Here is a 71,749-nt window from a genome sequence, read left to right as displayed (position 1 = left end):
ACGAAAAGTAAATTTGAACCTCCGAGGATGAGATTCTTAGGTATTTCGAGAAGCGATGCCTAAGAAATCTCTAGGTGAGAAAGAGTTCTTCTAATATTACCAACGTACTGGAGTATTTTGAGAATTATTTCAATAAAAAAGTTTCTAATTTATTTTTCTCGAATAAAATTTGCATAATAAAATTTTTAAAATAAAACCAAACAAACCAATTTCCAAAAGAAATCAAGAAAATTATTTTTTCAAACACCGAGAATGAGACTATTTTTAATCAAAATCAAAGGATAACACGTAGTTAAGTGGTACCATTTTTAAACGGACGTCGTGAGGGTGTTAATCATTCTCCACGCGTAACTAATTTTACTTTTTTAATAAATTTTAATAAATTTTAAAATCTTATTAGAATGATAAATTTTAATAGGTGGCCAATCGCACCTAGCCAAAAAAGATTGGTGGCGACTCCATTTTTTTATTTTATTTTTGTTTTCAAATTCATCGGGCGACTCCAAAACTGTTATGACAGCTTGACGACTCCATTGGGGATTGCCTTTTATTTTCGAGAGTCAGGCCAAAATTAACTACTTGTTATCTTCAAATTTTGATTTAAACAGTCTTAATCAATTTCTTAGATTTTTATTTTTCATTTTCAATAAAAAAGGTAAAAAAAAAACAAATCAAAAATAAAAAGAAAAAAATTCACGCACATTTCTTTTACTATGCCTCTTATGTTTTATTTTTCTGTATATATTACTCTCAATAAATTAGGATATATTTGCACACAATGGCATGATGCATCTAATGCGTGAGCTTTATACCCAGGCTCCGTTCTTTATAAGAGGAAGTAAAGTACTTATGTCCTCGTGAGGTGATAACCTCCGCAATAGCAAGCAAAATACTTTCACCCGAATTGAACCCTTTTCGTTCGTAGCTTGTAATGAGTGAAGATCGAGGTACCTTACTAGTCCAACATGAACGACAGTGAGAAACAATTTGAGAACTTTTAGACACTATCAATCCAAACCCAACATATAATAAGCCTAGGAAATTAACCTTACGTAAAGCCTTGTCCACCTTCTTGTAGGAAATACCTAAGAATAAAAGTTGTGTATAATACAAAACAAAATAAAACAAAAAATCTCAAAACTCAAAAATAAAAAAATGTTTTTTTCTTAAACCACATCATTACACTAACTCAATTTTGTTTCATTTTCATTTTTTTTTTTGCATTAATCATATCATACAGTTTTGCATCGAGATATTTGTTCTAGGACATATTTCTTCCAAGAAGTTTTCATGGATCTCACAGAACTACAAATTTGCTCATCTTCAGTCAGTGTGCCATGTGAGTTGTATAATGAAGTACATGTTTGGTCGAAAGAAGCTCAACAAAAGAATAAAGATTATTTGCCTACCGATTATGTGTCTGAATTACCCGAGAAAGTGCATTTAGATCTCACAAAGAATGATTTAAAATAGTTAGCTGTTGTCTGGGGTCAGTTAAGTGAAGAAAGAAAAGAAAGCTTTTATAAAAAGTATGGGCAGATTACATCTCTCATTTCAGTACTGATAGATGAATAGCTGGTCAAGGTAGCTATACAGTTTTGGGATCCATCTTATAGATGCTTCACTTTTAATCAGAAAGATTTGGTGCCAACTATAGAATAGTATTCAATTTTGCTTGGAATAAAACTACAATGTCCAGATAAAGTATTTACCTGAAAGCCAAAATCAGGTTATCGTAAAAAGTTGACCAAGCTTATGAGGGTTAAAGTGGAAACCATTGATTCTTTCGTGAAGTCTAAAGAAGAACATCTCGGTATTCATTGGGACTTTTTTTGAAACTTTATTCAGGAGCATTTAAATGATGATTAAGGTATGGCAGTGTTTGCTCTAGCATTGTATGATATGGTGATCTTTTCGAAAACTTTGAGTTACATTGAGATAACTGTGGTAGACTTTTTTGAGCAAATTGAAACTCAAACAATTAATCATGCACCAGTAGTCCTAGCTAAAATCATCAGGTCATTGAATTTATGTCAATGAAACGAAAAAAAATGATTCATATGATGTGCATCTCAATTATATGTATGGATTAAAAGTCATTTCAAGTATGGGAAGAGTGTATTTTCGAAGCCGTATCTACAAAATAAAGCACAAATTGAAGAGTTTTGTAAAAGTTAATGGCCAACATTGAAGATTAAAAAAGAATGGGTCCTTTTCTTACGAAGACTTACCGGGGATGAAATTGAATGGATGGCACATTGGATGCTTCAAGTGCCTTTGTTGTATCGTGGAGGAAATGAGCCGTGGAGATCATTGTTAGGATTATGAGGTATTGTAAGTTACGTTCCATTGATGGTACTTAGGTAATTTGGTGTAAAGCAATTTGTTTCTACCACTCATGGTTTGGCCCAAATAGAATTCATTTACGGGAAATCAAATCCACCAAGAACCTCAAAGCAGTTGATTCAAGCATGGAAAAAAACACGAAGAATGAGATTGGGGTCTCTCATTGATAAAATCACTTTTGATTATCAGATTTGGAAAGTAAAGCGACTTAGAGACATAATACTCCCTCTTGATGACAGCTCATATCAATTGGTTAATCTTTCAAAAGAGGTGTAATTATCAGAAATTGAGCTTATCAAGAAAGAATTAGAAGCTAAAAAAGAAGAAATAAGAAGAGAAAATTTGAGACTTTGCTAGAAAGTAGGGCAATTAAAATATGAAAAAGAGATACAAGAGAGCAGATTAAAAAAAGTAATAACAGAATGGGATGTGGTCAATAGTGATTTGAAAGATCTACACCAGAAAAATAAGATGTTACGAGTTTAATTCAAAACTAAAAAGTCACCAAGTCTTACCTTATTTGACAATGTGAAATGGATGAGCTCCAAGAGGAAATGAACCAATGAAAGTGCAAAGCTCAAGAAAAGCAAGAGGAGACCACCAGAATTTCTCAAAAATGTCAGAATTGGAAAGGATTATACTCTACAACCTCAACAAGATTGGTGAAATGCCAAAACGAAAAGGAAAGGTTGAAAGTCATGCTCACAAAAGAGAGAAGAAAGCACTTCGAAGTATTGAATGAAAAAGAATCACTTCACCAGGTGATCCAAGGGTTAAAGATACAACTACAAGACCATAAGAGCCATATTTCAGCAATAATAGATGAGTGGCATAGAAAGAAAAAAGATTGAATCTTCTTATACGATTCAGAAAAGGATGCTCACATGAGATGAAAAGCAGAAAGTTTATGAAGGTAACAGTACATAGAGCACTTGACTAATCAAGTTTGCAAGGCAGTGAAGAAATCATGAGAGATGGTTGAAAAGGTAGAAGCATTAAGAAGAGAAGTCAATCCCATACGAAAATATGGACAACGTCTAGTAAACTTTTTAGACGAGGCAAAGGACTATTATGAACAAGTCAAACGCTTCTATGGATATAACTCTAGGATAGTAAATCCCATGTAATAAAAGTTGTATAGAATCAATAAAAATTTTTAATGTTGAAATTCATCTAAGAGCAAATATCTTTCACTTGCATTCATGCATCATGTACATCATTTTTCATAAAATAAGTAAAAAATAAAATTTTTAACACATAGCATTCTAATTTTTTTCCTTCTTCTTTTTTAAATTAAAAAAAAACTTTGTGGTAATAAAGGTTTAAGAATAGCTTGTCCATAAAAAATTTTGACCCAACCTACTCGTCATTCATATAAAACCAGGACTCAGACAAGAATCATGGAGCAAGAACAAGTTAGTCAATTTGAAAGAATAGAAAAAGTTTAAGAAGAACTAAGAGGGAATCTCAGTACAATAATGGATATGCTCAAAAAACTTGACAAGGAAAAAGCAGTGAAAAAAATCTTAGCTTTCGAGAACAATCGCCGGATATGATAGATCCTGTCTACCCTTGAGGGTTTGAGCCACGATCGACCTAACCTTCTCAAAGAACTAGAGTACCAATTCTTACTCCCAGTGGATATCTCAATTTTTATCTAAGAATGACATCCACGCCTGCTCTGAGATAATTTTCAAAATTTTGTTAATCCCTTTATGATGGAAAAACCACCTGAGCTAATCTTAGTTTATAATTTGGATGATCCCAAGGAAAGAGAAAAGCGAGGGATACAGACACCTGAGAAAGTGAAAGATACTAGTGCCCAAGAAAAGATGAAGTTATTAAAAGAAAGGCTTAGGGCTGTAGAGGGAATGAATTTTTATGGTTTCATAGATGCGGCTGACCTTTATTTAGTTTCAGATGTGGTCATTCCACCAAAATTTAAGGTCCATGAATTTAAAAAATACGATGGCACGAAATGTCCAATAACTCATATCGCCATGTATTGTCGTAAGATGATAGCACATACTCGTGACGAGAAGTTATTGATGCATATATTTTAAGATAAACTTACGGGATCTGCAGCTATATGGTATGTCCAACTAGACAGCCCTCGTATTCATTCTTGGTAAGAGCTCACAAGGGTATTTCTTACACAAAATCAACATGTCATAGATTTAGCTCTAGATCATCTATCTTTACAAGGTATGAAAATAAAAGCAATTGAGAGCTTCAAAAAATATGCATAAAGATGGAAAGACATGGCTGCACAAGTTTAACCTCCTCTCACTGAGAAAGAAATAACTGTTTTATTTATGAACACCCTGAAAGCACCATACTATGAGAGATTGTAGGTAATGTAACCAAGAACTTTACAGATATGGTGATATCAGGTGAAATCATTGAAAATGCCATAAAAAATGGTAAGCTCGATATAGGAGAGACAAGTGGAGCAAAAAAAGTTAGAGCTCCTAAAAAGTAAGATAATGAAGCTCAAGTAGTGAACTATGTGAGGCAACAATTCAAAGGTTTCACACCTTATCTTACACCAGTCTACCAAATCCATTACCTTTCCATAAATAATATTACATCCACTTCTTATCCATACCAGTCATAACAGTCATTACCACGACCAGCTTATCCACCTCGTTTTTAGTCATCCTTTCAGACACCCACCTACAATCATCTTGCTGCACCTACCAGATCAGAATGGAGATCTAATCTTAATAATATTTTGAGAGCCCTGAGAACTACCCAAGAAAAAATCACGTTCAACCTCATACCTACGACATACAATATTGTACCTTCAACTTGTCGAGAAATATTTATTAGCTCCTGTTATTGTTGAGCCTTTGAAACCCCCATTTCTTAAATGGTATGATCCCAATGCATATTATCATTATGGGAATCTAAGTCATTCTACTGAAAACTGTACTACTTTGAAGCATAAAGTATAAGGATTAATCAATGAAAGGATATTACACTTTGATACCAGCCAACGAAGAACTTCAAATGTTAATGAAAACTCTCGTCGAATCACACTAAACCATCAATAAATGCTTTGATTCATGGGCAAGCAAGTTATGTGAAGAAAGAGGTGGAAGAAGTTAAAACTTTGATGGCCAAAGTATTTGAAGCCTTGGTCAAAGCTGACATGTTAAAACTAGTAGAGCTTCAAAATCACTCCGAAACAATTAATTCAATTGAAAGATGTGACTTTCACAAAGGTGCTTTGGGGCATTCTATCGAGAATTATCATCAATTCTATCAAGAGGTACAAAAGTTGATGGATTAGGTCGGATAGAATTTTACAAAGAAATAAAAAAATTGATGAAAGCTTAAGTGTCTACCATTGATTCAAAGAATAAATTTATGCATAGACCAGTAACAATTTATTATGATGAAAAGTCAACACCGAGGCCAAAAAGACCCACCTTTCGACCAATAAAGATAATTAAAGTTCCTAGCTCTTTTTTATATCAGAATGATAAAGTAATACCATGACGTACGATTGTGATGTTGTAGTCAACCCAGATACTGCAACATAACGGGCATAGGAGACATGACTCGAAGTGAGAGGTGTTATACCTTAGATGCTCTAAAAAAAGTTAGAAAAGAGAAAACCACGGTAGGAGAAAAAAAAGTCAGAGTGGTCTTGACGTAACCTCAAAAAAAGAATATCAGAAGCCAATCTCTGAGAGTGAAGCATGTGAATTTCTAAAGCTAATAAAACATAACGAGTATAGCATGGTAGAACAGCTTAGCAAGATGCCAGCTAGAATTTTGCTATTATCATTATTGCTCAGTTCAAAGTCGCATCGTAATGCTTTGCTAAAGGTGCTAAATCAAGCATATGTATCTCACAATGCTTCTGTTGAATATGTGAAATAGCTTGTTAGCAATCTGATAATTTTAAATTATATCTCTTTTAGTGAGAAAAAGATTCTTTCTGAAGGTCGAAGAAGTACCAAGGCTCTTCACATTACTGTGAAATGTAAAGGTCATATAATGGCTAAAGTTTTGATTGATAATGACTCATCTATCAATGTTATACCTGTGACTATTCTGGTAAAACTCTCTGTTGATGGATCTTATATGAAACTTAGTTATATAATAGTAAGAGCCTTTGATAAAACCTGAAAAGAAGTGCTGAAGGACATAGAAATGCCATTATAGATTGGTCCATGCACTTTTAATATGAAATTTCAAGTTATGGACATCTTTCATTCATATAGCTATTTATTAAGTAGGTCTTGGATCTATATGACAGGTGTTGTTCTATCCTCATTACATCAAAAAGTTAAATTCATTGTTGAAGAGAAGTTAACATGTAGAAAAAAAGATTTATTGGTAAATCAATCGATAAATACTCCTTAGATGAAGCTCTGAAATGCTCTTATAGATCTTTTGAGATTACCAATGCAATATATATAGCTGAAGGATATAAATTGTATTCACCACACTTATCTACGATAACTAAAATGGTAGTCAAACAACTTACCAAGATGGGATGACGACCTGAAGTCGGACTTAGGAAAAACCTGTAAGGAATCACAAAGCCATCGACCATATATGAAAAGAGAGACAAATTTAGCTTGGGATATAAGCCAACAAGAGGGGATAAAATAAGAATGGTGAATGAGAAAAAAGCTAAGATGATAGTTAATCCTAAGAGATATGAGCCGGAGTCAGAACCGATGGTTATTCCATACCTCTATGATTTCTTTCATTTAGGAGTATATATTTATCCATATTTACCTAAAGCCCTAAATGCATGATTCGTGGAAGAATTTTCAGAGTTGACCATTCAAAAGATGGATGATGGAAAAAAAAGAGTCAAAGTGAAGAGTTGCTTGTGTACTCTTATCCTTCAGATTTTGAGCTGGATAATTAGAAAGTTATAGAGCTACTTGTTGTCTTTAAAACTTTGGAAAAGTAATGTATTGTGAAACTTTAAATCCCTAATTACTTTCTACTAGTATTATGAGATCTTTTGTGGTATGTTTATATTTATTGTTTTAATAAAAGACTTAAAAGATGCATTTGTATTTTTTTTATTATTTTCATTTTCATTTTGCTTTCCATTCTTCTCTTACCATAATTTTTTTGCCATTTCATTTTTGTGTGCTAATATTCTCTTCATCTTACCCTTGATAGGGTCCCAAACAATGAACACGAAGATAATCATAGCAATAATCTCGGATTTGATTTCAAAAACTTAATTCATGTTGATGAATTTGATAATGAGAAAGATTCAGATAACTACACACTGCCTTTTGATTTGTTAAAATTAATAGAACATGAAGATAAGCCAATTGAACCCCACCAAAAAATTATCGAATTAGTAAATTTGAGAGATGGTGAAAACATGAAAGAGGTTAAAGTTGGTATATTTTTTTTATCAGCTGAAAGATAGAAGCTAGAAGAGCTGCTCCGAGAATATGTAGATGTGTTCACGTGAACTTACCAGGATATGCCAGGACTCAGCACTGATGTTGTGGAGCATAAATTACCTTTAAAACCTGGATGTAAGCCGATGCAACAAAAACTAAGGCACATGAAACCAGAGATGCTGTGAAAAATTAAAGAGGAAGTGAAAAAGCAATTTGATGCTGAATTTTTGGAGGTTGTAAAATATCCTGAATAGATAGCCAACATAGTGCCAGTTTCTAAGAAGGATGAAAAAGTGAGAATGTGTGTCGATTATCGAGATCTGAATAGGGCAAGCCCTAAAGATAACTTTTCTCTACCTTACATCGATATTCTAGTGGATAATACAACTAGATATTCCATATTTTCTTTTATGGATGACTTCTCAGGCTATAATCAGATTAAGATGGCTCAAGATGATAGAGAAAAAACTACATTTGTGATCATGTGAGAGATATTCTGTTACAAAATCATGCCTTTTGGGTTAAAAAATACTGGTGGCACTTATCAAAGAGTAATGGTGACTCTCTTTCATGACATGATGCATAAAAAAATAGAGGTATATGTAGATGATATGATTGTAAAATTTCATGAAAGAGAAAATCATATAGTCAATCTCAAAAAGTTGTTTGACAGGTTGAGAAGATTTCAGCTGAAGTTAAATCTTACTAAATGTACATTTGATGCCAAATCAAGAAAGCTATTGGGCTTTATGGTCAGTGAAAGAGAAATCGAAGTGAACCCAGATAAGGTACAAGCTATCCAGAACTTATCTCATCCTCGTACCCCAAAAGAAGTGTGAAGTTTTCTAAGGAAATTGAACTATATTGCTCGTTTCATCTCTCAACTCAGCTACAAGTACGATCTTATTTTCAAACTTCTTAGAAAATATGATCCAAAAAAATGTAATGATAAATGCCAAGAAACTTTTGAAAAAATCAAAGAATACTTATCAAATTCATCAGTATTGGTACCACCTGTTCCAAGAAAGCCTTTGACCTTATAAATAACAGTACATAAAAATTTCATGGGATGTGTGTGATAAAAAGATGAAATTGATAGAAAAAAATGAGCAATATATTATTTGAGTAAAAAATTCACTGATTATGAGTCCAAGTATTTACCGTTAAAGAAGATATGTTATGTATTAGCCTAGACAACTTGAAGGCTTAGACAACACATGCTTTATCATACTATTTGGCTCATAGCAAAGCTGGATCCTATTAAGTATATCTTCAAAAAGTCTTCATTGACAGAAAGAATAGCGCGGTGGCAAGTTATGCTTTCAGAATATGATATCATTTATGTGACTTAAAAAGCTATAAAAAAAGTGTCATAGTTGAGTTTCTTGTTGATCGTGCTACCGAAAATTATGAACCAATGAACCTGGAGTTCATTGATGAAGATGTGATGGCCATTGAAAAAAATGAACCTGTTGAACAATCTTAGAGGATATATTTTGATAGAGCTGCTAATGCTTTGCGTCATGGTATTTGAACAATTTTAATATCTCCTGATGGGCACTATTATCCCATTACAGCTAGGTTAAATTTTAATTGTACAAATAATACGATTGAGTATGAGGCCTGTGTTATGGGTCTGTAAGCAGCAATTGAAAAGAAAATCAAAGTATTAGATGTGTTTAGAGATTCAGCTCTAGTCATCTATCAGTTGCAAGGGGAATAGAAGACCAGAGATTTTAAGTTGATATGATACCATAAATACATCTTTCAGTTAGTCAAATAATTCGAAGAAGTTCAATTTGAGCATTTACCTAGAGAACAAAACCAAATTGTTGAAGCACTGGTTACTCTAGCTGCAATGATTAAAATAGATGTAAATACTGAAATTCAACCTATCAAGCTGGATGTGAAGGATAAACCAGCACATTATTCAGGTGTTGAAGAAAAAGTTGATGGGAAGCCATGATATCATAACATCATGCAATACATTAAAAGCCAGTAATACCCAAAACATGTAACAGAAAATAATAAAAGAACTATTAGAAGGTGGGCTATGAGTTTCTTTCTTGATGGAGACATTCTCTATAAAAAAGGTCGAGATCAAGTACTCTTAAAAGTGTGTGAATGCAGCTAAAGCGAAGAGAATTATTGAATAAATGCATGATGAAGTTTGTGGGGCACATACAAATGGTCATATGATGGTTAGATAATTATGAGGGTTGGATACTATTGGTTGACAATGGAGAGTGACTATATTGATTATACCAAAAAATGCCGTAAGTGTCATATCTATGCTGACAAGATCTACATTTTTCCATGTCATAAGTGTTAGATCTATGCATGATTTGGCTCCTTCATGGCCATTCTCTATGTGGGGCATGGATGTCATTAGTCCCATTACTCCAAAAGCTTCAAATGGGCATAGATTCATCTTTGTGATGATTGATTACTTCACCAAGTGGGTAGAAGCAACATCATATGCTAGCGTGACCCAATTTGTGGTATACAAGTTTATAAAAAAAAAGATAATATACAGATATAGACTTTCAGAGACAATTATTTTTTATAATGCTAAAAACTTGCATAGTAAAATGATGATGAAGTATGCACTCAATTCAAGATCCATCATCATAATTCAGTACCATATCGTCCAAAGATGAATAGGGCAGTGAAAGTTACAAACAAGAATATCAAAAGAATCTTGGAAAAAATGATTGATACTTACAAAGATTGACATGAGAAGTTACATTTTACTTTGTATGCTTATAGAACATCAGTCTGAACATCTACTGAGGTCACCTCGTTCTCTTTGGTATATGGAATGGAAGCTGTGCTACCGACGAAGTAAAAATTCCCTCGCTAAGAGTCCTGATGGAGGTAGAATTAAAGAAAGTAGAATGGGTTTGAAATCACTACGAGCAGTTGAACCTCATTAAAAAGAAAAGACTTACAGCACTTTGTCATGGTCAATTATATCCAAAGAGGATGATGATAGCACATGATAAGAAAATCCGTCCCTGTTACTTTAGGGAAGAAGTTTTAGTGATGAAAAAGATCTTTTCAAATCAACAAGATAATCGAAGAAAATGGACATCAAATTAGGAAAGCCCATATATGGTGAAAAAAACCTTTTTTGGTGGGGCATTAATTTTGGCAGAGATGGACAGAAGTGATTTACCTACTCCGATAAACTCATATGCTGTGAAAAAATATTTTGCTTGAAAGAAAAAAGAGAAAAAAATGAAAAATAATGACTCATCTAAGCTGAAAACCTAAAAAAGGTAGCTTAGATGAGAAGAAGAAGTATCATTCCACAATACAGGAGCAAGTGTAGTTTGATAAACTCTGAAGGATCAAGGAAGTCATCTAATTTAGTTTTAGAAAAAAAATCTGGGAATATTTTGTTCATGATTATCTTATGATCATTATTTAGGCACCTTTGTTTCAACTCAAATACTTTGCCATGCACTTGTTACCAGTCTAATAAAATATATTATCTTTCCTTTGGAAATAACACATATCCATTCCTTTATTCTCATTTTTTATCCACCATACGAATAGGAGAAATGTGTGATTGTATTTTATTGGTCTTGGACTTAAAATAATGAAAAGAAAAATAAACATGAAAGATCTTAGCATTACTTTTTAAAAGTGGACAAAGGCAAATAAAAAAGGAAGAGAAAAGGATGAGAAGACATTGATATTGTAAAATATTGGTAGGGAAGAATTCAATGGTCATATATTAAGATTGATCATATGGCAATTGTTAAGAATTCTGATAAAAAAAGCCAAAAGTGAAAGATTTCGAAAACCTTTTTATCATAATGATTAATTTTGATTGCATTACATGCATTGCATTTAGAGCACTAAGTATATGCATCCATTAATAATGGGATAAAGACTTTCCATTTCCTAATCAAACAAAAGATGTCAAAAGAGAGAAATTTACTTGTTCAACGATAAGAACTTAGTTTTGAGAAAAGATGAGATTTTTAAAGTTGTTGAGCCTCTATTGAGAGGAGCTTTTTCAAGATGAAATTTTAAAGTTGTTGAGCCTCTGCTAAGAGGAGCTTTTCCAAGATGAGATTTTTAAAGTTGTTGAGCCTCTACTGAGAGGAGCTTTTCCAATATGAGATTTTTAAGTTGTTGAGCTTCTGCTGAGATAAGCTTTTTCAAGATAAGATTTTTAAAGTTGTTGAATGTGCCTCTGCTGAAAGGAACTTTTCCAAGATGAGATTTTAAAGTTGTTGAGCCTCTGCTGAGATGAGCTTTTTCAATATGAATTTTTAAAGTTGTTCAACCTATACTGAGAGAAGTTTTTTTTTCAGATTTTAAATTTTCAAAAGTTGTCGAGCCTCAAGTGAGAGGAGCATTTTCGATTTGATGAGAAAAACTTTCTGAGTAATTTATGTTAAAAAAAAAAGGAAAAAAATATCTTTTTAGATTTCGGACAAAATTATTGTCTTTGTCTTTGCCATATTCTTGATTCTCAATAATGTGCAAAGAGGGGCAGCTGTGGATATCAAATTTGTCCTGCAATAATAATAATAATAATAACAATAATAATAATAATATTATTATTATTATTGTTATTGTTATTATTATTATTATTATTATTAAATACAAAATTAAAAAAATATATAAAACACAATAAAAAAAAAAAATAAAACAAAAAAAAAAAAAATGAAGACCGGTGGCAATGGTGCCTGGCGCGGCACCACTGGCCACCTTACCCTATCTCTCTGCACACCTATACCACCGGCCACCTTACCCTACCACCCATACCACTACCCTCGCTCAGTTGGATAAAACAAAAAAAATAATAAGGCATAGGGCTTGTGCTTACACCCCATGTCGAGCCCTGTGCCCTTCCCTCAAGCACACGCACGGTCGAAGCTCTATAAATAGAGCTCCTAGCCAAACTCTTGAACGAAGAGGAAACATAATAAAAGAGGAAACCCTGCAAAAAAAAATAGACGAGAAAAGATTCTGCCAAAAAAAACATAAAAAAAAAAATTCAGTCCTCCCCGCAAGGAAGAACCCAGCGTCGAGAGCCCATGCACAAAGAAAAAACAAATAAAGTCAGTTTCAATAAAAAATAAAAAAGCTAGAATACCAAAAAAAAAATCATTTCACTAAAACTTTAAGAGCAGATATAGGGAATTAGAGATTCTTTTTGAGGAAAAAAAGGTTGGATCTGTGTTCAGGAGGTCGAGAGGAGTTTGTGGGTGTTTTTTTTAAATTTTTCGACACCAACAACGATGGTCGGAGCTCGCTGTTAGCGGGGATCATGACTACTGTCGCCACAGACGGCCAACGGCCCTAGGTCGACCTGAAAAAAAAAGGTGAAAGCGAGTTTTTTTTTTTTTAAGATGGGAGAATGACCGAAAAAAATTTTTTTTTTGCTTTTATATAAGCTATCAATAGTCAAAATGATGCCATTTCAATAAACGCTCAAAACGATGATGTTTTAAACCCTAAAGATCCGTACATCAACCCATGACCTGACCCGAGATCCATGCACTCGACCCGTGACCCGCTTTCTTCATCAGTCTTTGATTGGTCTGCCTGAACCGAAATCGAATCGCTCAGACCGATCCAAACCAGTATCGAATCGTTGAACCAACCAGACCGTGCCTAGATCGAGCTGAATTATCGAATCGCACACAAACCGTCGAGCCGATCGGATCCGCGTGACCGGACCATTGACCGGTCTGGTTCAGGTAAATTTTTTTTTATTTTTTAATATTATTTTATTAATATTTGTGCATATTAAAATATTTATATTTGTTAGATTAAATGATGAAATATATTTTTTTAATTTTGTTAATTTTTAAAATGAACTTTAAAAATAAAAAAATAAACTTAATAATAATACCAAAATAATAAAAATACAAGAAAAGAAAATTTTTATCCGACGATGAGATTTAAAGGTATTCCGAGTAGTGATGCCTACGAAATCTCTAGGTGAAAATATTTTTTTTAAATACTACCAGCATATTGAAATATTTATATAAAAATTTTTAATAAAATAAAAATTTTCTTTTAGTTATAAAAAAATAAATAAGAAGTAATTAATAAATTAAGAATAAATAATAAAAAATGAGAGAAAAGAAAATTTTATCCGATGATGGGATTCCAGAAATATTTCTAGTAGAGATGCTTTAAGAAATCCCTAAGTGAGAATATTTTTTCATAAATATTATCAGTGTATTAGAATATTTATGAAAAATCTTCAATACAATAAAAATTTCTGTGCTCTTCATTTCTTTTAAATAAGAATAATGATAAAAATTTTTAAAATTTTTAAAAATAAAAAAATGTGTGCATCATGTTATTATTTGCATTGCATGCATGATAAAATTTTTACAAAAAGTAAATTCAAACCTCCGAGGATGAGATTCTTAGGTATTCCGAGAAGCGATGCCTAAGAAATTTTTAGGTGAGAAAGAGTTCTTCTAATGTTACCAATGTACTAAAGTATTTTGAGAATTATTTCAATAAAAAAAATTTAATTTATTTTTTTCAAATAAAAGTTGAATAATAAATTTTTTAAAATAAAACCAAACAAACCAATTTCCAAAAAAAATCAAGAAAATTATTTTTCAAACACCGAGAATGAGACTATTTTTAATCAAAAATAGAGGATAACACGTAGTTAAGTGGTACCATTTTTAAATGGGTGTCGTGGGAGTGCTAATCTTTTCCACGTGTAATCGACTCCCGAACCCAGATTATTTTGCAGACCGCGAAATTATCTTTTTAATAAATTTTAATTAATTTTAAAATCTTATTAGAAGGATAAATTTTAATATGTGGCCAATCGCACCTAGCCAAAAAAGATTGGTGGCGACTCCATTTTTTCATTCTTTTATTTTCGTTTCCAATTCGTCGGGTGGCTCTAAAACCATTATGACAAACGCGACAAGTTCTCATATTCAAGAACCTAAAATGGAAATTGAAAGAAAGAGAAAAAGAAGTAAAGAAACAAAGAAAAGAAAGAGAAGATTAGTTGGCATTCAAAGACTTTTATGGGTATCTAGCAGCAAGAACAATGATTTAATAAGGGGAGTCAATGAGACTAAGTTTCCAAGAGACACAAATAGAGATTTGAAAGGCAAGAAGAAGGAAATTGATTTCAAAAAATAAAGATGGAAGGAAAGAAAAAATAGAATGGATATTTTTAAGATAAGTAAAAGCTTAATTTTATCAAAATTATTTTTATGAATAAGTTCAATTTATCAATCAGGGCCAAATCATTGGTCCAATTTTCTTAATTAGGCTTTGAAATCTTAATTGAATGTAACTATTTGAAAGCTCAGAATCAAAAAATAATCCAAGCCTATTGTTAAGGCCCCAAAACTTATTTGTGAGGCTCAAAGTTTTTAAGCCAAAATTTTAATTACCTTTAAAAGCTTTGGAAATTAAAAAAAAAAAGAAAAGAAAAGGGAAATAGAAAGTGAAATCAGTGCCCTATTCTATCATTAGCACCAATCATTCTCTATCAGCCCCATCTACCCTTGCACCAGCCCCTTCTACCTCTAAAGAGCCACCCTACTGCCATATTTGGCAATTCAGATGCCAATAAAGCCCTATTTTACCCACAGGACTTTTGCATGTTTTATCAATTTTTCTTATGTTCCCAAAAGCCCTTTTAAGACTAAAAAACTTTTAACATAAGATGTCATTTTTGTTTCATGAAAGAACCATGCCTAAACAGTCTCAAGCCTTCACCAGTGCCTTCACCCTTACAACATTGCCAAGAAGCACTCTAAGAAAAGCCCATTGTTGCACCTCAACAAACCATAAAAAATCCATCCTCGTACTTCTACCATTGACCCACAACAGAACCTGAAACCACCCATCACAAAACCCTTTTTTCTAATCAACATCTTAAGCCAAACCTGAAACCCACACAAATAAAAAAGAAAACACGTACAAAAAAAAATGGAAATCACATTCCTCTTAAAGGAAGCTATAGAATACAACCAAAACTATAAAAAACCTAAAAAAATGACAAAGAAAAGAAAAAAAAGAGAAAACAAATCTCTCGTGGGCTTCAGTTTAGGTATTTTAGGGAAATTTAAGGCTTAAAATTTGGTGGGATGGACGAGTAAGAAAAAAGGGAGAAACCTAAAAGAAACAGACGACGATTGGTGCTACAAAAGAGGGTATTTCAATCGGTGAAAATCGTTATTTTTCAACTTAGATCTAGGCTATTCGAGGTTGTTTTAGGCTAAACGAAGCTTGGAACGGTGATGAGATGACGAGTAAGGTCATTTATGAAGATTTTAGGCTTCGACCAGGGTTGGCAGCCTAATCTTGCCCCAGTGAGTTCTAACCCGACCTTATAGGATTTTTTTTTTTTTAAATTGGGTTTTAGATCGGATCGGATTGGGTAATAGTAGGAAAAGGTTGAGGTCAGGTTGAGGTTAAATTTTAGGTAAACCCGACTTGACTTGATATATATAAAAAAATTATTTTTAATTGATTATTTAATTTTTTATTTATATATATTTTATATAAATTTATATTTATATTAAAAAATAAAATTTTATATTAAAAAATATTTTATTAATTTTTGGTCGAATCAGGTACGATTTATGCAATATTGATCGAGTTTGGGTATGAAAAAAATAAAAATTCTCGGATCGGGTCAGGTTCAGGTTTTATGAATATAAAATTAAATTGGGTTCAAGGCGAGCAAAAACCTGTCTCAACCTAACCGATTGCCATCTCTAGCTTCAACCAGTGTCGGTGAATAGGGATGGGCGATGGTAGATTACGATTGGCGCGACGATTATGAGCCAAATTTTAAGAAGGTAGTTGGCCTTTTTTTTTAGAGTTTTTTGATAAATGGGGGAGAACTAAAATTAATAAAAATTTGTGTTTTATGGTGGAAACAAAAAAACATACATGAGGTTTGCGTGTAGACTTTACTTGGATCTGAGGTTAGCGTGCCCATTTGACTCGACTACTGGTGGCTAAGATTTGAATCGGTCCAACTGAATCAGCCAACCACCCTTAAATCAATCAAAAGTTAAATCGTCGACCCTCTTTTAACGTTTGAATTGGCTTGAATTGCTTGAATTGAACTAAACTATAATTGAATTATTGACCAAACTTTGATCCTTCTTTTTGGGTATTTGTTTTATTTTGTTTTATTTTTGTTAAGTTATTTATTTATTTATTTATTTATATTTTAAATCTTTAAAAAATAATAAAAGAAAAAGAAAAAAAAAAAAGAAAACAAGTTTTTTAAAAAATCTTTTTAAAACAACTATGAGGATAAGATATTAAGGAAAAGGAAATTCGTATAATAAATTTTTAAAAATTTTTAGGTGAATATTTTTTTAAAATGTTATCGAAGTATTAGAGTGTTTATAAATATATTCAATTTTCATTTACTTATTATTATTATTTTTAAATTAAAAAATTTAAAAATAAAGGAAAAGGTTTTTTGTTAAATAAGATTACATGTAATAATGCATAAATAGTATTTGCATTAATTAATTAAAAATATGAGTTTTCGATGATGAAATTTAAAAAAATTCGCTAAGTGATTTTTATGCAAACTTTAGGTGAGAAAATATATTTTTTTAAATATTATCAACGTACTAAAGTATTTATAAAAATTTTACAATACAAAAAATTTTTTCTAAAAAATGCAAAAAATGAAAAAATATATATAATATGAAAGCAAGAAAAATTAATAAACAAATTTTTTTTAAAAATAAATAATGACAAATGAAAATAAAATAAAGTGTGCATATTTATGCATGAATATTATGTTTCATTATTTACGTTATATCTATATCACTTAATTATGAAAAAATAGATGCAAATCTTTAAGGATGTGATTATAAAAAAATTTGAGTAGTGATTCTTAAGAAATTTTTAAATGAAAAAATTTTATTCAATATTACCAATATACTAGAATATTTTAAGAGTTTTTCAATAACAAAATTTTAATTAATTTTTTCAAACAAAAATAGAATAATAATTTACAAAAAGATAAAAGGTAAAAGTAAAAATATAAATAAATAAATAAAGGAAGAGAAAATTTTATAAAAAAATAATAATAAAATGAAAATAAAACAAAAAAAACCAAAATTGTGAGAAAATTGTATTGAATAAAAAGGGAGTGAAGAAAATTAATTTTTAATATCAAATTAAAATTACGTTTATCAAAATTAAATGACAATATATAATTAAATGGTATTGTTTTTTAAAATCAATACCATGGAGTATTAATTATTCTCCATACGTAATCGTAGTTTCAAATCAAATTATTTTCGTAGATCTAAAAATTATTTTTTAATAAATTTTAATTAATTTTAAAATTTTATTGAGAAAGTAAGTTTTAATACTTGGTTCAACAAATCTAACTAAAAAATATTGTTGGAGACTCCTTGTATTTTTAAATTCATCCACTAACCTTAAAACCATTACGACAACTTGACTACTTTACTATTAATTGTGTGTTATTCTTAATTGATTTAATGATTAATTTATTTATTTGGATTTTGTTTCTTTGAATAATAATAATAATAATAATAATAATCATTATCATCATCATCATCATTTGCATTTCACTTTCAATTACATCATTTGTAATAATAATAATAATAATAATAATAATAATCATTATCATCATCATTTGCATTTCACTTTCAATTACGTCATTTGTTCATTTTATTTTATGTTTTTGTACATATATATTTTTCAATAAATTATGGAGTATTTAGGATAGAGATGGTGTTATTTTCCCTTTCATACATGATGACACATTATGTTTTATGTTTGAGCTATATATTCAGACTCAGTCTTTTATAGGAAGAAGTAAAGAACCTACATTCTCATAAAGTGATAACCTCCACAACGAAAAACAAAATACTTCTACTTATATTGAACCATTTTCTTTCATAACCTATGATAGATAAAGATCGAGGTGTCTTACTAGTCCATCATAAATAACAGTAAAGAACAATTTAAAAATTTTTAAACACGTGTCAATCTAAATTAAGCATATAATAAGTTATAAGGAGCCAACCCCAAAGACATGTTAATTTTTTTAAAAAAATCACCCAAATGCTTACGTGTGAGGGAACATCATTCTGATAACATTTTTTTCCTTGGATTAATGATAAAATGGTTATATATCACTACTAAAAATTAAAGCAAAAATGTAAAAAAAGCCATTTATTTATTTAATTTAAATTATTGTATGTTTGTCTAAATTTTGTATCTTTCATGGTTTTTTACAATATCTCATTTTGCTTATTCATTTTTTATTTTTTTTTGCATTTGAAAAAAAATTATAAAAAAAATGGTTTTTTTTCTTTATTAAGAAAAAACAAAAGGATAAACTTTTGTTTTTCTTAATAAAAGAATTCTTTTAATTATATATTTTCTTTAAACTAAAAGAAAAAGTGTCAATCCGAAAAATGGATAGAAATATTTTGTCATTTGTCATTTATATCCAAAACAGAAAATAAAAAAGGTTTTTTTTTAAAAAAAAAAAAGGAAAGAAAAAAAAAAGGTCTTGAAAAAATGGTGGTTCATTGAAAAAAAAAAGAAAAAAAAATTAGGAAGATTTTAAATTACTAAGATTTTTTGGACCATGCGTATATGGAAATTCATCGTTTTTAGGATTTTATTTTATTTTATTTTTTAGATCATGTATCTATGAAAATTTATCTTGCTTCACCTTAAATTTTTTATTCATAAATTCATCATTACATTCATGCATATCCTGCATCAATTGTGGATTTGTAAATAGTATTTTTTTTAAAAAAAAAGTTTACATGTGAAAATAAATTTGTAAATAAAAAAGAAAGATTTTAAGTTCTTCCCAATAATTTTTTGTCATAAATATAAAAAAAAAAATTGTTACAGCACAAGTAAATAAGTGATATAAGATCCTAATTTTAAAATTATGGTAATAAAAAGTCTAAAGATGGCTCAATCACTAAAGGTTTTATGTCAACTTGAACACCATTCATATAATACTTGAGCTAAAGTTATGGAAGGAGAACTAACTAATAGGATGGATAAAATTAAGAAGGCACAAGAGGACAAAAAAAACAATTGACTGTAATGATGACAATGATGATAAAAATGAACCAAGGGAAAGAAACAGTAAAGGAAGAAACCATTCAAAAGGGACACCAATAGCAAGGTGACGATGATGACCCTCTATACCTTGTTGTACTAAAATTTTAATATTTTTTTAGTGCAATTTTTCTTGATTTTTAGTTTGATCCTTAAGAATTTTGATAAAAATACTCATAAATACATAATTATCTCATGTAAAAGAGAAAATATAGAAAATGAAGAATTTTAGAATATTTCGACTCATTTTAAAGAATTTATGGTGAAAAAAGTTGGAGAATGACATAATTAGTGTGATTGTTCTACCTTGCCATTTAGAGGAGTTCTTAATCCTTTCTTTTATGATTTTTTTAAGCTCAAATGAACTTCATGAAGTCTTATTTCAACTCTCAATTTCATAATTCCCATTTGGAACTGTTTTCTTTAGCTTAATAATGCATTATCACTTTTCAAGTAACTTTATACATGCTTGAAATGTAATAGTTGCATTAGGAGGTTGGAAACTATTTTTTTAATTGATAATTTTTCAAAATTTTTCTAAGGATTATATTGCATAATATATTTTCTTAATGGCTTGAATTTTGGCTGCAAAATAAAAGAATAAAATGTTGTATTGGGCGGCAAAAATGAAGGAACAAAAGGCTAGTGTGCCCTAGATACAAGCATCACATGATAAATGCATCTTGGTGCCATTTTTGGAGATTTAAAGAAGATCATTTGGAGTTGCTAAGTTGGCTGTTTGAAAGCCTCCTATTGGTCATAATTTTGACTTCTTGAAGTGCAAAAGATCATGAGAAAAAGTCTTGAAAGCAAGGGGAGCTAAAGGAGCCAAACAAGTAAGCAAATGCCATGAAAGAAGGGAGGAAGAAGGATCTAAAAGCTGGCAATTACTTAGATATTTTTGCTGAAATTTTAGAGGTTGAACCACCTTCCATTTGCTTATAAATAGAGGGGAGTGGCCAGCCAAAGGAGGACTATTAGATAGATTTTTAGATTTTAGTTTTAAGTTTTCTACATTTACTTTCCTCAGCACTTTTATTTTCTTGCTTTCCAAATAAGGCTCTTTGGCACCCAAGTTTCTTTTACTTTCTATGCAAATTTAACTTTCTTACTTTAATTTTAAGTGCACTTTATGATTTTTTCAATAAAAGTTTCAGATCTTCAAGTTTTAATGTCCAATTTTAATTGTTTTCATGAGTTATTCAAATCTGTTTGGTGATTTGCGGTTTTGACCTCTTTGCAGTGTTTTGATTGGTTTTTAATCAAATATAGCTTGTTTTGAGCCAAAAGTTTTTCCTTAGATTCCTAACTCATATATCTTTAAATCTGCAAAAAGTTAGCTTCAAATTCGATCTACATAGTTCCAGAAAAATCTCCTAAATTTTGGCCAAACATTAGCGGCAAAGTTAAACTTTGCATGAGTGACAACATAGCAAGATCTTCTTTCCATCTTGGAGTTTGGTTTGAATCTCTTGCACTTTATACTTTTAGATTCTTACTTGATAGTTCTCAATTGATTCCATTTAATTTCATGATTTTAATTGCTGTTTGGATCAATTTCTTTGACAATGCTCTATTTTTCTTGATCTGTATACTGTTTTAGTTTGTAGTTCAATGAGTTGAGATTTACATTGTTTGATGTGATTTCTTTGCTGAATTTTGTGGTAAACTTGTTGATGAATCTTACCTTAGCTCAGTTCCAGTTTGTTCTCTTTAGAAGTTTCCAGATCTGAATTTTTCTCTCCTTAAATCAGTGAAAACCTGCTGTAACTCAGTTTCTGTTTTAAGTTTTCTTGTAGTTCTCGCATCTTATTTTCAATTTTCGTTCTTCAAGATTAGTTTTTCTTTTTAGTTCTTTAGTTTTTCTTTTAAATTCCAGCTCATGCTCAATTGTTTCTACACAATTTAGATCCAAAATCTTAGCGTGAAGTTTTGTTTCCAGCTTTGTAACTACTCTTCGGTTTTCACTCTTTGGTTTAGATTTTGCATGCTTGCTTCAATATTAGCACTTTCAATTTGTTCCTACTTTAGATCAAAACTTGTTTCTGCAATTTTAGGCTTAATTTTATAAAAATTACAAAACATTAGATTTAGAAACTCTTGTTGATAATTGGTTTTCCAGTTTTGTAAGTTGTCCTCGGTTTTTGCTTCTCCATTATATTGTGCGTTTTAATCCTTTAATCCTCAGTTGAGAATCTGTTTGCATTGTAGATCATTAACTGTTTTTTTTTTTTTGTCTTTTACAAGTTAGTTCTATACAATTGAAGATTATTAGAATTAGATTTCTTTTGTTGGACGTTCAGGTTTTTTAATTGCTTTCTTTTCTCGGTTTTTTAATGTTTCCTTGAATCTGACATTTTCAACTTTTATTTGTTACTTCAATTTTGTTCTATCTTTAATTAAGTTACTATTTTTGTTAATTTTCAGTATTTTTATTAAATCTTTAGAATTTTTAGAAATTTCTTGAGTTGTTAGTTAGAGTTAGTTATAGTTAGTTAATTTAGTTACATTGCTTTAGTTACTGTTTTTGTTTCAATTCTTGCTTGCTATTTTTAATTCTTAGGTTAGAATTATATCTCAATTCATGTTTAGTTCATTGCATATCATTTTAGCTATTATTTTTGCACATTCTTTTATTTTACTTAGTTTACATGTTGCATGCTTACATCTTATTGTACTTGTGTTAAAACCATTGTTTGATTTTATTTTAATTTAGTTAGTTTAATGTCATATTTTTCTTTGTTTGATTCCAACTTTACATAGGTTATGGGTTATGGGGATAATAGGTACTTAGGCTAAAAATCTCTTTAACTAATCGTCGTGAGATCGCATCTAGACTTTTATGATTTCTATTATTACTTAAACGATCTATGTGCTTACAAAAATAATCGAATCAATATCCACCAAGTTTCACCCCACGTCAAGCTTAGACTTCTTAAGAAGTACCACCATAATCTATGCTCGTTATTGGAGGATGTCCATTTGCCTACTTAGGGATGAGCAGTCGGTCGGTTCGATCTAAAAAAATTAATAACTTAATTAATTGATTTTTATTCTACCAGTAATAGAACCGACCAATAAAATTTTAACTAACTGATTTAATCGAACCGACCAAAAATCAGTTCGGTTCAGTTAATTCGGTTAAATAATCGGATTTTTCATCATTTTTTCTATTATTTTGAATAATTATTTAGCTACAAATTCAATCCAATAAAACTCAAATTCACATACCATTCAAACTAAATCACTAAAGAATTTAATAATTTCTACAATATTTTACAATAAAAAAGACAAATAAATACTCATCTAAACTTGTTTAATCAAAATAAATTAAACAATAAATTTTAAAAAGTATTACTCTAACATATATTAAATAACAAACAAAGCCATCAATACATAATAATTGTCATTTCAACACATAAACAAATATTCAAGGGTCAACAAACCAACTTAAAAAAGAAAATCAAGCAAATATGGTTCTCATAACTTTGATGCAAAACATAAAAGACATTTACCCTTAGTTATTATAAGATCAGTTAATTTAGTTAATTCGGTTATCAATTTTGAAAACCGATAACCAACCAATTTAACCGATCTCAAAACTAATTATACTTGAAAACCGACTAAATCGAATCAAAATAACCATATTTTATTAATTTCGATCGGTTAAATCGGTTTGAACCAATATCTGCTCACCCATATGCTGCCCTATCATGCCCGCAACACAGGGACTACTCAATTTTAAGGGCATGCCATTTCAGCTATAGGGATGAAGTTATTATATCCAATCCATGTCCCTAATTTGGATTATACAAGGGACAGGAAAAGCTTAAAACAAGTGTCCTAAAAGTAAAACATGACCAAGAGTCTCATCACAAGATAAAACTTATAAAAAAAAAGGCTATGAGCCATAAAAGGGATGGATATTTATGAATCAATGGATGCAGTTGAATTATGCTCAACCTGATGTGATAATTCTATTGAAGTTCAAATTCCTAAATTCAAAAAATTCAATAGAAACAAATATCTGATGACTCACATCACAATGTACTATCAAAAAGTGGCTACTTATGCCGATGATTATAAACTATTGATCCACGTTTTCTAATATAGCCTTATGGGATCTATAGCTAAATGGTATGTATAATTGAATAGAAGTCGTATCCACTCGTGGGAGGAGCTAGTTAGGGTTTTCATCGTACAATACAATCATACCATAAATTTGGCCCAAGATTGTCTGTCTTTACAAAATAAGGAGAAAAAAGTTAATGAAAACTTTTAAAAGTATGCTTAAAGATAGAAAGATACAGTTGCCCAAGTTCAACTGTCATTCACAAAGAAAAAAATCACTGTCTTGTTTGTTAGCACTCTTTGATCACTTTATTATGACAAGATGATAGGGAATACCATAAAAAATTTTACAAACATGGTTATTTTCTTAGAGATAATACAAAGTACGATTAAGAATGAAAAGCTTAAAGGCAAAGATATAAGGAAAGATGGAGAATCCAAAAAAATGAAATAGATGCTCAAGATGTGATCGGTGAGGGGCCACAAAGTATAGGCTTTGACTATGTTACCCCCACCCAGTTTACCATCTCTACTACCCCATCATAAACAATGTCTCATCAAATCCTTACCCATGCCAATCAATTCCACAACTAGAATTTCAAGCAAATCTTCAACTCAAATAATTGCTCATGATCTAGTCTCTACATCCGAGTTTACTACCCAACCAAGAAAAAGGCAAGGAAGACCAAGAAACAATCGAGAGAATCTTTCTATCTCCATTTTTAACCTTTTGTCTTTGGTAGTAAAAAATCAGTACTTTACTACTGAAAAATCCATTAACAAAGAGTTATAGTCCATATAGCAAATGTGATTATCACATGTGGGCAATTGGTCATCCAACTAAAAAATACAGATTGTTAAAAAAAAAAATTAAGGATCTGATCAATCGTGGCATTTTGACTTCAAAGCTTATAGAGCAATGGAAATTTACTTTGTCTTAAATCCAATTTCAGGTCTTAGACAATTGAAAGAAACAATTTTTAAACTTTTAAGAGTTTAATTTTGTGAGCATGACATGCAAAAAAAGTTGCTCGAATTGTATCTATTGCATGGAACCAATATTGCTAGATTTTTAAATGAGTGCATTATAACATTTTTTTAATTTTTTTTTAGTTAATTTGATTTTCTTTAATCAATTGTTTGAGAATAAATCCCCATATAACTTGTGTCCAAAGTTATAATAAGAACAAAATGTTTTTCAAAAAAAAAAGAAAGAGAAAAAAAAACAAAAACAAAAAAGATGAAAAGTGTCTCAAAAAAATTGGTGATCATTATTAAAAATAATTTACCCCTAAAAAACACTTCTTCTTTAAGCATTTACACCTAAACCACTTAGAAAGCTTTAATGTTCATTTAGAAACCTTATGAAGAGATGACTTTCATTGAAATAATCAATTTTGAAAAAATATCTTGAATTCCTTGAAGGTCAAGTGAACATAATACTCTTTAAAAAATCTTGATTTTGGTACTTTGATGTGTTGAGATAATGCAAAAATTTTAAATATGCCAAAACTACCCATTTTTCAAATGACCATAAATAACTCAAAGTCGTCCTTGTTTCGTGTATATAGTAGCTATATTGACCAAAAGCATAATTACTTATAACCATTGAGACAATCCAATTTGTGCCATTTCTCAATCTTATTTGCTGGATTTGATATACATGAACCTTTCAACATGATTTCAATTATCACATGAACCTTTTTGACTATCAAGATAAGGCACTCACCTCGAATTGTACCATCAGTAAAGATTAACAATTGCACAAGTTGAGAAGGCATGGAAAAAAAAAAGAAGAAAAAAAAAAGATTAATTGTTACATCATAAACTTGAGGTGTTCATATGATTCAAAAAATAAAAGAAAGCTAGAAAACCCAAAATGACCAAGAACAAGAATAAAAATTGAAAAAACCACTAAATTTAAAAAAATAAAATAAAATAAGAAGAAAACATTCAAATTGTTTCGAACAAATTTGCTCCAAGAAATTGCTTTTTAGCATAAGTGACCACATTTGAAATAACAAATGACCATATTTCATCTTTTTTCACAAATGTTAAATCATCCACTTGTAACCTATTTGAGTCTAATGAACTTTTTCTAAATATGCCTTGTTCAAAAACCACTTTCCACATTAAGGGGTAAACATATATAATGATTTATTCAAAAATCTTATTGATGAAGTCAAGCTCCAAGGATAAAGAAAAAAAAATCTTATGTTGAATGGCAAATGTTAAAAGTTTTAAATCCATCCCACTAAAAGTCAAAATTCACAAAAAAATGCAAAAGTGAAAACTATGCCAAAAAAAAAAAAAAGATAAAAGAAAGAAAATGAAAAAAATGAAATAATGGGATGATAAGATCAAGACAAACATCTCAAATGGTTTCCTTCATATATGAAATGATCCTCAGTTTGATCACATTTAAACATGTGTTTTGGGCCCATCATCCATTCTTTCAGAACCTCGAACCCCGACCTACATTACATATCTCGAAAAGTTCATTTTGATCAAGTATAAAACTTATACCAAAAAACTTGTTCCTTGAAAATTCACCATCACTAATATGGTTGTGGCCTCTTTTATTTACTGAAATCATTCTTTTCGAGTCATTAGTCATTTTAGATGAGTTTTAAATTCTTAAATGCATAATGGGACAATCAAAAAAAATAAAAAAAAAAGAATAAAACCTTAGGGTAAAAACTTGTGAAGGCAATCTAGAGCTAAAATAATAACCTAAGAACAAGTTGTTGCCAAGCTTATACCAAAAAAAAGAGATCATGATGAAATATCTAAGGAACAGGAAAGACATTGGAAGATTGATGCTAATTGAATATTTAACATCTTTTAAAGATTGAAGATTTGAACCCAAAATTCTTTTTCCAAACTAGTCACCCAAATTTGGTGCCTACAAATAAAAGCTAATGTTGACATGCATCAAGATATCACGTTAAAAAACTTAAAAAGTGTCAAAATTGATTATGTTTTAGAATGAACTTTTGTAAAAAAGGTTTGACTTTCAAGGAATATATATTTTTGGAAAGTTTGAGAGAAAAAAATTAACCTGCCTCCCATAGTGAATTGTGATTCTTGTGAAACCTTTTTTTGGACATGTCAAAAAAAGCTAAATTGTCCACCACTTCATCCATGATTATTTCAAGTAGTGATCATTAGTTTTTAAAAGACTCGAAAGTCACACCTTGATATTGAAGCACTTTATACGGGATAATTTTGTGATTACTTTGAAAAAGTTTGAAGAATACTGAGACCAATTTTTTCATTTTTTTGGTAAAAAATAAAATTTTGAACGACAAAAATTTAAATAGAAATTTTTTTTTGAAAATACAAAAAAAAATCATTGTGTTTGCAGCATAGTAGTTAATCATTTATATTTGAATATTGGAAGAATACCTGTACTCACATTTCTACACACTACATTAGCATTTTGAAAAAGGCAGCAATATTTGTATCTTTAAATGTTGCATTGAAAAGACGTTTGCATTTGCATCTATGCATGCTGCATTGTATATTGAAAAGATATTTTCATTTGTGCAGCACATTTGCATTGTATGGACAAAAGGTATTCCCATGGTCTATTTATATTGACATGGGGCATTTGCATGACAAGAAATTTTGAAAAAAAAAATGATTTTGAGAAAAACATTTCTCAAAGATAGAAAAAATTTCAAAATAATGAACTCAAGTTTTCAAGAATGAGATTTTAATTAGATTTTGAAAATAAAGTTTCAAATTTCGAATAAGGAAAATTTTGGAAAAGAGATTTCTATCCTTAGTTAAGTAAAATTTTTTAGAAATAAGATTTTAAGTTTTGGCCAAGGAAAAAATTTCAACAAAAATTTTAATTCCAAAATCGTTTGTCTACATTTAGATAGACATTTTAAACAAATAGCAAGATTTGTAAAATTTTGAACAAGGTTCATAAGACTTCAAGACCTTGGTTTTTAGCTTCAGTTTAATTCAGGTCCATTTATTTTTTACTTGTGATTCAATTTTGATCACTTCATTATTAACAATAGTTCAGTTTCGATCATTTCATTTTCAAACTTCGGTTCAATTAAAGTTATATCATTTTTAGATTTTGGCTTTTCTTTTGTGAACCTTTGAATTCATTCAAAATCATTTATAGACCTATGTGAGCCTTCAATGCGAATCTAAAAAACTTATGATGCCACTTTCGATGCAAATCTCAAGAACCTTTTAATGTGAATTTTGAATCTTTGATGCAAATCTCGAAAACCTTCTGGTATGAATATTAAATCTCAAAATGAATCTTGAGAATCCTTTGATATGAATCTCAAATCATGAACTAAGATGAGCACTTTAAATGTGAATTTTTGAATGAATTCTTATTTTTTCATATAAGAATCTCTGAGTTTCCTAAATAAGAACTTTAAGGTTTTAATGCCTCTTATTAGAGGAACTTTTTTTAATGATATTTCTAACATTTCAATGCCTCTAATTAAATGAGATTTTTAAAGTTTTAAAGCCTTTAATTAGAGAAATTTTTTTTAAATGAGATTCCTAAAGTTTCAATACCTTTGATTAGAGGAGCCTTTTCTAGAAGAGATTTTTAAAATTTCTTGACCTCTATTTAGAAGAGCATTCGTTAGTGTTAAGATTTGTAAAACTTCTGAGCATAGTCTCTAAGTTTTTTAGGCAAGATTAATAAGTCTTTCGAGCAAAATCTATATCAATTTCGAGATTTGTAAGACCTCTAGGTAAATATGAGAATGATTTGTAAGTTCTGTGTACATAATCTTTAGACCTTCAAGTAAAGATGAAAAGATTTGTAAGCTCTTTAGGTAGAATAGTTTAAATTTTAATAGTTGTGGAGCCTCTAATAAGAGTAGCATTCTTGGGTGTTAAGATTTATAAGACCTTCGAGCATAATGTCGTAATCTTTCAAGTAAGATTTGTAACTTTTTCAAGCTAAATTTGTTTTAGTGTCGAGATTTCTAAAATCACTGGGCATAGTCTCTAAGTCTTCTGAGTAAGATTAGTAAGTTCTTTTAACAGAGTCTCTTTCAGTATTAAGATTTGTAAAACTTTTGGGCATAATTCTTAAGACCTTTGGATACGATTTGTAAGACTTTCATATAAATCTTTGAATCATTTAAATTTATTTTTAAAGTTGTAAAGCTTCTAGTAAGAGTAGTTTTTGTTTCAATTATTTTTAAAGTTGTAGAGTTTCTGATGAGAGGAGTTTTTATTTTAATTTATTATGAAACTGTTGTGAGAAAAGCTTCCAGTTTAACCTTTAAGTTTATTATGTTGGCTTCAAAAGAAAAACAAAAACTAAAATGATCAAAAACAAACAAAAAAAGAAAGAAATTGAAAAAACAAGAAATGTTTAGGTCAATGGGCCTAAACAAAATTATTGTTTATGTTTTTACCCTATTCTTGATTCTTAACAATGCGAAAAAAAGAATAACTGTAGATACTTAATTTTAACTAGGTTATTTTTATGAATTAGTTCAATCTATCAATTAGGTCTAAATTGTTAATTAAGACTAATTTTCTTAACCGGGCTTTGAAATCTTAATTAAATGCAACTGTTTGAATGCCCAAAATTGAAAGATGATCCAAGCTCATTGTTAAAGCCCAAAACCCATTTGTGAAGCCTAAAGTTTTTAAGCCCAAGATTTAATTATTTTTTAAAAAATTTGAAAATTAAAAAAAAAAAAAGAAATAGAAACCAAAAATGCCCTAACACATCACTAGCACTCATTATCCCCTACCAACCCTCTTTAACTCTACACCAACCATTTCTACCTCTGCAGAGCCACCTTATCATCACCTTTGGCAGTTGAAATTTAGCTGCCAATAAAGCCCCATCTTACCCACAAGACTTTTACATGTTTTGTTAGTTTTCCCTATGTTCTTAAAATCCCTTTTAAAACCAATAAACTTTAACACAGAAAAGGACATTTTTTTACAATAAAGGAACTTTGCCTAAAAAGTTTCACGCCTTCACCAGTGCCTTCATTGTTCCAACATTGCCAAGAAACACTCTACTAAGAAAATTCCATTACCACACTCCTACAAACCACCAAAAATCCATCCCTATACCACTACCATCGACCCATAATAGAACCTAAAACCACCCATCATAAACCACTTTTTCTGTCAACATCCCAAGCCAAACCTAAAACCCACCCAAATAAGAACACACATAAAAATGAAACCACATTCTTTTTAAAAGAAGCTACAAAATATAATCAAAAACCATAAAAAAAAAACACAAAAAGTGACAAAAAAAGGAAAAATAAAGAAAACAAATCTTTCATAGATTTCAATTTAGGGTCTTTGAAAGAGATTTGAGGTTCAAATTTTGGTAGGAAAGATGAGCAAGAAAAAAGGAGAAAGATAAAAGAAACAGGTAGCGAACGGCATGGCAAAAGATGGTGTTTCAAAAAGTGAAAGACGTAATTTTTTTGACTTAGACTAAATAGAGGTCAGAATAATGATGAAAAGTGGGGAAGGTCATTTTGGAGATTTTGGGCTTCAAGTGGCACCACCAAGTGGTGGTTGGTGACAGTGGATAACGGTTGACGCGACGGCCATTAACTGGATTCTAGGAAGGTAGTCGACCTTTGTTTTTTCTTTAAAAAGTTTTAGAGTTTTTTTTTAGAAATGAGAGAGAAATGAAATAAAAAAAATCTTTATGTTTTATAATTTAAAAAAAAAAAAAAAAAACCTACCTAAGGGTCCATGTATGGACTTGACCTGGATCTTAAGTCCATGTGCTCAACTTGAGTCGACTACTGGTGGCCAAGCTATGGAGTAGTCTAATTAAATTGACTAAATGCTAAATTATCAACCTTTTTTTAGCATTGAAATTGGCCTGAATCATTTGAATCGGATTGGACCATCACTGAACCGTTGACCCAGCTTTGACTAGTCTTTTTAAGTTTTTGTATGAGTTAATAGCACGCATAGTCCTTAAACTATGGGCCAAATTTTATTTGGTCCCTAAACTTTAAAAAGTTCTAATTAATTCCTCAATTGTCCAAACTTGTGTCAATGTGATCCTTCCATCTGGTCAACTATCTAAATTAATGGTAAATCCTACATGGTATGACATATAATCTGAACGAGTTGTATTACGTGAAATTTTTTAAATGCGAACTCAATAAATAATAAAAAACAAAAGAAACTTTAATGTCCACTAAAAAAAGTTAACCATCTTGAAAAAAAAAAAAAAAAGGAAACTTATGGGATCTTGTCAATGTTTTACTTGTTGAAGAGAAAGGGAAAAGCCGAGGGTTGAAAGGAATGAGCTACAGGTCACCATATAGAAGATATAGGCTTGTAAGAGACTATTGTAATTTCTTGGGTGTTGAAAAGGAAAAGAAAGAGAGTATGAAAGATAGAAGTTAAGGGTTGAAAATGAAAAATTGAGAGTTGAAAGGAGAAGCTAAGGGTTGGAAAAGAAAAGCTATGGGTTGCCATATGAAAGATAAAGGCTTGTTATCTGTTTGTCATTATGGTCAATAAGCTTGAATTAGGACATCATGGATTAACACTAACCCAGGCCATCGAATTTTTTATTGTAACAACTATAAGGTAAGTACACAGCATTTTATTTTTTTTTATTAATTGAATTTAAAGTTTTGACAACACAACAAATGTGCAATGAATTTTGAATATGAGTTTTGAATATGTGAACGTAATTGTTGGTTTTAAATTTTGTAAATATTTAAAAAAACAATAAATTATAATGTATTTTTTTAAATATGAGTAGGAAGTAACAATAATGGATAGTAAATGATTGTTTTTAGCAAATTAGGGAGGTTTTATTAGGAGCAAGATCATTAAGATGTGGAAATTTCATGTCTTTTTTCCTTGACACTGGTGTTTGTTTGTTTTCTTGTGGAAAAGTCAGATTCTACCTGATTCATTAACTAATTTTTATTTAGTTTAAACATAAGTAACTTGACATTGACAAAAATTATTGTTTCTTATTTTTTGCCTAGGTGTGATGAACGTATATAGAAGATTCAGACAATCAAGATAATGGAGGGGATTTTCATCTGTGCAGCCCCTCACTGTATTAAGTCGTTTTTCAAGAAGACCGAATTTGAATCTCATACCCATGAGAGCCAAGCTGACCTTTTACAGCCTACTGCAGAGAGGGAAGATGGTAAAGAATTAGAGGTTCAGAGTGCTAAACAACCTACAGGTTCAGGTTCCATTGTTCTAGGTCCTTCAAGGCCTGCCATTTCTTCCGGTTCAAACCCCCAGCTCCATTTCTACCGTGATGGCTTTGCACGTAGCCAGGACTATAAGTTGCTGGTTTCTTTTGCTGTTAAAACGTGATCTTTTCTTTTGGGTCTTTGATTAAGCTTTGTAATGGGCTGTCAATATCTTAATTTCTTAAGAGTATTCTACTCCCTGTTATATCATTTAGATTTAGTTTGCAAATTTATGATAGCCTTTAGGTTTTTCAATGAAATTTTCTATGTAATACTCAACTATTAATAGAAACATATATCCTTTTCTTCACTGCCTTTCGTTTGGTTCGAATTAGATTATTCCTCAAGTTTTGAGCCATTGCAAGAGTAAAGGAATATCATGAAAGGCCAACCTGCCTACATTAACTAGTATACCATCAATGAAAACTCAAAAGAAAAAATTATGGTTCATAGCTTCAATATTTACACCAAGATTTGAAGTTAATAAAAATTTGATCCCGATTTGGAATTACATTTTGATAACATGTCTTCTAAAAGTAAAAACTATATTTCCTTGTTTAAATGTTCCTCAACCATTCATTTCACTAAAAAAAATTTCATCGAGTGGTAACTTCCATAAGATCTCTCTGGTTAAAACCTAATGAACTCACACACCAGAAACAATAAATCAGAGAGGAAATGCATTTCTCCACATCCCTAATGCTCAACAAGAAACGATGGCACTCTCAAACAGAAAGAAGAAGAAAACTGAAGAAGAAACAAAGGAAATCAGCTTAACTTCTGCTTCTCCAAAATCCATTTCCGGATTCTGTTCACAAACTTGGAATCAAATTCCACGTACAACTGCTGCATTTTCCCGCACCCATTTATGACATATGAATCAATATAGTCTTTGTATCTCTCGTAGAGTGATGGAACTGTGAGAATAACAGCAAGGCCTGCCAGAAGGAGAGTGGATAAACAGTTATGGCACTTGAATCTGAGATTTATATACTCAAAACATCTCTAGAATTATAAACACTAGGAGAAACAACGCATGTGACATGAAATTCTTCTTTACTTATCAAGAAATAGAACTATTGAGACTGGTAAGTAGTCCGACAAAAGGTGGTCTTAAAATCTATCTCCCCCCCAAGTTGTGAATGATGATGATGATAGTAATAATAATAACAAACTGGAATTGAAACTTACTGGTGTAACCCAAAGTAAGGAAATCAGTCAAGCCACCAACAATAGAAATCAGCAACAAGTATATAGCAACCTTTAAGAACAACCTTGCATCTTTACCCAATGCAATATCTTGAGAAATTGAGAGCAAATCATTTACATGGGCTCGGATGAAAGCTCCCACTTCATTTACCATTTCTTCTGATAGATACAATTCTGGAAGAGGTGGAGCAGGTCTATTTTAAGACAACAATAAGTAAATTTCAGTTCCTACTCTCTGACATGAAAACAAACGAAAGCAAAAGCAAAGATCTTACTTTTGTTTACAGAGGTTACTCTCCTCAGACAGGGAAAAAACAAAAGAAATTACCGGAGATGTTACAGTTTCATGGCGGAGCTTTTGTCGGTGGAAGTAATGATAGTGTAGGGAATGACGTGTTTTGTAGGAGGATTGCGAAGCTCTGTGATGTGATCGTGGTTGCGGTTGGCTACAGGCTGGCACCGGAGAGCAGGTATCCGGCGGCGTTTGAGGATGGTTTGAAGGTATTGAATTGGTTAAGGAAGCGGGCGAATTTGGCAAAGTGTGGGAGGTGGATGGGGAATGGGATGCTCATGTTTTTTATGGGTTTGGTGCGTCTATGGTTGAGCCTTGGTTGGCTGCTCACGGAGATCCCTCTAGGTATGTTTTCAGTTTTTAATCAATTTGATTCAGCTTCCATTCATTCTAGTGATTTGGAAATTTGTCAGATTAATGAAGTATTTTCCTGTTCATTCTGCTTCTTTTGAATTCCGTATGGTTTGAAAAGTTACAATCAAGAGTAACAATAAGCCAATTTTGTAGAAAATTCCATATCAAACAGAAGATACATCGAATTCTTGTTTCCCGCAACCGCAAGACCCATACTCTGTTTTGGATACAGGGGCATCATTTCATTTCATCTGGGCTAATGTAAGTGCATAAATGAAGATAACAATGTCAGGCGCAGGTTTCAAAGAATGAGCATAGATTTAGAGGAGTAGATAGTTCGAATCTGGGGGATCGGGTGGGATGAAGGCCTGGAATTACAAAAATTTCATCGTCGGATCCGCTAATTTTCTGGAAATGCCCATTCTTGACAGCAATGTCTAGTATATAGCTAAAAACATTCTGAAAGATGTTCCCATTTTGGTCCTCTTGCTCTAAAACTGTAATGCACAAATAATGTATGTGGATTAAATCCACTCTTATTTAGGACTAAATTCCTATATTCTGACAAAAAATATTAAAATGTAGTTCAACAGCTGTAGCTATCAACATGTTTAAGATTACTAAATAAAAACAAAATAAATCACTCTTTGAAGGAAATGAACCGTTTATTAGATTTTTTAGGACAGATGAACTTTCTCTAATAATCGGAAGATGGAGTTATGTCCCTTGATTGTAACTCTTTCAAAAGTAAACTTTCTCTGAGAATCAATAACTTCGTATAGTCCTTTCTAAAAGGGTTTTGTAGAGAACTTGTTTGCCTTGTTTGTCAGTATAATCATGCTGTCTACGTAATCAAGTTTGCTTGTAAACATGATTACTAAATGTTCTTGTTCACTTCCATTTTTCTTGCTTCTAGTAATAATTTTCTTTCACCTTTTTCTCTTGTTTGTTGTTTTATGAGGTAGTAATTGACTGACTTGGTCGTGTCACCAGAGCAGTTGCGTACTTCTTGGCGTAAGCTGTGGTGCAAACATAGCAGACCATGTGGCTCGAATGGCTGTTGAGGCTGGGAAGCTTTTGGATCCTGTTAAGGTGGTGGCGCAAGTCCTGATGTATCCATTTTTCATAGGAAGCAATCCCACAGATTCTGAAATTAAACTGGCAAACTCCTATTTCTACAAGCCTATGTGCATGCTGGCATGGAAACTTTTTCTGCCTGAGGAAATTTCAACCTAGATCATCCAGCTGCCAACCCTCTAATCCCTGTGAGAGAGCCTCCTCTAAATTTCCTGCCCCCAAAACTGACGGTTGTGGCAGAGCAAGAATGGATGAGGGATCCGGCCATTGCTTACTCTGAGGAACTTCGGAAGGTTAACATAAATGCTCCCCTTCTCGAATACAAGGACGCTGTGCATGAGTTTGAGACTCTGGATGTGCTCCTCCAGACACCGCATTTAGGGTTTCAAATAGTGGTTGTGTAGCGGTATTGAGGCCGCTATTTTGACCCGAAATTGGGGTGTGAAAGGAATTCACGCTCATAATCGCGGCTCACGGCCGCAAAATAACAGTGTAACAGACAATAGTGGCTATAGCGGGACGCTACAGCGGCAATCACCGTTTTCAACCCAAAATGTAATTTGAAAACCTATTCCTTTTTTCAATGGTCACAGAATTTCATACGAAGAAAACGCATTCGAAACAAGAAAAACCCTTAACTGTATAACTCAATCAGCAACTATAAACCTAAATCAAGATCAAAGAAAATGCTATTGAAATTAATCAATGACCACCGCAGACCATGAGAGTTGAGAAGAAGAAAAACATCCTTTAACCGCCAAGATGGAAAGATAAGGGGCTTGGGTTCACTAGTAGTGTGGTGGTGGCTTGGGTTGAGGAAGAAGACAGAGATAGCGTGGCTGGAAATTGGAAGAGGTTAGGAGACAGAGGAAGCATGTGAGATGCTGTGGATTTTTGCAGAAAGAGACGGAAAGAGGTACAGTCATAGAGGTTAAATCGTGAATTTTGAAGAATGTAGGGACGTGGGAAAGTATTGGTTGGTTCGAGTTCAGCCCAACTAATCACAGTTTTTTTTTTTTTTTTTTTTTTAACTTAAAATCACAGTAGTTCAATACTATTAATGTTATTGTTAATTGTATATTTTTTTAGTTAATAAAGACTAGTTTGTCACTAATATATTATTTTGGTTAATTAGTTATTTAATATGTTACGTTTGAAAATTTGATCTAACAATCAAGTATATGTATCTATGGTCAAAGAGTTAGTTTTAATTATCTTCCCCCAATAAACATATATTATAAAAATATCTAAAATATTCATCATTATTTTTCTAATTAAATTAATTATAATCTTAATTAACTTCATATAAGCTTTTTTTTATCATATTTATTTATAACATTTATGTCCATGAATTTAATGGGTATTATAATGAAAAGCATTTATAATATGTAATTTAATTCTGAATTATAACTATAAAATATGAAAAAATATATATATATATTTTAATTTATAAATAAAAAATTAAGAATCATAAATTATTTTAAAAATTATAAAGTAATAATTTTTTTATTATAATTATAATTATTATATTTTAAAATAAATTGTACAAAAATTAAAAAAATTTACAACCATGATAATTGCAATTATCTCTTTTGTATCTATAATCATGATAAAAATGACATAATAAAAAACGTATTCGCGATCACAATTTAAATCCTTGACCACAAGCACAAGCCTCTGCTGAAGATATTGCAATATGGGTCAAGAAATATATATCACTCAGAGGCCATGAGTTTTCTTACTGAATCCATCAAAAAGGAAGAGAAACGAGTAGAGGGTGTAAAATCAGTACCACAACAAAAAGGGTCAGCAATTTTGCATAATGAGGAATAGAGTTTCAAGTTACTTCTGCAGATTCATTTATTTCCAATGTCTAATCCCATTGGATTTCAGATGCAATTTCTTCCTTTATAGTTCACTCGGAATATTCATTTGTTCATATTCTTTACCTCAATATTGAGATGTCTTATACTATGAAAAGAATAAACTGAATGAGATGCATTGTTATTCCTTTTCTTTGTGGTTTTTAGTTTTAAAATTGCCCCCATCAACATTTACAAAATGCTCTTACTCAACTCTTTCTGTCCTAGCCTAAAACTGTCACTTGATCCTGTAACAATGAAAATGAATAAATTAATCAGCCGGCGCTAAGCATGTATTTGGCGATCTTGTTGATGCCCTGCCAGGCACGTATTTACACCATCTTGCTCGGTGGATTTTTCTTAATGCATTAAAGGGAATATACTCTGCAGCTTTATTTCTTGGAACTCCATTGTAGAAGCATAAGTAATAAAAGCCGAACACTTAGGGTAAAGTAATATACTTTATGTTAACAAAATGCCGCAGTTTCACAGAACGGCAGAAATTTGTGTTTTAGCAAATCTTGGAAACAAGGATAGCAACAGATTATAGAGAAATCATAGTAAGTTGGCAACCGCGTCCCAGTCCCTATCATTGCCTACTCCCAACATAAGTAGTTCAATCTAGTTGTTGACGATTATTGTGACAAGCGCCGAAGCGAAACAAAAATAACTTTAGATAAATTAAGGACGAAGACAATTTATTTGTTTGATTTGTGGTTCTGCAGCCCCGGGATTTGGTTGAACATTGTTAAGCAACGTAGGCAGGCTGAGCCATGGGGATTCTTTTTTCGTGGGTATCTATTTATTACAGTGGGAATCTACTGAGTGTTGGGTGTTGGCTGACCGTGTGTTGTGGCTGAGTATTGGGTAATGGCTGGGAGGGGAATGATTAGGGAAATAAGAAAAATTATGTTCGGGGAAAATTTTGAGACGCACGTAAAAAAATTTTTAGGGATATCAAGAGGGAAATTTTCCTTTAAATTTTCTTTTTTTTTCAATTTATGAGAGTGTCATAAACACCCTACCTTTGCATTTGCATCTGCATCTGAGGCTGAGTGCCAAAGTCCTGATGAAAGGAAACGACATTTAAATGAAGTTCCAAGGTTGTTTGAGAGTATAAAGGCATATCTATAAACTGACGGTCATGTAGGGAAACAACTTCTAAGCTGTACAAAATTGACACACAAGAAAGACAAGATGTAAACTCCTAAATACCAGGGATTCCTCGAAAATGACAGGGAGGAAATATTCCATTGCTCTATGCCTAACGAAAGAAATACAACATTTAAAACTCATTTTCTTGTGTACTTTGTTTAGGTTTTGGATTAAATGTATGACCTCGAAATATTCGCTCAACAAGGAAGCACACATAAATAGCCATTGCAAGCAGATAGTTCTTCAGAGGATCAGTGCTATGGCGCCTGGTCCCCAATGGCGACCTCAACTCTACGGTGATGATAAAAGCAATGAAGCGATGAGTCTTGATCTCAATTTACCAGGCGTGCAAAATTATTCCCTTAAGTGTCCAATTGACCGGAAATTTAGGCAAATTTTTTATGAAACCAGAAACCATAAAAGGTCAAAGCTGGAACACCCTATGGATGAATCCCTTGGCAGCAATGGTAACTCCAATTGTAGTACTACTAGCTTGCCAAGACTCCTATTCCGGGATCATGTTTGGACTTACATGCAGAGATATTTAGCAATCGAGGCTATGGAAGAAGCAGCTGTTGCAATGTTGGGAGGTGAGGAAAATGAAAGCAAGGAAGAAGAGGGTGGAGAAGGGATGAAACTTGTTGAGCAACTCACTGCTTGTGCTGAGGCAGTGGCTTGCCGTGACAAAATGCATGCTTCAGCATTACTATCAGAGCTTAGGGCCAATGCCCTTGTCCTTGGAACTTCATTCCAGCGAGTTGCTTCTTGCTTTGTCCAGGGACTTGCTGACCGTCTCGCTTTGCTTCAACCACTAGGGGCGGTTGGAGTAGTAGGACCGGTAGCAAAAGCAAGGACTGTTACAATCGAAAAAGATGAGGCCTTAAGCCTTGTATATGAATTATGTCCGCAAATCCAATTCGGTCATTTTGTAGCGAATGAATCGATATTAGAAGCCTTTGAGGGAGAGAGTTTTGTTCACGTGGTGGATTTGGGTATGACACTTGGTCTGGCTCGTGGCCACCAGTGGCGCAACTTAATGCAGAGCCTAGTCCACCGTGCTGGTCAGCCACCTAAACGTCTTCGAATAACCGGAGTAGGAACCTGCCCTGAACGCCTCCAAGCAATTGGAGATGATCTAGAACACTACGCCAAAAGCTTGAAATTGAACTTTGAATTTTCAGTCGTGGAAAGCAATTTAGAAAACCTGAAACCTGAAGATGTTAAGACATCGGATGAAGAGGCCTTGGTCATCAATAGCATTCTTCAACTACATTGTGTGGTGAAAGAAAGCCGAGGAGCATTAAACTCAGTTCTCCAAAAGCTACATAAATTGTCTCCCAAGCTCCTGATTCTAGTAGAGCAAGACTCGAGTCATAACGGGCCTTTCTTTCTTGGCAGGTTCATGGAGGCATTGCATTATTACTCTGCTATATTTGACTCACTAGACGCAATGCTGCCCAAGTATGACACTAAACGTGCCAAAATGGAGCAATTCTACTTCGCAGAAGAAATAAATAACATTGTAAGCTGTGAAGGGCCAGCCAGATTCGAAAGGCACGAAAGGGTTGATCAATGGCGCAGGAGGATGAGCCGAGCAGGTTTTCAACCGGTGCCTATCAAGATGATAACGCAGGCCAAGCAGTGGCTAGGAAAGGTAAAGGCTTGTGAGGGTTACACAATTGTGGAAGATAAAGGGTGCTTGGTTCTCGGCTGGAAATCAAAGTCCATTATTGCGGCTTCTTGCTGGAAATGACCTTAATTCAAGGACTTCAGCCATCTTAGTTTGTGTGTTTGAACTAGGAATGATGTTTGTTTGGGTACTAAAGGAAAACTCACTCAGGGAAACTACGCGGAGTCTTGGACTTTAGTTTAAGTTTCAAAAAAAGGGGAAAAAAGCTTTGAAAAAATGTTCAAGTTAATGCACCGTTTGAAAAAAAAAAAATTACTGAAATAACGTCCATCAAAAGCACACAAAGCCCATTTATTTATTGTTCTGGAGTTTGCTTTTAACGAAAACATCAAATTAGTGTCATACTTAGGATGGCAACTGGCTGGCGGGTACCGATTATAATTATACTCGTCTATAACCCGACCAATTTTTTAATAGTTTCATCAGATTTCATTTTACTTTGACATCAAATTATTATATTTTGTACTGATTATTATTCGACTCACACACCCATATATATTATTTAATTGTATTTGACTGTTTTAATTTAAAATTAATTTAATTATTTTAATTTAGTATAAATTTATAAAAATATTATTTTAATATAAATTATTTTTAATTATATATAAATATAATATTTTATTAATTAATCTCTTGAATTAATATATTAAATAATAATTTTATTAATATAGTATAAATAAATAATAATATATTTATATATATATATATATCACAGGACAAAACTAAAGATTTTTAAATCTATTTCACTCGTCTGGAATATCTTTTATATGAAAATCTGCTCAAGCTAAATTTTATTTTCAAAAAAAAAAAAAAATCCTATCGGATCAAAACAAATAAGAATCCATCGTATACAAATCTTTTTATCATCTATAGTCATAATTCAAATGTAGCCTCAAGTAAATAATGAATAGTAATAAACAACTTTTGTATTTTAAAATAGAAAAAATGTATAAAACATAAGTAAATCTATTACGAACTGGTTCAGGGATCAAACAGAGACATTACACGGTGATCTAAATAAGACGCAAAAATGAGCGTCGAACTTAACATAGCATGTGTAAGCGTTAAAGGGCTAAAACGCACCGTCTCGAGATGAACTCTAATTTGTGGGACCCCAAAGTTCGTACTACCAGTTGAACGTGAAACGCCACGTGTCTGGAGGATATTCTGTAGACCTCTCCCCTACTCTTTTTTCCTCAGAAATTCTGAGAGCGTGGATAAGACCCACTCCACAAATAATCTCATCCCGAGTTCCAGAAAATAGCAGCGAGCAGTTGCAAAGGGAAAGAAACTTTTAGAAGATAATAAAAAGACAAAAAAAAAATATATAGAAAACACAGTTTTGTTTGTCAAAAAATGGAGGTGGGTATGTCGCTAAATGCGCTGGTGAGGCTACCTCTATCGAGTACTTCAAGAACCCACCACGAAGCAGTCGGTGGATTGGTGAAGCACTCGCTGTTCAGTTCCAGAACCACGACGTGGCAGCAGCAGAGTAAGAGACAGCAACAGAGACGAGGGATGCTGGTGGTAGAAGCCAAAGGGAAGAAAGGAATGGCAGCTCGTCAGTTTCGAAGGCCTCCACCTCCTCCTTTGCCTACGATCGAAGACGATGGCAACCCTCGCTTTGTCATCTTCATCCGCATGGCCAATGTTTGTCTCTCTTTCTCCCTATTAATATCTAGTGTTTATATATAAGTTGCAATAAGGTGTTGATAGATACAATTAACGAGACTTTTTGATGGACAGAAAAATCTTATAGATAGTATTTCAATTAATTTCAATATGACAACAACTCTCTTTTATTGCAGCTTTAGTCAGGCCAAATAGACTCAAGCTTATAACTTGAAGTTTTTCAGTCTTACATTTGCTTCCTTTCTTCCAATCTTCTGTTAGAGTTACTAGGTTCTTGCGTATTTGCAAATTGACAACCTAAAATAGATAAAAATGAAAAACTACAGTTGAGGCAAATGGGAGTCTGGTTAAAAGAATTTTTTGCTTCTATAAGAGTTGTAAATGAGCATTTGAAAGCATAACATGGAAACTTCAAATTTGAGTTTTTTAACATAGTTGCAATGAGGAGTTGATAGATAAAATTAATGAAACTTTTTGATGGATAGAAATTTCTAGATAGTATTTCAAATTATTTTATTATTGACAACAGCTCCTTTTTATTGCAGCCTTAGTTGGGCCAAATAGGCTTAAGCTGATAGCCTTGAACTTTTAAACTTTTTTCTGTAGTGATTGCTGCAATTTTTCTCTTTGAAAGCCATATCAAGGAGGGGAGACATGGAAAGGGGGAAAAAAAATTCTCTCTTTAAATATTTACCAACCATACTCTCGGTAGTGGCGATTGTGCCATTTACTAGTCCTTAAGCTCTTGCTAACCACGTCATGCCTTGGCACTAACCATCCTTCTGTCGGAAAAAGAAATCCATAGATATTGGTTTGCACGCTATGCATTTTTTACTGTGAATTATGTACAAGAAATTGTAGGATAGCTACATTTTTCTTTGAGTACTAAAGTCTCATTACCTGTGCAGGTTAATCTATGGTATCCACTTAGTCTTGTAACAGGTGGCACCACAGCCAAAATCATGGTCGCAGCAAAGGACAATTTCCTTGGAAAATACATCTACAAAGATACGCTTGCTAGAAATCTCGCAGCAGTTATTTACAGAGTATATTCTCTCTACCCTGACATCATCTCTCAATAAGTTAATTACCTTTCTAAGAATTGAGAGTTATCATTTTTTGTTTTGCCCAGAGTAATTTCCTTCCATACAGTCCTTTTGATTTTATAATTTCTATTGTTATTGGTTTTCTTTCAATTTTGGGGCTAATAAATTTATTCTGCTTTTTCAATACTTTATAGAAACAAAGAAGGTTATTAATATGATGTGATCTTTAGTGCTGTCAAGACCATTGCTATTCTTTTTTTTTTTTTTTTTTTTTAATGATTTTATATCTGCATTTGCGTTAATAATATCCATTGTAACAAATTAGGACATAATACTTTCTGCACTATAAGGAAAGATGACCTATCATAAGAATGGCACTGTCAAAACTCTGTCATGGACTCATTGAACCTATACTTGCATATTTTGAAATCTCCTCCAAGTTGTAATTTTGGACCTTTATTTATGTTAGGCTATGCTGTAAGAAAAGGCATTAGTTTGACTCTGGTTTTTTAGCTGAGTTACTCTCATGACTCTTTTTATTACTGATTTGAAGCTTTTCTTTTTGATGTTAATAGAATTCCTGCCAGTTTTAGCACCATCAGATAGCGTATTAAAGTTTCATTTTACTTACCAGATAACTTTTGGATTTTGACTTGTTCATATTTAATGACTTTGCATTATTTTCAACCTGTTCTCAAGTTTTGCTGACTAATGGGCTCTTTTTCAAATAGGATGAGAAGGAGATACAAAAGACAGCATTTAAACAATTCCGTGTGTTGCGATCTGCAACTGAGTTCAGATATGGCTACAAACTTGTTGTAAAGTTCCTATTGCTTCATCCTATATTTTATAAAATTTGGTTCAGAGTTGGTTTTCCCAACTTATTATCATCAAAACTATTTCTTTTTTGCCCCTAGTTGATGAAAAAATTCGCTGCTTCATTATCTAAATTGTGTGTGCTAAATGTGCAGGAAAATGGTAATGTGAGAGCTGCGCTCGCTACCAACAATGTTATTGAGGTGAGAATACACTTTTTTGATTCTAGCATTTAACTTTTCAAACTCTATATTAGTTTGTAATTTAATGAGACTCCATGTGGTTGGCTTAACTCTTAGTTAGTTGGGGTGCTAGATTCTTTGGATAATGTCTAGATTTTAGCTGGCAGTATAGACTGAGTTTATATTAGAACTTTTTATGCAGCTGTGTTCCACTCGTTCTTTTCTTCTTTCTATTTTCCTTTCAGATTTCAATTACAAAGATTTCCCTTTTTACTACTCCTAATATGTTCCAAATCCAATTCAGCTTCCAACACAAGACCAGCTTAAAACAGTGCTTGATAAAGTGAAAGACTTCTTTGGCGATGCAAAAGAGTCTTTTGGGAAGATAACAGCGCTAGACTCTTCCACACCTGAGGAGTCAGAGGAAAAATCCACAGAAAAGGCCAAGTAAGTTTATTGGATACGTGTACCTACAGGAAAGAAAGCTAAATAAATACTAATGTTGCTTACGATCTCACTACCATTGTTATTGGAATGTAAGACCAACTCTCTTTTATCATTTCGTTTTGCCCTTAATTTGATTCATTGAGGGGTTAGAATGATTTTTTCTTCAACTTTTTATTTCACTTACCAGGGTTAAAGGTTGAGGATAGACTAGCCATTTGGTTGTCATAGTTATTGGTCCTGGAATTGGATGCTTCATGTGCTCCAGGAATGTTTCAAGCACAAAAATTCTGCTGCAAAGTTTTGTTCATGATTATATGTTTATTTACCACAAATGTTCTGTCAGTAAGTTTAAGTGCCAATCGCAGATTTTGCGCATATATCAAATATTTGTTTTGAATTACCACAATATGAAATGAAATCTATAGTGGGCACTGGAAACATTACATGGGGGAGAAATTTATTTTGGGGAGTTCTAAATGCACACCGTTTTTGCTCTCTACACCTCCATTCTTTTTAAAAATTTTTAAATAAAATTACTTTTTTTTTAAATTATCGGATATTCAATTTTTTTGAGAACTCATGATATTTCTCATGAATGAATTTTTGAGAAGTTAAAACAGTTTTTAAAAATATATTTCCGAGAATTCATAGTACTTTTTGAAAATATATTTTTGGATTGGAAACTCATAATATTTTTTGAAAAGTGAAATATTGAAAAAAAATTACAAAAAAGGAAATGTCGATAAAAGTATTTATAAATTAATGTAATAAAAAAAGTATAATGAAAAATAATAAATTTTAAAATTAATAAAAAATATTTTTATTGTTTTGATTGAAAATGAACGTCCTTGAGTATGATAATTGTACATGTGTTGGGATTTTTTATGATGTTTCAAGAAGTAAAAAAAAAAAAAAGTAAAAAATTACTATTTTCGTGTCTTTTGACTTTATACGAATTGGAGAACCAGTGATAAGGGAGTTGAAAAAATTAGAATTAATTCAAAAATAAAGAGTTTTTTTTATCAACATTGCATTTTTATGAATAAAAAGATACTAATATTATTAAATATTACATAATTTTATATCAAAATTTAATATGTAAATGTACAAATTTCGTTGTAATAAGTAAATGAAGATATTTTTTCAAGAAATTTAGTTTATTTAAAATTATTATAAAATTTTAATAACCAATAAGAAAATATTTATTATTCTTTCCTTAATAATAACTTTTTTATTATACTTATTTATAAATAATTTTAATAATTTTTTTTTGTAATTTTTCAAAAATTTTCATTTTGGAATATGTTGTGAAAAAAATATTTTAATAATTTTAATTACAAAACATTTTGAAGAAAATAATGAAGATGCATAAAACAAAAACGGTGATGCAAATAGAATTTCCCTTTATTTTGTTACGAGTATTCGACATTATTAGATAGACAACAGCAAGTGAAAGAAAACCAATTTATTCTTTGACCGCAGGAGTCTACTTCTGATCACCAATTCATCATCCTACTTAAATCCATAGTCCTCTGTTCATCGTTGGGACTAGTACGAGAGGAGTTCTTTTTCTCGTAGCCAGACCAAAAATCTCATTGAGGTCCACATCATCAGTGCCTGCTCCTTGAGGCAATGCCCAATCAAAGTGAAACAAGAGCCGAGCAAGTGCAATCTCAACTGTTGCCAGACCAAAGGTGTAACCTGGGCAACCTCTTCTCCCACCTCCAAATGGTAGAAACCTAAAATCCTGATCCTTGGCACCAATGTTTGTATCCTCAAATCTCATAGGATTATATTCCAGAGGATTCTCCCATGAATTTGGATCTCGTCCTATAGCATAGGCATTGATCAGGACCCGAGTTTTTGCAGGTATTTTGTAGCCATCAAGAATGCATTCATCCATCGATTCTCGTGGAACCAGTAAAGGTACCGATGGATGTAGTCTCATCGTCTCTTTGATCGCAGCCTTGATGTAGTGAAGGTGTTGAAGATGACTCTCATCAACCTTCCCGGCTTTACATGCAATGCTTCGAACCTCTTCTTGTGCTTTCTTCATCATTTCAGGGTGCCTAGCTAATTCTGTCATTGTCCATTCCAGGGTTGCAGCTGTTGTATCAGTTCCAGCAACAAACATGTCCTGAAAATTTCATTTTATTAGTCACACCGCACAGCCTTCCCACCCAGCACAACTTGACCTTGTACCCGCTTAACAAGGCATGCCTTCTAACATTTTTTTTTTTTTTTTTTTACAATAGGAAGCTTTTATTTGCATCTCATTTTTTTTTCTCTTCACATTTTTTATAATTTAATTTTAAATAAAATTATTTAATTATATATTTAAGCTTTTCTAAATCCAAAAGCTTTTAAAATCTCCAAATTTATAAATTCGAAAATTTTTAAAAGTTTTTATCTTAGATCATTAAAATTAAGAAAAAATTCAAAGACTCAAATAATATGATCTAAGTGCTCTTTCTATTAAAACTGTAATTTCTATCTATCAATTCATAAATAGGTTTATAATTATTTAAAACAAATCCAGATTTTTCTTTTTTAATATTATGAAAATCTTTCAGGATATGAGTTTTTTTTAAAACTAAATTTCTAGGTTTGGTTAGAATCTCAAAAAATTAAATATATTTCTTCGTTAAACTGAGATGATATTAATTAGATGAATTTTATTAAAAACTCTAAATGTAACTTTTTTTTAAACTTATCGAATATAAAAATCTAGTAAGTTTCGATAAATTAATCCGGTAAGTTTTATAACTTATAGAATATGAATATTCAATAAATTGTAAAATTTATTAGATATACATATTTAGAGACTTTTAAAATTGAAATAAAAAAAATAATTATATAATTTCACTTAGATATAATTTTTTTAAAAAATTAAGAGAATAGGATGTCAAGAGCGAAAAAAGAGGTGCAAATAGTTGCACCCTTCCAAGAAAGACTATAGTTTGAAATAGGGAAAGGATTTAAAATTTAAAATTATTAAATGACACTTTTTAAAGGCAAAAGACTAAAAAAAAAAATTTTTAAACTAAAATTCAATAAAATCAAATCCACAATCAATTAAATTCTCAAATATTTATTTTCATAGTTTAAATTCTTGTTAGAGGGAAAATGGTTAACTGTCCAATTGAGAATTTAATTGGATAAAAATATATATTTAAAAAATAAATTAAATAAAAATAAATATTTAAGAATTTGATTGATTTAAAATAAAAAATTTAAAGCTTGATTGATTATAATAAAATGTTAAAAACTTAAATGATTATTATATTTTATTTAAGGACTTTTTTGAGCTATATATTCTTTTCAAAAATAACTACATAAATCAATATAGTTAATTTTGGATCCCTTTAACCCTTCCCTTCATTTTTTTGTTTCTATTACAAAGTGCAACTCATTAATTATTATGCACTGTGATATCTGAGCCAGACCACTTTGTAACTGAGTTTTTCTCAACAAAAGAAATATATATATATATATATATATAAAGAAAAATCAATTTATATAATATAAAATTCAAAAAGTTTTATATATTATTTTAATTATTAATTTTAATAGATCTAAGAAATAAAATAAAATTATTTGTATTTGTACTTGTACTTGTCTTTCTCAATCCTTAAATTAAATTTTTTAAATTAAGGGTTAAAAAAATTATAAAACAAAAATTAATTAAATTAATCTTGTCCACACATATATATATAAAGAAGAATCAATTTAAATCAATATAAAATTAATAAATTATATATTTTTTAATTATTGATTTGAATAAATCTAAAAAATAAAAAATATTTAATTTTATCATTTAAATTTACTAAAATCAATAATTATAAAAAATATAAATTTTTTTAATGTTAATGGATGCTTGCACGAATAAAAAACCAGCCTGTCCAAATCATAGAGTGTTGTCTGATTGTTAGATTTTCCTATGTCACTCATGCGATCAACATTAGACGGCAGTCACCCCACCAATAGTACAGTAGCCCCACCAATAGTACAGCTCTACGCCTACCAGTTGTTTAATTTATATGCGAGAATTCTATGTTACGTCCCAAAATATTTTTCAGGTATTAAATTTTACAAAATTTTTAAAAAAATTAATTTTAATGTATTTAATATTAAAATTTTAATTTTTTTTTATAAAATTAAAGTTTTATGATTTTTTATATCAAAAAATAAAAAAATCATTAAATATAATTTTAGAATATTAAAAAATAAGAGTTTTAAATATTAAAAAAAATAAAAAATCATTCCGAGATATAAAAATAAATTAATAAAGAAAATGAAACACAGAAAGTATCAAATTCATAAAATCTATTTTTATACAAAACAGAGGTAGATCTATTTTTTCTTAGCTACATAAGTCATGTTTGTTGATTTAATGATAAAATGTTAACTAAAATATATTTTTTATAATTTCATTCATAAAAAAGAAATTAAAAAAATAATATATACCTATAATTCAGCAAGATGCTACAATACCAAGAATTTAACACGAATATGGCTAAAAAAAGAATTTAAAACTAATAATTAATTTGATCTTGTCCTACTCATTCATTCTATCAATTCAACTTTGAATTAAAATTTGGAAAAACCAATAACTGTAATGTTTAACTCAAGTCTGAGATGATTCACACTCCAATCTCAGTCCTATCCGTTTGTTTGTATAATTCAAAGTTTCAAACTCAAAAACATGCATCTAACCCACTCCCAAACAGTATTAGAGTCCAAAATAATTGAAAGTTGAAACCTGCCTTTACCACGAATTGTTGTTTTCTGTCAACTCAAAATATAAGGGAAAGCCGAATGGTCCATGAGGCCACGCCTTGTGCGTTTTAAGTGAAAAACCGTTTCCACATTCTATCATGTACACGTGGTCATTAACTGTATCCAATCAGATCTAGTTTAAATTATTTTAGGTTTATATTTCTGAGATTTGGATTTTTTAATATTGAGGTTTTACTCTTTTTTTTTTTGTTACTTTTTAATACAATTTTAATAAATATAACTTTTGAATTGAACAATTTCAACTGTTCATATTTAAATTAATCCGATTTGGATTGTTGAATATTTTCTAAATAATTATACTTAGATTAATTTCGGTCTAAATAAATGATTTTTTTAATACAAATTAATCTTCCATCCCTATATATATCTATCTTGCATCATATTATCTTTTAAATATTTTTCGCAAGATCAGGTTTTTTGCACAACTCATGTCTAAACCTAGGGTGGGCAAGAGGCACTGGTTAACGTGACATTAAAACATTTGAAACAGGCGACCGTCATTGCTGACGTGACGTTACTATATAAACACCTACATGCAGGCAGCATACTGCCACTGTTCCACATCCCTACATATACATATATATATATCATCTAAATCTAACCGCTTCCCTAACTCGGACTCCAACTGAGTCAACGTTGTCAAACACCAACTCCATAAAAAAATAATAAAGGAGAGAAAGGGGGAGGAATTAAATATTTACCAGAACAAGAGCCTTGAGATTATCATCAGTTATGGGTACTTCCAAGTAATCTCGTTTTTGCACCCTCAGCAGAACATCCACGAAATCCTCTTTATTCCCCTCCTTCGCAGTCCCTCTCGATTGCAAATGCAGATGCTCCTCTATTATCTCATCGCAAACCCTCCTCAACTCTTCCAAAATCTTCATTAACCTCCTCTTGTACCCACTCACTGAGTGTACCCACTCCCACTCGGGAAAAAAATCCCCTATGCTCAGCCCAGCGAACAGCTCCTGGGTCTCCGTCAACACCCCTACCAGGTGTCGCTTTTGCCCCTGATCTGACCCTACCCCTTCCGTGAACCTCCTTCCAAATGCTACTCGACATAGGATGTCATTCGCTAAGGAGAAGAAAAGCTCGCTCACGTTGACTTCTGACCCTGAATTAGTTGATAACGTCGTCAGCAACCGTGTCACCTCCTCATCTCGGACGAGTTGGAACGAGCTAACACGTTTCGAGCTGAGCAGCTCGGTGACGCAGATTTTCCTAGCTTGGCGCCAGTAAGGGCCGTAAGGGGAAAACGTGACGTCAGAGCAGTTGAAGGAGAGGTACTGAGCGGAGACGAGTTGCGGACGATTTGAGAAGACGTGGTCGTGAGTTTTGAGGATGAGTCGAGCAAGTTGAGCTGAGGAGACGACGATGGTGGGAACTTGGCCGAGTCGGAGGTAAATTATTGGACCGAGTTTTTCAGCTAGTTTAGAGAAGGTGTGATGTGGCATGTCAGTGAGGAGGTGAAGGTGACCGATTATAGGGAGTCTGAGCGGTGACGGTGGGGTTACTGACTGTAACTGTAAATTTAGCTTTGACCTGTAGTTTGGATGCCATTTCCGTTGATAATAGATGAAGTACAGGATACCGAGTAATAGTAAGAGGGAAATAAAAATGGTTTGAGGGGTAAAACGGATCATTTCACATTTGAAAGTATTGTCTCAGGCCTAAGACAAGGCAGAAAGAAAATACTGAAGAGTGAATAGAGAAAGAAGGGTATGCATCAGTTTATATCGAAGGTGAACCATTTTTTATGACTAAAACAACCCTTTTGTTCAGTGTGTTTAAAGGGTTGAAACAAAGGGTATATTTGAGAAATCATGTTGATAAAGATAGAGAACTACCGTTCAAGATTAACAATGATCAATCAGAAGTTTTGGAACCACGAGGGTTGTCAGCTATTATGAGTTTTGATTCCACGTGATTTAATAAGATTGATTTTTTTTAAATTAAATTTTGAGTCGAATTAAATCGAATAATAATAAAAAATATTAAATTGAGTTTATTTCATATATATATATATATATATATATATTATTTTTTTAATTAATTTTTTATTTATATATTTATATAATTTTATATTTATATTAAAAATAATATTTTATATTTTTTAAAAATATTTTTTTATTAATTTTGAATTAATACAACTTATATAATATTATATTGAGTTAAATTCGAATATAAAAAAATAAAAAAAAATTGAATCAAGTTTGAGAGGAATAAAAATCGATTTTGATTCCACCTATTGTCATAATGAGAGACCATTCATTAATTGCAGATGACAGAAGTTTTCTTTAGTAAGATTAGGCAACTATTTTTAAGAAATCATATATAATATTATATTACAATAGATATAAAAATTTGATAAAATTTATTTATATAGACACTTAAATAAATAAGTTTTTTAGATGATATATAAAATAATAATAAATAATTATATTATATATTATCAAAATAATCAAATATTGAAAACTTTTAAATTAAATTATTAAATATAATAAATATTTAAATATTAATTTGAAAATGGATAAAAGGAAATGTGATTATTTACTTTATTTAGTATTATTCAAATATTTTTAAAATATTCAAATTTGTTTAAGTAGATAAAAATTTGGTTTAGATATATTTGGATTTAGATTTAATTTAAATCTAAATGGCAAATCAATTTAGATTTAAAATAAATAGATAAAATTATATATTTAAAATAAATAGTAAATTATAACATAAATTTGAAACTTTAAAAATTAATATTATTTAATTCAAATTTGATTAATTAGATAGATATATTTCTATTTTAAAATTTTAAATTTTGATAATTTTACCTTCATAAAATTTATTATATTCCTTTTTTTTTTATGTTTTAAAATTTGAAAAAAAATATTACTTATTACTATATTTTTAAACTTTTTATAATCAAAATTATCTATACACTTTAATTGTTATACAATAAACCTATATAAACCTACAAAACCTATTAATGGTATGTGTTGCACAATTATTATTTTTTGGATTTACAACTTTTCTTTGAAACGTATATGGTTTTTTTTATAATTTTATTTTTATAAAAAATCAATATTAATTTTAATTCATTTTTCTTTTGACATTCATTTTTGTTTTAATCCTAAGTTTAAGTTTGATTGCTCTACAAGGTTGTCAAAGAAAGACTCATGCTTCCACCACCTACTTTGGGTGTGCCTTTTTTACTTTGTTCATTGTTTCTCAAATTTAGCTTTTAAATGATTGAAAGCAGAGTCTTTCTTTCATTGTTTCTTTGAAAAGAAAAGCTTTATTTTTTTCCTTAGTTGAATTTGAAAATGAGTGGTTTTGATTATTGAATTAGATGGATTTGTTGCTTTTACTTTGAATATCTTCCCTTTGGTTTTGGTTGATGTTGGATATTCTTGCATGTTATGAAATTGGGTTTGTTTTCAGTTGCAATAATTCCATTATTGGATTGCTTGAAATCTTTTTAATTGTTTTCATGATGTTTGTTAAGATATATATGTAATTTTTCATTTCAAAATCAAAATTTTTTTATATGATCATTATTTCCAATTTCCTTTCCTATCAAAATTATTTTTAAATAGATATTTGAATTTGAGTGAGCATGAAGGATAATTACTTTTAAAAATAATTTTTATAATTTATTTTCAAATATAATTTAATAAGCTTAAAATGTCATATTTGGGCTAATTTTTATCATTTTTTAGTAGACCAAACTCTACAACTATTTATTTGAATTTAAATCCATTGTTTTTCAAATAATCTACATCCAATTATATATTATTCAAAATAATCAATAATAAAAACTTTCAAATTAAATTATTAAATTAAATTAAATATTTAAAATATATAAATGTTGATTTATATTTAAATTCTTCTTTTAATCAAGATATATCTAAATCCAATTATATACTATTCAAAATAATCAATAATAAAAAACTTTCAAACTAAATCATTAAATCATATTAATTATTCAAAATATATCTAAATATATTTTTAAATCCATAGATATTTAAATACATTCAAATTGTTTAAATTCAAACTATTTAAAAATTTTGATCATCTTAATTCATTTTTTAAATCTCTAATTAAATAAACAAATAAAAACATCCATTTAAACAAATAGATAAAATCATATTTAATTGTTTATATTTTATAATGCTTGATGTAAAATTGAAAACATAATAGATTTTTACTATTCTATTTCATCCAAAACTCATTTCTTTACTCATTCTATTTCAGATTTCTTCAAATTTTTTGTCTAAAAGTATTTTTTTCATTTATATTTTTTTTCAAATCTCTATTTCCTCCCTTAAATTTCCCTTTTCTTATTATTTTTTTCTTTTTACAATGATTTATAGGAACAATAAAAATAAACAATGGATCTTTTCAAAAAATAAAAAAGTTTTTTTTTTTTTCATTTTTTGAGGTATGTGATTTATTTTTAAACAAGTTTTTATTTCTTTATTTTTCATGTAATTTTTGGTTAACATATATAAGTTCTATTGCTCGTACTCTAAACTTTATTCTATTATGATGATAAAAATTTTAAATTAGAATTTTCTAATCATTCTTTTTTTTTTTTTTAGTCAAGGAATAGAACTTTCTAATCATGGGTATATGTATGCATAAAGAAGATAAATGTTTAGGGATCCAGAAATAGTTTAGAATTTGATGAACTTTTCTCAATTCGATTCCTCAATCATATTTTTGTCTTCAATTTTAAATTTGTCTGTTCTTTTTTATCAGCTTCATTATTAAAATTTAATTGCACTTTATCCTTAGTTTATATTATAATTTCATGAGATCTATAAATACTTATTACATTTGGATTTTATGCAAACCTTTTTTTTATATAATAAATTTCCTTTTTTACCAATTAAGCAATCAAAATTATGAAATGAATTTAATTAAAAATATCAATGTGTTAAATATTTACTAATATGCTTTTTATATTAAAATATTCCAATACTCTAGCAATATTCCAATACTCTAGCAATATTAAAAGGAATTTTCTCACCTAAAAATTTTTTAAAAATTATTACTTGGACTTTTCTAGAATCCTATCATCGGCAGTTCAAATTTATCTTCAATATTTATATTTATGATACATATAGTAAATTTTGAGGTTTGTAATTTAATCATAATAATATTTTCTAAAAATTCATTTCTTAGCCTATTTATTAAAAAATGAGATATCTTTATAAAAAACTATTCTAAATGCTCTAGTACACTACTAACATTTTAGATAATTTTTTTCATCTAAAGATTCTTAAAGAATCACTACTCGAACTTTTTGAAGATCTCATCTTCGAAAATTTCGTTTGCTTTTATAATATGACGCAGATTGATTAACTTGTGATGCTATTGTATTGCAAGAAAGTTCATTTTTAGAAATGAAAAGTAAATGAGAGTTTTTTGTATTGAAAATCATTCTAAATATTTCAATACTTTGACAATATTTTTTTAGAAAAATTTTTTCATATAGGAATTTCTTAAAAATCACTACTTTGACATCTTAAAAATCCTTGCTTCAAAAACCTACATTACTTTTAAGATTATGTAATGCAAAAGATAAGGTGCAATATGCATGTGAAAATTGTTATTATTATTATTATTTTGTATTTTTTTCTTAAAAAAAAAAGAAAATTTTGTTTATATTGAAAATCTTTTATAAATACTCTAATGCACTGATGTTATTTAAAAGAAAAATTTTTTTATTTAGAGATTTCATAAGTATCACTACTCGAATTATCTTTGAATCTCATCATAAAAAATGTTGTTTATTTTCTTTTATTTATTAACATTTTCATTCTAAAAGTTATGCAATAATATAATTATTCATAAATAAATTTATTTCTTAAAGATGCATTTTTTATAAATATTTTACATTTTTGTTTCTTTAAAAATTACTCAAATTAAAGAAATAATAATAAAATGAGAATCTTTATATTGAAAAAAGCTCCTAAATATTTTAATATTTTGATTATTTTTAGAAGACTTTTTTCACCTAGAGAGTTTTTAAGAATCACTATTCGAATTTTTCAGAGTCCCGGGGACTTTAATTTAATTTTACTTGTGTAACATTTATGATGAAATAAAATATAATTACACCAATTTAAATTAAAATTACAATCTTAATAATTTAACATGTTTTGTCAAAAATAAATTTATTATCAACAACTCAAAATAATTAAATATATATTTATTCAAAATATGGTTGCAAAATAAATAAACAAGAAACTAAGTAAATTAAAATGGATCAACCACAATTTGGGTCCTAAATCCAATTCAATGGAAGAGCCTCAAAATAAGTGGGCTGAAGCCTGGGCTTTGTCTATGGCTTGACTCAGAGCTGTGTCTAATGGGTGAGGGTCGTAGCCGAATGGATTCGGTTTGTTGCGAGTAGCAGATTAGTTTAGGTGCTCGTCTGACCCGGTTCTTCAACATAAAAATAAAAAGAAAAAATTACTTCATTTCCAACTTAAAAAAAAAAAAAAAAAAAAACAAGCACGTTTCTTCTTTCCAACCCAAACACCTTCCTCAAAGGCAGATGCTGGCCAGTCTATCGCCTATCACTCGTCCAAACAGCCTGAGATTCTAATACTTGATTGCCAACCTCTCTTCTTCCTTTTCGTTGTTCCCAATCGTCCAACAGCCAACCGCCACAAGCCGTACTCTTTATGCTGACACCGCCTCTACATTCATTCCTTGATCTTCTCTTTCTTCCCACAAACCGAAACAACCTTCCTCAAAACACCAAGAAGCCCAGCTGCCTTATGCTCGAATTCTCTTTTTATTCTTTTTTTTAATTGAGGTTTCCTCTTCAGATATTAATATTGCTAGAGTATTGAAATATTAAAATATCCTTTGTTTTAAGCTTCATTGAATGTCAAATAAGAATTACAAAATGGTTAAAGCTCATTTCGAATTAACGTTGGATATGAATTGGTTTGGTGGGAGAAGTTGATAGTTCACGAGTGGTTCCAACTGAACTGATCAACATTTTTACCTAAAAGTAAGTAGTTGGTCAAAGGCGTTGGCAGGCAAAGCCATCAATGATCAGAACTTTGTACTCCACAACCACTGTTCAGCCCTACATTAACTGTTTTGGGCAATAAGTTCAATTCAAAGCGTAACAAAAACCTTTTATTATTTCATGGTGGTCGAAAACCCTGTTATTATGTCCAATTACTACCTCGATGAACAAATCCTTTTAAGTTGAATGGAATCAGATGACATTTTGACTGGAAGAATGTTTGATAACTCAGTTTTTCATTACTGCACTCTTTTATATTTAAACTGAATTCAAGTTCGGATTAATCGAGTCATTATTTAGATTTTTTCAGGCCCCTACAAACGAGGACAGTTTTCCTTCCGATCAAATCTTTTCTTTCCCACAAAAGGGTTTTTTTTTTTTTTGCTTCATTTAGTGTATTTCTTCTGATTTAGAAGAGATTCAAATTCAGCTTGTTGAATAGGAAAATATTAATTCATAACATTGGGTTAATATTAATATTATAAAAAAGAAATATTCCTAATTTCGCAAGTCGGACCATACCTTAAAAAAGTGTACCATATAAAGATGATGTTAAACAAAATTATCTTCACCTTTCGAAAGAGGCAAGGACCTTCCTATATGAAAAAGAGGCACACGAAAAGCAAAGACCATCAACATCTGACTTGCATTCCAGTACATAAATAAGAAAATAAAAAGCTTGACTTTCATTCACAGACTCCCTAAAAGGACTGCTTCGTTCTAGCATTAGCATTTTCTATTCTTACATGTTTTTTTCTTACCAAAGAAACACATTTTCCTTCTGGAAGGTTAATTCTTAATACAGTTTAATATAGTTTTTGAACAACACTTGCAGCAATGATACTTAAATGACATAAAGGTTGTTGTAAAGTCAAACCAAATTTTTGTTTTGACTTGAAAAAAAAATATTGGTACCCCCAAACTTCTATACATAATTGCGGACGAAAGCCGTTGCAAAACCTATTTTCTGAACACTGGATTTGTCTGCCTCTAATAGCTCCACCACCAATTCAAATTAGCAGCCAAATTAAACTAATGTAATAAAGCTTTAGAGATTCTCTAAATCCAGGGCACCCACATTTTCCTTTTTTCTGTCTTGACATATATGAGCATGAACCACTAATAATTATCAAGTATAAAGAACAAAAAAGCAACTAGACGTTGGGAAGCTTTTAAATCTCAACAAATGGGACCCAATTCATTTATCAGATCGAACCAGATTAGATCTATGTTACTGAAAAGAAAATGATGAGATTCTTTACAAACACAGATTCACAAGAAAACATGGAAAAAACAGAGTTATAAAGTGAGGTTAAAAAAGAAAAACAAAAAAAACCCGAAGCTTTGAAGGCAAACCAAAAAAAAAAAAAGCCCCACACAAAGAAAAGGAGCTTCCTTTTCTTGCACATCTCGATTAAACCCATTGTTAGGCCTGGACATTGAAATGGACCCATGACCATGAGCCTAGTGAGAAAGAGAGCGTCTCTCAAATAACGGTTAGAAGAGGGAGCCTTTCTTGCTGGGTTTCTTTTTTACTCGCAGAGCGAGAGAGGCTAAAGCTGTGAAACAGAAGAGTGAACGAGGGGAGCAAGAGAGGAGAGCAGGAAACTAGAAAAGAAAAAAAAAGTTAGGGTGATTTTGGAAATGGGTGAATCCGCTTGTCTTGTAAGATCATTTTCTAATCCTGTAGATATGTCTAATGAAGCTAAAGAGGTCAGTTTTGTGAAAGAATTACTGAAACTTCACTGATAAAAGCTCTTCCTTTTACTATGTTTACTTAATGGGTGCTCTTGATTCAGTTGTTTTGTTTTACTGACATCTGGAAAATGGTTACTCATAAGAGATCTGAATAACACATCAGTGCTGTTAATGACGGTTTCCTTTGAGTCTCTCAGTGACCAAACAGGGCTGTTAATGACGGTTCCCTAAGAAATTTTTTGATTATGCTGTTTTTTTTTTCCATCAATCTTAGTATTAATGAATAGAGATGTCAATGAGGGATGGAGCTCTGTAACAAGTTTTTAGTTTTATTGTTTCATAAGAGTGAGATCAGCAGTTTAAAAGCCTTGCTTTGAAGAATTTGGTCAGAAAACTGATGGTCGATTTTGAATTACAGGGTGACCCAATTCAAGCCCTCACAGAATCAGTGTCTTTCGGCAGATTTATGTCAGAATCGCTGGCTTGGGAGAAATGGTCAACCTTCTCTCACAATAGATACTTGGAAGAAGTCGAAAAGTTTTCAAAGCCAGGATCCGTTGCTCAGAAGAAAGCTTATTTTGAGGCTCATTACAAGAGAAGAGCTGCAATGAGAGCAGCAGCCTTGCTTGAGCAAGCAAATACTGTTACCAATGATGCCTCTCAAATGGGAACTATAAATGCAACTCCTGTTGACTTTTCCTTGACTACGGATTCAGCCAATTCGAACCCATCTTTGGCTGTAAATCAACGGGAGAAAGATGTTTCTGATGCTGAGGTAGCTAGTACTGCTGATGTAGGTGCAGGCAATTTAAATGTTGAAAGAGAAAATATGGATGTCTCTAATCTGGAGAGAGGTCAGGCAGTAATGGAACAAGGTGTGAATATGGAGAACAATACCCAGGTTGAAAATTCTAAGGCTCTTGAAAATGTTGACAACCATGGCATGATTATAGCAACCTTATACAAACAGATTCCTCATAAGGTAATGCTACTAACTTAACAACGTCTTCTCTTTTATTCTTTCTTGGTCAAGTCTTTATCATTGTCCTCATTCTGCGACACTGCAGGAATGTACTGATCAGAAGAACTCGACTCCGTCAAGCAGGAAAAGGGGAACAAATTCTTTGTCAAAGTCATCAACTACCAGCAGAGCACCCAAACTTCCCTTACATCCTTCTAAACAAGTGGCTTCAGAACAAGCCAGGAGTGTTGCTAGTGTTGCTAAGTCCACAGTAAACACAAATGTCAAAAAGAAAACAATTCCAAATTCGCTCCACATGTCAATTAATTTTGCTTCTGGTGCCAGCAACACTAGTAAACCATTGCTTAGAATGCCAAAAGATAGTTCAACTCCTCTACGAACCCCAACGAGGGCATTGAAGAAAGCTGGTGACCAAGAGAATTTAGCTCCATCAAGTGAAAAAAGACAATCAAATTCCACATCGAAGTTATCCAGTGATAGTGTGTTATCCAAACAAGTAACTTCAAGAATTGGGAATAACCATGCTTTGATTAATCAGAAGTCAGCAGTAGATTTCAATGTGCAGAAAATAAATGTTCAAAAATCCCTCCACATGTCAATGAATTTCACTGTGCGCGCTGGTGAAACCAATAAAACATCACTCAAGATATCCAGAGAAAGTACGACTCCACTACAAACTCCAAACAGGGTACTTTTTCTGTGTCACTTTATTTGCTTTTCTCCATATCTGCACATTAAGACACAATTGCATCTGCTGAAATAGTACTGGATATTTTCAAGAGTGGATGACAAAATAAAAATATTTGGAATGTTTCAGTAGGTGAAAAAGTCACAATATTGTCTGAGTGTACATTTTTATTTTCAAATTATTTTAGAGGGTACTAAATATTTTGGAAGTAGACACCAAGTGGTTTAGATTTGTTAAATGACCAAGAGGAGTTACATTCGCAAATCGCAGGCATCTGTTAATTGGGGTTCAAAGCATGCTTCAAAAGTTCTTCAGTCACAAGATAAAAGGTAGTCTTCCCTCCCAAAATGTCTTTGCTGACACTTTGCTTAAAAATGGTTTTTCCCCTTCACTGACATAATCTATTTCTACAGGACTAGAGCAGTACTCAATAAGTCAGTTCCAGGAGGGGTGGCTGGAGATGGGAGATGGCCCTCCCTCTCCAAGTAAGCTTTTGCTACTTAACCTTTTTCATATTTTGCATGCTGGGGATGTCAGAGAACTAATCAAGTTATTTACTTATTAGTATACTCTTTTATTTTGGGGTGTGTGGTGGAGCTTCCAAAAGTGCATTATGCTTGTACACAATACATTCTGTTTTTTGGGCTGTGTTATTTCACATTTTAATTTCAAAGTACTAAGATTAAATTTATGCCCCATTCAGTAGCTTCTGTATGCTCCTTTTTCTTGATTGATTAAATTTACTTTCCATACTGGCTCTCAGATACTATTGATCTAATTACTGAAGCCCCTTTCTTATATGAACCTCATAATTTTTCTCTTTTGAATATGTGGTAGCTGCTTAAAATCATCTAATGCAAGTGGAACCAGCACACGATCTCCTGTTAGTTCCTCTCCATTTAGTTCTAGGAGCGAAGAAAGGGCAGCAAAACGGAAAGAGGCAAGTCTTACTGTCATGTTTCCTCATGCTTTAATTGTAATGATTTGAAATTGTACAAAAACTTAGTGCTTTCTTACTCACTCCATGCCAGTTCTTTAAGAAGCTAGAAGATAAAATGAATTCGAAGGAGCCAGAAAAATCACAAATGCAAATACTATCAAAGGTACATGTTAGACAACCTTATTAGGATGTTTTTATATGTATTTGGGAGTTAGCACTAGTGTTATTGATTAAACCCTGCAACTGCTGAGGCCAAGTTCCTAAATTGCAGATGTGTGAACTAATTCAAGAATCAATTTGGATGAGTTGCCCAATTTGATCTAGAGCATTATGTTATACCATATGAATACTGTCTCTGTGGGTGTGAAATGCATGTTATGAATAATCAGTGTGTGTGTGTGTGTGTGTTTGCAGATTATGAGTTGTGCATGAACATAGTATAGATATCCTCCAATCTCATTTGCTTTATTGCATGTGACACCAATTAAAGTACAAATATTTGGCATGATATGCAGAAGAAAGAAAACAATGACCTTGACAAATTCAGGCAGAGTGCTGACTTTAAAGCTAGGCCAAATGAAGAAAACAATGGATCACAGCCTTCACGCAATAACATTAAGAAGGTTCTTATGTCTATTCTTAACTGGCTTTCTTTCGATGCTGGCTATACCTATGCTATAGTGGAATTAACAATGCTTCAAATTCCTCTGCTTCCCTTCAACAGTAACTTGAACAGCTTAGCCACGAGTTCAAATTTTTTGGCTCTATCCCATGAAATGGAGTTAAAGTTTGTCATAAGTTTATTTTGTCAGTTCGATTCACCTTGTGATCCTAAATTTCTCTTGATGGTCAATTTCTCTTGATGGTCAATAGGTGCAGAAGCAGACTAAATTCTGTTCTGATCTTCCCCAAGTGTCAAATTCCTTTCTCCTGTGAAAGGGTGTAATTGAGAAAGGATGATGTTCTATGTTTTTTTGAAGATTCTTACAGCTTTTGTGTCCTAGAATTAACGGTAAATTATGCCTTGCAGATCCCTTCAACATGTCCTCAATCACCAAATTTTGGAAGGAAGCCATCTCCCAGCGCAGTGCAGGATGCAAACTCTAGACCTCCAAGGGGGCCTTCCATTAATACTGAAAGCTCTAAGCATGTATTAATGAAAAATAACAGGATAACTTGTTCGGTGACATCATTGCCAAAGAACAGGCATGAAAATGCTTCCCCAAATATCCAGCTTTCAGTTGGCAAAGGGAGTATTTCTTACAAGCGTGAACGTGGAGGGTCGGTTGCTGGTCGGTGTGATCGCTGACTTTTTCCTTTCTTTTAGTAATTAAGCATATAGAAACTGAAAATCATGTTATGATGGGTGATAGAATTGACCATCGGGAAGATATCGGGGAGAAATTTGTAATTTTCATTTAGTGCCAAATTCCACATCAATCCTAGGTACAATTTTGTAAGGAACCTTAGATGCCTACCTGGTCGCTTTTATGTTTTATGGATTTATGTTAGTTCTCTGTGCCAAATCTGGCCCTGAGGTCTTTAATGCATCTCAAAATCAGTTAAAAGTCTTGGAGACTCAAAAGTACAAAATAAAGTCAATGAGTACCACAAACACGATGACGTAACACAAACATACAAAAAATATATATATAAATATAATGTGATTTAAAATTTTAACAAATATTATATATGAATTTGATAAAAATATAAAAATATATTTCATAATTAACGCATTGAGATAAATTCTGAAATAATAATTTTCGTATTTTATATGAAATAATCACGTTATAAATACATAAAATGTCAAAACTACCACAAACAAAAGAAATCACCGAGCTAAAAGTTGAAAATAAGAGGGGATTAGATTGCACCCAAGTTCACATGTCACTTGCATACTAATACAGCACTAACAGATCCAAATTCCAGGTTAGAAAACTTACAGCAGCAAAATTATTATTTTTGACATTTTATTACCACTCGTATTATACATGTTTCAACACCCAAGTCCAAACTGATTGGGAAAATGGCATCCCTATCCATAAAAATGAAGTACTCCACTTATAGATATTACCTAAAATAGCAAAGGATCCTTTCTTCACTGAAGTTGCGTTGCAGGAACAGACTTTATGCAAACAATCCTTTATCTAATGCAGAATATTCTGCAGGGTCAAAGAGATGGTCGTGGTCAAACCTTGGTGCATCATACAAATGGAATGGAATTTCGGCAATCAATGCTGGATCGTTATACTCAGTACAATCAAAATCCTGCAGACCAAAATTCATAGCATAACAATCACCTTGAAGCCAACAGACTTGTATGTCCTCGCTCAAAGATGTAAAAGGTATTCCTGCTCCCCCATTCAGGTTCCTCTGTGCAAATTCCAAGTCAGTGAGCCAGTTCAGACTGACGTCCGGACTTTTCATGCTTGATGTACTAGTAGAAATGGGCTCAAAAACTTGATTATGTAGCGTATGGTTTTTGCTTTGAACAGGAAATAAGTCAACTGCTTCCATTGGACTTAAATGTTTGACATGATTCCTTCCATACTCATCGTACATAGGCTTAACTTCAATTCTGCTACTACTAGCCTCTTTTTCAGTTATGGAAGGTCCAGAGCTAATGGATGCGGAAGGTTGTAGATATTCTGTCTGCATGTGATGATGTGACCCTGGCAGTGGTAGTTGGCTGAAGCCATTCTCTAATTGCAATGGTTCACACTCTTGTTTGAACTGAATCTCAGGAATTTTACTCCAGGAGTACTGCACCAGGTTGGTAGAATTAAATGAGGCAAAGTTTAAACCTGAATCAACTGATCCAAGGGAATGATCAAAGCTTATATGTGAACTCTTGGCTTTATTGGGATCAGGAATATCTATAGACAAAGCTCCTTTAGGTTCTGCCACAGGCACTGAAGTAATTCCTTTTCTATCACCTTCATGACCTTTGAGATCCACATTCTGAGCAAGTGAGTTATTAACAGAAAAACTATAGGCGCCATTAGACAAATCATCCTGCATCACATTCATCGAGTTATGGTGACCAAAACTGGCAGTAGAATCTTTCGAAGATGGATCTGAATGATTCATTCCAGTAAATGAATTTTTTATATCACTTTCCTTCTGCAACCTACTCAAATAGAGGCGGTACTTCTGCACAAGAGAATTTTCTTGATGAGAATCTAAACGATGTTTTAGATTATTGACAATTAACATATCTGCAAGTTATGAACAATTCATGGATCAATTTTTATAGATTCCAAAAACTAAACATAAAAAATCTATCATGTCAATCTCTAGCAAAATTAGTCATGGCTCTAATTAATTCATTAATTCAAATGGGATATGATGCTAGCTAAATCCTGCTTACTTTCTCTACAACAAAAATGAAAACTAAAATATATTAATGAGAACAAAGATAGAGCTTCTCAATCTTGCCTACTTAGTTAATTCATCCATTTTTTGAACAATCCAAAAAAGTAAAATTGATCACACATGTTTCTCCTTGAAAAAGCTCTCTTTTCTACCAAAAATATATCACGAAGATGTAAATTAACAGCTGTTCAGCTGTCATTTTTAAAGAAAACTTGGCACTACCAAGAAGAAAATCTAAGTGGGAGGTATTTACCTGCAAGTGGCTGGCAACATTTTCTCTTGTCAACCACGGTACATTCATCAAGTCAAGTATTTTCTTAGGACCAACCTCTGTCAAACAGAAATTACAGTGAGGTGTTATGAGCATGATTAAAAATTATAGCCATATCACCGAAAGATATATAATTGGCAGAAAAGCTTTGGACTATTGCTCAAATTACATATATTGCCATTTTGTGATAATGATCAAGAGATTAACCTTTAAAACCAAAAGCTTGAAGTATACTTACTATCAAATCCAATCTGATTTACAGCTTTGACAAATTTTTGGTGAAGGTCTACTGTCCAAACAACTCTTGCTTTCTTGGTAGAAGAAGGATCACTGAGGTCTTTATCATCATGCTTGTTATCAGCATCTTTTCTTTTCCTTACTGAGGTTATATCTTCTCCACCAAGCAAGTGTCCATCATCAAACATATCAGAGCCGCTTCTTGTCATATGAATACTTTCAATGCCTTCCAGACTTTCAATGTCTCTCACCTCATGTATCTTTTTTCTGAACACATGCTGCCATATGTTGCGAAGTTCTTTCATCCTTATAGGTTTAAGAAGGTAATCACAAGCGCCATGCTGAACACCTTTCATCACTCTGCTGGTTTCTCCATCAACAGACATCACTGTGATGTTACACAAATGGAGCTTGTCAGAAGATGGTTCTATTGAATTTGAAAAGAAAAATTGGAGCAGAAAATGAAATTTAAACAAAGGTTTGTATGTTATGGTAGAGAACTGACTAATGACAGGTAAGTCCATTTCCAGTCCAACATGTTCTAGAAGTTTAAACCCATCCATGTCAGGCATGTTAACATCACTGATTACAATGTCATAACCATCCTTCCTTTCACGAAGCAAGTTTAGAGCTTCTCGTGCAAGACAACATGTAGTAACTGAAACATGGGAAAGCACCCAAAAAGAATGTCAGGATCGAATAAGAGTATGTTTGAATGCTTAATTTTATTATCAAAGAAAAGGCTAAAGTATCATCCCATTAAAGCATGGAAAAGAAGTACACTAATCCTAGATCAGATTCAATTTTCGGTGATAGACCCCTCTCCCCCCCAAAAAATTAGGTTTTCAATTCTTTTGAGACCAACCATCTCCAGGTCAAAATCATGTTTAGTCTAACTGCAAGGATGTTTGGAAACTATATTTGACTAAAGTGGCAGAGATCAAAATGAAGTTGCACCACTGAACCATCTGGGGATAACTAATACAAAAACAGGAACACTGTAAACTAGATAGGCAAGCCAATATTTGGCTAGTTAGACCCTGGATGCATCTACCTCAAATCAAGCTTCAGCAAAGGGTTTTCTTTTCCTCTTCAACTTTAAAGTAGATTTCAGTCGATTTAGCTAAAGTCAAGCTCATTAATACATCCACCTAATCTTGTTCAAACTCTACCACCAGAAAAGCCAAATCAAAGACATCCCCAGCTCTCACTAAAAGTCATGATCATGTCATAAATTACAGAGTCAAAGGTGACAGGAGTAGCTTGAACTTCATGATCAATAATCAAAGACATCCACCTAATCTTGTTCAAACTCTACCACCAGAAAAGCCAATAGTCAAAGACATCACCAGCTCCAAAAAAAAGTCATGATCATAAATCGTAAATTACAGAGTAAAAGGTGGCAGGAGTAGCTTGAACTTCATGATCAATCAACCTAGACATAATCTCCACAATTAATGTATGTTCCCACTTCAACTAAGATTAACGAAGTACATATTCAATTTGTGAGAAAGGAGACAAAGGGTAGGGGGAGGGACTCAGACTACGTTATGCCATGCCTGATTGACCCGCAAAGTTGCTTGAAGGAAACACTTAGGGTAGCAACTATGGTAGCAACACTCTAGTTCAGGAGGAGCTAGGTTAACTTTAACAACCTAGCCAATGAAAAAGTTCATGAAATTTCTTTAAGTAGTAACGATATGTGACAGAATTTCATCCCTCAAACATTTTAAGCTTTGCTGAGAAGGAAAACATATACTCAATAAAATTAATTTCTTTTATTATCTTCAAAACTCAAAGAGATACTTTCACATCCGTTTGATTGATCTGCAAAATAAATTTTGCGCTTATTTAGATACAAAGTCTATGCATCAAAGGACACGGCCAGTACTATCTCACCAACTCTAGTAACCTTTTTAAAACAAAGGTTTTTAAACAAATTTGTCTTTTTTGCACCCAATGTTTAAAGAATTAGAACATTTTTCCAAAATGATGCCAGAACCAACATTTTACACCCACAACAACCAGCCTTCAGAAAAGAAAACATCATCTTCATCCCTACTGCCAGGAAAACTTTGTCAAATAAAAGTCTGGCTAAGTTTAATCATATCCTCCATGCTAGCAAGATGATTAAACAAAACAACACTAAGAGAACCGAAAAAATATAATGGAAATCGAGTGGCACAAGGAATACTTTTTCAATTGAGTTCGTCCAATTTCATGATCCAATATCACAAATGAACCAAAAAAAAAAAAAAAATTACTCTCTCACAGTTCTATGACATTTAAAATGGTCAGGACCCAAGAGTGATGATCAACCTCGTCCCATGGTACTCAACCTTTGCAGCTTGAAAAAATACTTCCATTTTTATAACATGTTCATAGTCTTAATCCCTCCATTAAACTTAAAGCATGTGTTTTCGACTTTACATTCAGTTGATAACCATATGTCAGCTCTTTCCAAAAACAGAAAATGAAATATGCCTACAAGCTATCAAGCTTTAATCTTCTAACCATAAAACAAAAAACCCAAAGCCGATAAATGAACAGTATAAGTAAAAGAAAGCAAGACTCAAAGAACAGTGCATTAAAATAAACACAAAGAAGTTAAGAACAGTAAAAAAGTAAAGTTGGCCTCAAAGTATTTAAATTTTTGTTTTTCGTAACCTTCGTAAGAACACTTTTTGAGCATCTTTTCAAGAATCTTCAACCAGGTAGGATCGTCATCGACGACGAGAACCCGGAGGCCGGCGGGAAACACATCATTTCGAGGAGAAGAGAAGCCACTTTCCACTCCCATGTCTTTGTTTTTTTTTTTTTTATTAAGGTTCTGTTGTAAGGATTCAACGGCTAAAAGGGTGAAAGCAGCTGCTTTGAAGTGAAGAGTGAAGTGAAAGAGAGAGAGAGAGAGAAAACACGTAAGAAGGAAGAATTAGAAGAGGCGTTGGGGTTGGGTTTTAAACAGAGGAAAGGAGAATGGGGTGGGTTTTTAAAGAAAGGGGAACCAAACTATTGAACCATCGAATATTTGGCGCCGGCTACTTATGCGGTCCCTGTGCCGCATGTTTTCCCTTTTTCCTATTTTTCGTTTTTATTTGTTATTATTATTATTATTATTATTTTATTATCATTTTTGAGAATTCATGCTATTAAAATTAAATTTTGATTATTCAAATTAAAAATTATATAAATTAACATTATATTTTATAAATAAAATTAAGTTCAGTAAAATTAAAAACAATAATATTTGTGAAATTAATTAGTGAAATAATAAAATTATGTATTGTAATATTAAAATTTAAATTAATGGTTGAAATATGTTTGGGAACGAAAATGCAACGATGATGGTCAAATTGAGTACAACAATCGATTGTCGGATCGAAGATAGTCAATTAGTATAATTAAAAATATATCTTTTATTTTAATTTACACTAAAACAATCAATTATCTAAAATAAAATAATACAATCGAAAACTTTCAATTTGTACCATTGAAATGTTATCTAAATGCATTCAACGATGTAATTTGAAGAAAAAAGACTTAAATTTCATCGTCTCGGGATCCAATATAATACAAATGCACCCTAAATTTTGTTAACTTATAATTTTGTCATATGTTTTATTTAATTTTTTTTATTTGAACATTTAATTCAATAATAATTATAATATGTCTTATTAAAAGGTGGGATTCAAAAATTCTTTTAAATATGTAAAATTGTTAATTTTATTCATATATAATGAAAATTTTAATTTTTTACTTAAATAAAAATCGGGATAGATATTAAATTTTACGAATTGAATGGGAATGTGTATAACTTTAAATTTTTATTGAGAATGAAGATGAGAACAAATAATGTAGCATACGTTCTGAATTCATATCCTACATATATATATTTTTATATATTTTAAAAATAAATATTTTAGTAAATAATATAAATAATTATTTTAGATTAATTAGAATTAATATATTTTTATTAAAAAATATTAATATGTATTTATAAAAATTACTTAAATATATAATAAAAATTAAAAATATATTTTTTTATTTTTATTTTTTTAAAAAAATTATAGTATAAAGATTACTCATACCTATTAAATACTTATGAGTAAGAATAAATATGAAAATAAATTTAAAATACTCATTAAATAATATAAATATAAATATAATATAAAAATTCAGAGATAAAGATAAATAATACTCTATCTTCTCCATTCTCTACCCATTTGACATCTTTAGATATGCGATCATAATTATGACATCTTTTAACTAGTGTATGAAAGGTTTAAAAATTCTATTGATAATGTGGAAAAAAAATGTGGGTAAATCTATTAGAACGGTAGGAAAATTTTAACCCAGAAAAAAAAAAGGTAGGAAAATAACCGGTGGCTTTTGCTGCTGGAATAGGGAAGAAAAGTAAAGAGAGGAAAATGGGGATTGGGAATGGCGAAAGGATGTACCAAATAAAAAGAAAGGCAGAAAGATTATATTTGAATATGAATAAGGCATCTTGTAAAATTTAAATTGCGATATGCTTAGCTTCATGAAGCAATATCAAATTTTGACAAATGAGAACAATTCTTTCTTCTTTTTTTTTTTTTTTTTTTAACTAGATGAAGAAAACTGACATACAATAAATAAAAATCAAGTAAATATTATTAACATTAAATCATGTTATAAAAACACTTTTTTTAAAGGAAAAATCTGTAAACATAGAATTAAATAAAAATCAAATCCCAATTATAATTTCATGCTAGGTAATATTAATACTACTTGTTTGGCCTCAACTTTATATATCAATTATTTGATTGGTTTACACGAAAGAGGTTTTTTTTTTATTTAATCAAAAATAGATTTGATAATTTATATTTTTATATTATATTTATTTCGTAATATATATATGTGAAAAATATAAAAATTATCATATTATAATTAATAGTGTTAATATATGCATCAAAAATAAAATATATATTTTTTATTTTTATTAAATTTATATATGATTTTTATTAAAATTTTAAATTTTATTATTTTTGTATGATATTATATATTGTATTTAAAATTAACATGTAATATTATTGCTGTCAAATTTTCTTTAAAAAAATTTGGGGGATAATTCAAGGGTTATGGATTCTAAATTTTGTTTAAAAAAAATAATTAATTATGTTATAAACATGATGCAATGTTTAGATATTTAAGGGACATTTGGTTTTAACCTTCGTAATCTTACAATGCTTTTTTAGGTGGACATGTAAAAATCCAACTTTAACATGAATCATGATTGTTTAACGGTGTAAACAAAATCACATGAAGTTGCTGTGATGTCTTTGGTGCAGAAAATAGTGACAAAAAAAGGGCACCTTGTCAAAAGACTTCATTTAAGAACAAGCAATAAGCAATTTAATTATCATCAAATATGTTTTTTTTTATATATATATATATAATACAATAAGAGCATTTTTATGGGACTAATTTTTTTGGACAATTTTAAGGATATGTTCTTTTTATATAGATTGATGCATTTAAAATTTTATTCTTAAAATATTTTCACAAAATTAATAAATTTGTTTCTTTACTGATTGAACTAATATTTACCGTATTATGATCGAATATGCTACAAACTCTTCAACTAATCTAATGTAAATTAAAATAAATTATTTAAATATTTTTTAAGTTATGATTAAAATTTGAATTTGAGACCCTTCATCTTAAATTCAATTTTAATGTACTAACCGGTCTTTGATATATAATAGCACTCCATGTGAATGATTAATCTATACTTCAAACAAAAAATTTTATGTCTATTTGCAGATTGTTTGAATTGATAATCTTTTAAAATTTTTAACCTATATCTCTACAAAACCATCTATCGACTACTTGGATTCCTTATATAAAAAATGTAATTACAACTAAAGAAATGAAAGATATATTAAAAAAAAAAGGAAATGAATGGAAAAAAAAAAAAAAAAACTTTGATGTCTTTGGCAGGAAAAGGATAATTTGAAGTCGATGATGTATTGGAAAGGCAGATGAATTGCATTAATTGAGGGAATGAAGGGAAAGTGGCTTAAAAGAATGAAACCTTGAGGAACAATCTGAAACCATATTGGTACCCCAGAAAAAAAAATTAAAAAAAAAGTTATGTTCAAGCACCCTTTTTCTTCTCTTTTGACCTTGTGTTGTTTCTAGCCAATGCAATGTATGACACATGTTCGGTCTATTAGGAAATTCAGACAATGATCCTCTGCTTTTCAATTGTTGCCTGTAAAAACAAAACCTAAAATAATGCTAACAATAAGTCACTAACTGGTAATGGAAGAAGAATAGAAAGGAAAAAAATCCTTTGGATTGGATTCTCAATAATTCCTCTAATTTGAAGCATCTTTCTGTACTTTAAGAGCTGAAACGGAGAGGTTTTTGCTCAATATTTTACCGCAAATGGTACAGAAAAAGGCATACGTACGAACCCCAAAATCCAGGTCCGGGAAAATCCAGAACCTCCACTTATTCCCGTAGATTTGCTTGTTACGAATTTTTTATTTCTCAGATAAGAGTTTTGGATAAAATATGAAAAATAATAATGATAGATTTAAAATTTTAATAAAAATAAAAAATTATATTTTATATTTAACCTATTAATATAATTATAATATAATAATTTTTGTATTTTATATATCTAATATAAAATAAATATAATATAAATAATCGAATTATCAAATTTAAATTTCAATAGAAATTTAGGCAAACAGCAAAAGAAAAGAAAGAGCTTGAAGCATACACTCCCATTCAGAATCACCCTGAGACGAAACATCATTGTCAAGTCAATTTTGGGATCTAAGCATGTGAATGTCTTCATGTCATTGGAGCGTGATTCACACGCTCTCGATATTGTCTTTTCTTTAATACTACTAACCCTTTAAAAAGAAAAAAAAAGTTGTTAATATTTAATCCTGCTAGGATTACAGCCTTAAAGCTTATAGTTATAGGGAGATTCTCAAATTGCTTTTGATTTATCAAATTCAATTCTCCCACAACGTAGCTTTCGTTCTTTCTGGCATTGATCAGGGTGATTAATTACAGCTTAAACACTAATCATGCAGGAACATTTTGCTTTTTAATGAAGGTTCTAATTATTTGATTAATGTGTAGTTTTCCCACTAAGTATAAACTAAAGCATTTTAATCACTTGTCTTTGAGGCTACAGGGGCTTGAAAACCATGATATGGAACAAGAATGACATTAGAATCCATGCCTGAAAAATGAGCAAATAATTTTTTAGGGATAATGGGTTGTTTAATATTTGTTTTAGATAGATTCAAACAAATTTATTTATATTAGTTTAATAAATTCATGAAAAAAATCTTATGAAGATTAATTTGTTGATGAAGAGAAGAATTTTGTTTTTTGTAAATTAATATTTGATTTTTGCGAGAGCATTCTTAAATTAAAGTTTTAAATATTGATGTGAAAAAAAAATTGTTTTTAATATCTTTAGAGATAAAAATTATATTTAAGTAAAATCTAAAATACCCTTAATGGAATAATTATAAAATAAACAGGAAAAGAAAGATTAAAATTAAAAACATTCTTATTATTATTGGAAGAATGGTGATCACTTGGGGGGAATGAGAACATAATCTGGAGCTAGGTAATCAATTTGAGTGGTTGATTGAGGCCACGATAACCCTCATTCTCCTGCCACAAACAAAAGGGGTTAAAGCCACGACAGGTCCATTTTGGGGTGGTGATAAGTTGGCATCTATCTTCCATCAACCTCCTCTTAAGCTTTTAAACAATGAATTTCATGCGGAGCACCA

General features: G+C 31.1%; 5 protein-coding genes, 1 long non-coding RNA gene and 2 pseudogenes across 10 annotated transcripts; 5 read left to right on the top strand and 3 right to left on the bottom strand.

Annotated features, from left to right (window-relative positions):
- The first annotated feature begins 20,432 nt into the window (after positions 1-20,432).
- Positions 20,433-32,448, top strand: LOC149520147 (uncharacterized). Its single transcript, XR_016332649.1, has 2 exons — positions 20,433-21,314; positions 31,919-32,448. It is a non-coding gene; the product is annotated as an uncharacterized LOC149520147 (long non-coding RNA).
- Positions 32,449-32,507: 59 nt separating this feature from the next.
- On the bottom strand, positions 32,508-33,500 carry LOC111317467 (reticulon-like protein B12). The gene is made up of 2 exons (XM_022919891.2): positions 33,329-33,500; positions 32,508-33,075 (listed from the first exon to the last, which is right to left on the bottom strand). The coding sequence occupies exons 1-2, from the start codon at positions 33,498-33,500 to the stop codon at positions 32,906-32,908; spliced, it is 342 nt and encodes a 113-aa protein (XP_022775626.1). The 3' UTR covers positions 32,508-32,905.
- Positions 33,501-33,576: 76 nt separating this feature from the next.
- On the top strand, positions 33,577-36,929 carry LOC111317955 (putative carboxylesterase 11; annotated as a pseudogene).
- A 670-nt stretch (positions 36,930-37,599) lies between these two features.
- On the top strand, positions 37,600-40,146 carry LOC111317466 (GRAS family protein RAD1 pseudogene; annotated as a pseudogene).
- An 828-nt stretch (positions 40,147-40,974) lies between these two features.
- On the top strand, positions 40,975-44,342 carry LOC111317465 (protein HHL1, chloroplastic-like). Of its 2 annotated transcripts, XM_022919886.2 has the most exons (6): positions 40,975-41,426; positions 42,317-42,454; positions 43,186-43,272; positions 43,426-43,473; positions 43,757-43,899; positions 44,087-44,342. In XM_022919886.2, the coding sequence occupies exons 1-6, from the start codon at positions 41,133-41,135 to the stop codon at positions 44,097-44,099; spliced, it is 723 nt and encodes a 240-aa protein (XP_022775621.1). In that variant the 5' UTR covers positions 40,975-41,132; the 3' UTR covers positions 44,100-44,342. The 2 variants fall into 2 exon arrangements, with proteins under 2 accessions (XP_022775621.1, XP_022775622.1); XM_022919887.2 differs by lacking the exon at positions 44,087-44,342 and having other exon boundaries at positions 43,757-44,041.
- A 940-nt stretch (positions 44,343-45,282) lies between these two features.
- LOC111317954 (tryptamine 5-hydroxylase-like) lies at positions 45,283-50,405 on the bottom strand. The gene is made up of 2 exons (XM_022920500.2): positions 49,401-50,405; positions 45,283-46,036 (listed from the first exon to the last, which is right to left on the bottom strand). The coding sequence occupies exons 1-2, from the start codon at positions 50,343-50,345 to the stop codon at positions 45,416-45,418; spliced, it is 1,566 nt and encodes a 521-aa protein (XP_022776235.2). The 5' UTR covers positions 50,346-50,405; the 3' UTR covers positions 45,283-45,415.
- A 6,592-nt stretch (positions 50,406-56,997) lies between these two features.
- LOC111317463 (uncharacterized) lies at positions 56,998-61,613 on the top strand. 3 transcript variants are annotated; one of them, XM_089752701.1, is made up of 9 exons: positions 56,998-57,412; positions 57,864-58,427; positions 58,513-59,115; positions 59,386-59,444; positions 59,529-59,600; positions 59,953-60,055; positions 60,147-60,218; positions 60,571-60,678; positions 61,086-61,613. In XM_089752701.1, the coding sequence occupies exons 1-9, from the start codon at positions 57,392-57,394 to the stop codon at positions 61,362-61,364; spliced, it is 1,881 nt and encodes a 626-aa protein (XP_089608827.1). In that variant the 5' UTR covers positions 56,998-57,391; the 3' UTR covers positions 61,365-61,613. The 3 variants fall into 3 exon arrangements, with proteins under 3 accessions (XP_089608827.1, XP_022775620.2, XP_022775619.2); XM_022919885.2 differs by having other exon boundaries at positions 57,025-57,460; XM_022919884.2 differs by lacking the exon at positions 60,571-60,678 and having other exon boundaries at positions 57,025-57,460.
- Positions 61,614-61,875: 262 nt separating this feature from the next.
- ARR11 (response regulator 11) lies at positions 61,876-66,901 on the bottom strand. Of its 2 annotated transcripts, XM_022920496.2 has the most exons (5): positions 66,606-66,901; positions 64,444-64,596; positions 63,940-64,326; positions 63,684-63,760; positions 61,876-63,208 (listed from the first exon to the last, which is right to left on the bottom strand). In XM_022920496.2, exons 1-5 carry the CDS (start codon positions 66,736-66,738, stop codon positions 62,183-62,185), a joined length of 1,776 nt encoding a protein of 591 aa, XP_022776231.1. In that variant the 5' UTR covers positions 66,739-66,901; the 3' UTR covers positions 61,876-62,182. The 2 variants fall into 2 exon arrangements, with proteins under 2 accessions (XP_022776231.1, XP_022776234.1); XM_022920499.2 differs by lacking the exon at positions 64,444-64,596 and having other exon boundaries at positions 62,000-63,208; positions 66,606-66,880.
- Between the last annotated feature and the right edge of the window lie 4,848 nt (positions 66,902-71,749).

The sequence above is a fragment of the Durio zibethinus genome, chromosome 2 (assembly GCF_047325235.1).
Source record: "Durio zibethinus cultivar Kanyao isolate XHJ-2024 chromosome 2, ASM4732523v1, whole genome shotgun sequence".
In the NCBI taxonomy this organism is placed as follows: domain Eukaryota; kingdom Viridiplantae; phylum Streptophyta; class Magnoliopsida; order Malvales; family Malvaceae; genus Durio; species Durio zibethinus.
This window is presented reverse-complemented; position numbering and strand designations above follow the sequence as displayed.

Bases quoted from the DNA above. Each gene is read 5' to 3' on its own strand.
- LOC111317467 (XM_022919891.2), bottom strand. From the start codon at position 33,500: ATGGTAAATGAAGTGGGAGCTTTCATCCGAGCCCATGTAAATGATTTG. The intron at 33,076-33,328 runs GTAAGTTTCAAT...TCCTTCTGGCAG, and splicing joins CCTTACTTTGGGTTACACCA to GCCTTGCTGTTATTCTCACA.
- LOC111317465 (XM_022919886.2), top strand. From the start codon at position 41,133: ATGGAGGTGGGTATGTCGCTAAATGCGCTGGTGAGGCTACCTCTATCG. The intron at 43,273-43,425 runs GTAAAGTTCCTA...CTAAATGTGCAG, and splicing joins GATATGGCTACAAACTTGTT to GAAAATGGTAATGTGAGAGC. The intron at 43,474-43,756 runs GTGAGAATACAC...AATCCAATTCAG, and splicing joins CTACCAACAATGTTATTGAG to CTTCCAACACAAGACCAGCT.
- LOC111317954 (XM_022920500.2), bottom strand. From the start codon at position 50,345: ATGATCCGTTTTACCCCTCAAACCATTTTTATTTCCCTCTTACTATTA. The intron at 46,037-49,400 runs GTAAATATTTAA...TGAAATTTTCAG, and splicing joins ATCTCAAGGCTCTTGTTCTG to GACATGTTTGTTGCTGGAAC.
- LOC111317463 (XM_022919885.2), top strand. From the start codon at position 57,392: ATGGGTGAATCCGCTTGTCTTGTAAGATCATTTTCTAATCCTGTAGAT. The intron at 59,116-59,385 runs GTACTTTTTCTG...CGCAAATCGCAG, and splicing joins CACTACAAACTCCAAACAGG to GCATCTGTTAATTGGGGTTC. The intron at 60,056-60,146 runs GCAAGTCTTACT...ACTCCATGCCAG, and splicing joins GGGCAGCAAAACGGAAAGAG to TTCTTTAAGAAGCTAGAAGA.
- ARR11 (XM_022920496.2), bottom strand. From the start codon at position 66,738: ATGGGAGTGGAAAGTGGCTTCTCTTCTCCTCGAAATGATGTGTTTCCC. The intron at 64,327-64,443 runs GTCAGTTCTCTA...GTAACATCACAG, and splicing joins AATGGACTTACCTGTCATTA to TGATGTCTGTTGATGGAGAA. The intron at 63,209-63,683 runs GTAAATACCTCC...TCTCTTGTGCAG, and splicing joins ATGTTGCCAGCCACTTGCAG to AAGTACCGCCTCTATTTGAG.